This window comes from Sorex fumeus, unplaced genomic scaffold (genome assembly GCF_029834395.1).
Source record: "Sorex fumeus unplaced genomic scaffold, SorFum_2.1 ptg000037l, whole genome shotgun sequence".
Lineage (NCBI taxonomy): Eukaryota > Metazoa > Chordata > Mammalia > Eulipotyphla > Soricidae > Sorex > Sorex fumeus.
Window position 1 is genome coordinate 13,853,956 of NW_026606094.1, and position 72,089 is coordinate 13,926,044.

The 72,089-nt window shown below is 37.3% G+C and overlaps 2 protein-coding genes and 1 non-coding gene across 3 annotated transcripts; all 3 read right to left on the reverse strand.

Moving 5' to 3' along the window:
* Positions 1–18,113: 18,113 nt before the first annotated feature.
* ANKRD7 (ankyrin repeat domain 7) lies at positions 18,114–32,389 on the reverse strand. The gene is given in 7 exon segments (XM_056118498.1): positions 18,114–18,222; positions 22,344–22,393; positions 22,395–22,485; positions 23,006–23,112; positions 25,310–25,483; positions 25,641–25,755; positions 32,199–32,389. Coding segments are annotated over 7 exon segments (837 nt in total).
* An 11,076-nt stretch (positions 32,390–43,465) lies between these two features.
* LSM8 (LSM8 homolog, U6 small nuclear RNA associated) lies at positions 43,466–50,031 on the reverse strand. Its single transcript, XM_056118540.1, has 4 exons — positions 49,923–50,031; positions 48,968–49,008; positions 46,982–47,109; positions 43,466–44,274 (listed from the first exon to the last, which is right to left on the reverse strand). The coding sequence occupies exons 1-4, from the start codon at positions 49,951–49,953 to the stop codon at positions 44,184–44,186; spliced, it is 291 nt and encodes a 96-aa protein (XP_055974515.1). The 5' UTR covers positions 49,954–50,031; the 3' UTR covers positions 43,466–44,183.
* LOC130027880 (small nucleolar RNA SNORA5) lies at positions 45,383–45,517 on the reverse strand. The gene has a single exon (XR_008793094.1). It is a non-coding gene; the product is annotated as a small nucleolar RNA SNORA5 (small nucleolar RNA).
* Positions 50,032–72,089: the final 22,058 nt, after the last annotated feature.

Below are 72,089 nucleotides of genomic sequence, written 5' to 3' on the forward strand. Positions count from 1 at the left end.
TATTCAACTAACTGGAGACATGCACAAAGTAGAGGCTCAATGAGAATAAAGTTGCTGTATTATCCAATGCCTATTTCTTCTGTGTTTCTGGCAGTATTTTTATACTGCTACTACCTCAGTTCTTGGCTGTGGAATCCAGCTCTATGACATTTCTATATTTGTAATCTCTAGATTTCTTAATTTATTATTGGTTTCCTTAATCCTGCCACAATGCCCTAAATTCTATATTCATCACTGTCTCTTATGTAATCTGCAATTTATTTTCTTTCAGGGGCATAACTGTCAAAATGCTTATTCTACACATTACACAGGAGTGTTTTAAATCCTTCCACTCATACTATAATTTAGTCTTCTTAAGCTATGATAATAGGTGAAATTGTCCTTAAATAGTACTGATCAAGAGGACTAATCTTGGCTGTAATTCTCTGCCACTCACCATGAAAAACAATGCTTATATTATCTTCCATATTAATAAGATTAATAGGCAATGTGAATATAAGGACTTTCTTAAGATCGCCTACAATGTAGAAGGTTCACTGATGTCAATAAAATGTAAATAATCTTAGCTCTAGATCATTTTGAAGAATAGTCATTCCCACTGATGATTTGTCTGTCATTTCACTATGTTATTTTCAATATATAATAGGGCTAAAGATTTATTAGACAGTTTACAGCACCAACAGATTAAGCTGAGCTCAGCAGTGTTGTCAAGTAAAAAGAAATATTATGTGAGGACAGCATTTTCTCTATAAAGAACATCTTAGCATATTTTCCCTTTATTTAAACTTGCTCATGGAAACTATTTGACACAGCAAAGTGATGAGTAAATACCTTTGCAATGTGCTACTGCATTCCTACCCCAAAGCAGACAAGATGGGAACCATGTTTTCATAAATAAAAGCAACAGACCATGTCACAGCCCTTTTCTTAATTCCTCTCTCCATGAAAGCATGTGGGGGTGAATGAAGCTACTGCTCTTCCCTGTGCAGGGGAAATGGATATTGAAAGGATTTTCTGACAGTTTGCAGATTAATACTTTCAGCACAGAACACAAAGGTCATGTTCACTGAATTCACAAGATTTAATCTGACTTTACTATTTAATTATAAATATAGTGCTCATAAAAGCAAATCAACAGAAAAGAAGAATCACACACAAGGAATTCATATACTATTTAATTTTCAACTCCTTTCAGAATTTGTTATAGTCTTAGTATATCATGACAATTAAATAACCTCTTTGGTATGAAATACAATATCAAAATAACATAACTTTTCTTTAAATCTAGATTTATTATTGAATCATTTTTGTAAATGTCTTTATAAATTAATATAGTTTATGAATAAAAGGAGAAAAATTGCTCAAATGATTCCTGTCACTGTCACTGTCACTGTCCTCCCATTGTTCATCGATTTGCTCGAGCAGGCCCAGTAACGTCTCCATTGGAGACTTTGTTGTTACTGTGTTTGGCATATTGAATACATCACGGGTAGCTTGCCAAGCTCTGCCGTGCAGGCGAGATATTCTCGGTAGCTTGCCAGGCTCTCCGAGAGGGGCAGAGGAATCGAACTCGGGTTGGCCATGTTGACTGTGTGCAAGGCAAACGCTCTACCGCTGTGCTATCGCTCCAGCCAATGATTCCTGTGACACCTAAAAATGTATCCTATGTATTCTGCAAGTCGAATTCATAGTAAAATGATACTATTCAAATAAATGTTTTTATCTACAGTTTTTTTTTTTTTTTTGCTTTTTGGGTCACACCTGGCGATGCTCAGGGGTTACTCCTGGCTTTGCACTCGAATTACTCCTGGCGGTGCTCAGGGGACCATATGGGATGCTGGGAATCAAACCTGAGTAGGCCACGTGCAAGGCAAATGCCTTACCCACTATGCTATCACTCCAGCCCCTCCACTGTTCTTAATGCCTCCATTGCTATAAAGATTTTTTTCACTTATATTCAAATAATATACAGCATCTCGAGCAAAATATTTCGTGTTTTAAATTAAAAAATTCTACAAAAAAAGTTTTATTTATTTTATTTTTGGCATTGGGGGCCACACCCAGAGTGTTGTAAGTTAATTTTTACTCTGTGCTCAGGAGTGACCCCCTAGCAGTGCTCAGAAGACCATAGCATAAGGAATTTGAACCAAAATTTGTTGTGTTCAAGGCAAGCAATTTAAACCCCTAATTCTCTCTCCAGTTTATGCAAATATATCTTAAAGACACTGAATAACTTAATACCTAAATAGAAAACATAGGTAGGGACATTAGTAGTCTTCAATTACTATATATTGAATATATAGAAAATAAATAATTCTTGGGCTGGAGCGATAGCACAGCGGGTGGGGTGTTTGCCTTACAAGCGGCCAACATGGCCGACCCGAGTTCGATTCCTCCGCCCCTCTCGGAGAGCCCGGCAAGCTACTGAGAGTATTCGATATGCCAGACACAGTAATAACAAAGTCTCCAATGGAGACGTTACTGGGCCCGCTCGAGCAAATCGACAATCAACGGGAGGGCCTTTACCTTTTACCTTTAAATAATTCTTAATTAAAGGGAATTAACAGTAAATCTTTGAAGAACATGAAAACAAAAAAAAGTATAACAAGAGTTTAAAACATTCTGTAATCTAGATACATAATTTAATAATTATTTTTATAGAAAACAGGCTAGTTGTTTATTTATTATTATATTATGATGTTATATAATTTTATGCTAAGCCTCCACGGAAACACAAAATTTTAAAGAATCAACACCCAAAAATCTTTTAGCTAGACATACTCCCACAAATTATTAATTATCTGCAAACAGATGATGGTGATACATTGTAATATTTTTATGAGAGAATGTCTTACTTTAGGTTTTAAACCAAGTATTAAAATTTTGGATTGATTCTTAACAAACTTCTCCAAATGCCAAAGCTCTTCCAGCTCTGCTCATCTATCCTTTTATCCTGACTCTCTCCAATAAAACTAAGTCCAATTCATGACAACATTTGCTTTTTCAAAGACCCAGCTTAAAGATTTATAGCAATATTTCCATCTTTATGGCAATAGAGAACATTCCTATCTTAAGTACTAAGTTTCAAAGGGGAAAATGAAATGTCTTTTCTTCTCCTGTGTTTTGTTCCTTTTTCTTTTCTTTTCTGTTTTTGGTTTCTGTTTTTTTGATTTTAGTTTTCCTTTTGCCAGCAACTACTGGCTCTCTAACAACTGCTTGAATTTATAAACTGAATTCTTTTAAAAATTCTTACTCCTTAATTAATAAGAAGTAAATAAGGTACCCAATATAGAATACTTTATACATCCATATGGGCTGGAGCAGTAGGGCAGTAGGGCACAGCAGTAGGGCATTTGTCTTACGCGTAGCCAGCCCGGCGGAGCTGGGTTCGATTCCTCTGCCCATCTCGAAGAGCCCGGCAAGCTACCAAGAATATCTCCCACGCAGGGCAAAGCCTGGCAAGCTACCCATGATGTATTCAATATGCCAAACATAGTAACAACAAGTGTCACAATGGAGACATTACTGGGCCCGCTCAAGCAAATTGATGAACAACGGGAGGACCGTGACTGGACCTCCCGTTGTTGGACGTGGACCGTGATACATCCATATAAGTATGTATTATTTAAAATTATTATCACAGCACACTTCTCTGTAGACAACACTGAATCTCAATTAGGTTTGAAGCTTTACATGTTTCCAGATATCAAAAGTCACAGGATAAAGATTTATATGCAGTCTCTCAGTGGAAAACCTAGAGTTCTTTCAACCATTCATATAATCAGTGTTGAGAGCTTTTATCTTATTAGGTTTGGATGAGAGGCTGAAGGCCAGAACCTGGACCATTACAGAAAGTTAGAAATTGGCTTCCATTATGGTGGTTCTTACGTGCTTGGCAATCACCATTAAGGAATGGCAATATAAAATATAGATATATTCAGAAAAATATAACTTAGTAGATCTTAGGAAAAGGTAAAGTCAATAGTTCTGAAAATATTAGTCCAAAACTAGAAAAATAACACAGAAGGTGTTGAGTTTTACAAATCTTAATATTTGTAAATATTAATATTAATATAGGAGTATTGTGTGATGGGGGTGGGGGATCATGGGGGTAGGATAGCTGTTGTCTATAAAGACTTATGCTGAAAGCAATTAACTAGCTTCACCCAAGGTAGTTCCATAGTTAAGTTTCAGATCCTCTGGGATTAGGTGGTTTAAATATAAAAGAGAGATCAAAGTACATTGAATTCAAAGGCTAGTAACTGTAAATGATGCAAATTGTACTATAAAATACAATTTATATCTTGAAATGTTATATTACTTTTCTGGCGATAGCACAGCGGTAGGGTGTTTGCCTTGCACGCAGCCAACATGGCCGACACAAGTTCGATTCCTCCGCCCCTCTCGGAGAGCCCGGCAAGCTACTGAGAGTATCTCGCCCGCACGGCAGAGCCTGGCAAGCTCCCCATGATGTATTCGATATGCCAGACACAGTAACAACAAAGTCTCCAATGGAGACGTTACTGGGCCCGCTCGAGCAAATCGATGATCAACAGGAGGGCCTTTACTTTACTTTACTTATATTACTTTTCTACATATCTAAATAAAGTTAGAAAAGTTATTTATATGTATTAGAACTAAGATATTAAAGCTTGCATATTTGATAGAAAAAATCATACATGCAAATTACATATTATAAGGAACACAAAATCTTATCATAAAACATTTGTTATTTCTATATTTATTCCAAAAAGTAGAAAAAATTCCCATGTTAAGATTAGGAAAAGTGTATTTAATTAATTAATTTTTTATATTCTAAACTGTGATGTGTACCATGGAATTTAAATTTTTTATAATTAAACATCCTGCAATAAAAACATATTTCTTGATGCAAATAAATGAATCACCAGTTTTATTTGTGAAACTCAGATGCCACCTATTGTTTAGAAAAATAAATACATCATCAATTTTAGAATTCTATATATTTACTAACAATCTGCATGTCTTTGGAAAAATATAAATATGTTACACATAGATAGGGAGTCTAGTATCCCAAAAGTGTTTAGAATAGAGATCTAAAGAACATAAAAACATAAAGCTAAGTTCTCTAAAGTTTATATCAAGTTAAAAACAAACTATCCTTATCTAGCATACCTTCAGAGTGCATTTCGCTCAACAATTTTTATATACATAACTAAAATATTAATTTTTAAATTGTCACTTTATATGCAACTATATGAATTAAGAAATCTCATTTATCATTTACTCTGATTTTAGCCCCACATGACATATATTCAACATTGTGTTCCTTATCATATATCACAGGGTTAAAACAGAAATATTTTCATCATATCAAAGACATTTTCAATGGCCCTTTCATAGACATCCAGTTCCTTTTCACCTACTACCATCTCCTTAGCTCCTTGAAAACTCTAATCACTTCTTCATTTCAATAATTTTGTTTTAAAATATGAATGGGAAAAAATACAATGGAACCACACAGTATGTAAACTTTGACGACTATCTCAACAATTCTCTGGAAATTCACCTAAGTTTTAGTGTCAATAATATAAAATTATGCAGATTTTCTGGTATTTGTCCACAGTATGGATATAACAGTTTCTTTAATCACTTACCCCTTGAAGGTCATCGAGGTTGTTTTCAGTTGGCATATATCTAAAGCTGCTATGTATTTGTGTACATTGACTTTTTCATGAGCCTAAGTTTTTATTTTTCTGGGATAAATGCCAGGAGAGTGCTGGTTTGTATGGTATTTCTATGTTTAGTATCTTAAAAAACAGTAAATAATTCCCTCCTACAATGACTAGATCCTTTTTCATCCTCATCTGCAATGCATGAGTAATCCAATTTCTCTGCATCCTAACCAGCATCTGACATTGATTCTGCTTTTTATTTTAGCCATTCTGATAGGTTTGTAGTGTTATCTCATTGTAGTTTTAATTTGCATTTCCCTAATGATGTTGAATTCCTTTTCATCTGTCTATTTACCATCTGTGTAACCTCTTTGGTAAATTGTCTTCTCACATATTTTGTCATTTTTCTAACCAAAGTGCTTTTTATTTCACTCTTGACTTTTGAACATTATTATACATTTTAAGATACATTTTAAGATGTCAGAGACATAATTCGAAAATATTCAACAATATATCCTTTTTTTATACACAAGATTAAAAAAGGATCTTCCTGAGAGTAAAAGTTTCACATTTTTATGAAGTTGAATTTATCTCTTTTTCTTTTTTTTCTACAAAAGACCATAATTTTACTGTTACACCTAAAACTTCACCTAACATCAGGAACTTAAGATATTATCCTGTGTATTTTATAAATTTTATAGTTTTACAATTTATATAAGTCCAAGATCTACTAGGTTTATTTCCACTTTCAGTAAAATATGGCCATGGTGTTTTTGTTTCCTAATTATATCTAATTAATCCAGTGCCATCATTTGTAAAGAAAAACTTTCCCCATTGAATTGTTTTAATTTTTTATTGAATTATTTTTACATCTTTATCAAAATTCATACAAATTAGGGTGTGTCTATTTTTGTGTTCTCTTACCTATTCCATAGAACTTAAGTCTATCCTTCCACAGTCTTTCTTATTGTCACCATAAAATAAGTCTTTAAATACCATATAATAATTCTTTAAATCAAGTATGATTGATTCTGTGTTACATTTTTTTCAAAAATTACTTTAGCTGAATTGTCGCCATGCTCCCGGCTGGACTTCACTGCTTGGACGAACCTCTTTCAGAAATTAGTCTGTTGAAAACTCAGGTATGTGGGTTTTGTGACGGAAATATCCAGGCTTTCAAGGAGTCAGGATGGGCTACCTTCCTCCATCTCCCTGTACTTCTGGAAGCCTAGGCGGTCATACCCATAATCCGCCCCACCCCCACCCCCCACACCAAGTAAGCTCATTCACTGGCAATGATCCAGAGACTCATAAATAAATTTTGAAAGAGATCAAAAAGTAAACTCATTCACTGGCACATCAGATTGGATGGAATATAATGTAGAAGGCAAGCAATCTCAATTAACAAAATATAAACACACAAGGTTTAACCCCTAGCAAATCTTAGTAATATCTTATACAAGGGTTTAATTGTTTCCATGCTTACATACAATAATCTTCACTAACTTTTTTCTATGGAAACATTTTTTATCATCCTTCTTTTAGCAAACTATTTATAACAACTAATATAACATACATTATTTAGGCCTGCTATAGGACAGGTTTCAGGAGTGGTTAGGGAAAATGGAAACAATGGTGGCGAGAAGATGCAGTGGTGGTGGGATTGGTCTTGGGATATTGAATGTCTGTAACTAAACTGATGACATAATATAAAATCAAAAATATTTAACTATGTCAATACCTTTGCCTTAACAAATAAAATTTAAAATTGTGTATATATCTAGAAAACTTACATGGAAATACTGAAATTCTATTAAACCTGCATTCACTTCAGGAGAATCATCTTTAATATACTGTTTTCTCATCTGCAAACACATTATATCTTTCCTCTTATTGATGTTTTCTTTGATTTCTCTCAGCATTTTGTAGTCCAGTTTACAAATTTGTACATGCTTTCTTAATCAAATCTTTTTTTAAAATTTTGACATCTGTATTTTGTCATATAGTGAAGGTTGGCTGCTGAGGCTGGGTCCCCCTCTCTGGGTACCTCGAGTGAAAATAGCCTGGCGCAGAGTCCGGTGGCATGGTTACGGGGACCTCATTTTATGCTCCCTTTCAGGAGAAGCAGCCGTGAACCCAGGTAATGCGGAACTCTGTGACCTTAGACTTGGGCTCAACAGGACCTGGGAACAGAGATCCTCTGCCTGCTTCCCCCAGTCTCCAGCGACCCATAAAAACCACCTCCTGCTGGTACCAGAAAATCTTCTCATCGGCCACCCTCCAGTACTCATGGCTGCTTCTACCATGAGAGCCCTCCTCATCCCAAGGTACCCAGCCCCAGGAGCCAACCTCCACTACCTAACCGCTGCCATGCTCCACGCCTCTTTCCACATGCTTGGGCCAAGCCTCACATATGAGTGAACATATTCCTGGACATATCATAAGACACTCCCTACCCATTTACCCATTTTCCATAATTACCACGCCATATTTGATGGGGTTCAGACAGTAAGCAACAAATCATAGAGGGAAATATATATACATATATATATTTTCCTCTAGAAATATATATATATTTCCCTCTATGATATATTGATATATAAATATATATGATATACATATAAATATATATATATTTCGGAGAGCCTGGAAAGCTACCAAGAGTATCCTGCCCGCACAGCAGAGCCTGGCAAGCTACCCATGGTGTATTCGATATGCAAAAAAAACAGTAACAATAACGGACCTGATTCCCCTGACCCTGAAAGAGCCTCCAATATGGCAGTGTTGGGAAAGACGAGTAAGGAGAGGCTGCTAAAATCTCAGGTCTGGGATGAATGGAGATGTTCTGCCACCCACCCGAGTAAACTGATGAACAACAGATGACAGTGGTACAGTGATACAGTGATATGAATCCCATTAATTCAGTATTAGTTACAACTTCATCATTAAAGTTAGCCAAAATAATGTATTAGATACATTAATAATTATGAATAAACACTTTAGTTTCAGAGATGGGATAAATGCAATAAGGAATCCCCAAACTAGTAGTTTTGATCTATTTAAATTTTCAATCAAGGTGTTATACTTGTCTATTGCTACTGTAACAAATTTTCACAAACTGTGACTGAAAGCAATAACTCTCAGTTAACTCATAGCTCTGTAAGTAAGAAGTCCAGGAACAAGATGCCTAATGCTACTCAGGTCTAAAATAAACATATCAAAAACTGGCATTCTAGTCTGGTGCTCATTATTCTCTTCCAAGTTTACAGTTATTGGAAGAATTTGGTGACTTTGTCTGCCAAGACTTTTCTTACAATCTATTGACAAGGGAATGCTCTCAACCTTCAGAGGCTATTCTCATCTTCTTGCCACATGACTTCGCCCTTCTATCGCCAAAGGCAAAGATGAATTTCTTTCTCTTTAAATTTTTCTTGTACCCTGTATATCTGACTGCTGTGTCTAACCTCTAGACCTAGATTTAAATGTCAGGCCCGAACAAGATAATCTCTCTTCTGTCACTTAAAGTAACATAATTAAAAGAATATATTCATAAGCACCACCATGCACAAACATTGAACCGCTGCCTTATTTTATATATATTTTTTTCTGACACACGAAGCATGGAGACAAATATATTAAAAATTAATTTCTTTAAAATAAATAATTTCTTAAGGAAGGAAAGACATTTTCAATCTATAGCCTCTTCAATTAGCCAAAAAAATATTACTAGATAACTTTTCATCTTAGATTGTCATGGTTAGTATGTGCCTGATATATAATGATACCTCAGTCATTAAGCATTTATTGAAAAGTACACTTCACTCTTCTTTGTGAATAGCAGACTTCTAAAGCTTAACACCATGATTAACCTCATTCTCTAGCACATTCAACCTAGCTTTCATTGCTCAGGGCAATTAGTTGCCCTAGTTTCCACTTGAGGCCCCTCATTACTTGAATATTCCATTAAATCCCAAGATAAATAATATTCACTAATAAAATAAAAATAGGTCCATTCACTGTTTCCATATATAATGCTTAAAGAACACAAAATAAGCAAATAAGTCAATGAACATGCATGTCTGGTAGTCTCATTTATAAGCTGGCATTAGTAACCAGGCAGTAGGTTTATAAAGCACTTGCTTGAAGTCTTGCAGATTAAAATCAAACAAGGTGATGCATCTAGATAGCTAATACACAGTGCAAAGTAAAGCAATAGTTTGATTGCTTCTGAATTGATTTTTCACTCCTATCTTTCCATTTGAACACATTTTCAATGTGCCATGCTGCTTTAAGTTTCGTCTGCTTGTCTATTTGTCCCAGTTTTATCTTTATTCTATTTTTTACTATTTCTCCTTCACTGTGCAGGTATTCCCTTATCTATGAATTTCCATTCATCACTCTCTCTCCTCCTCCCTCCCTCGCTCTCTGTCATATATATGTATACATATGCATATATATGTATATGTAATCTCCCTGTTCCTCCCTCCCTCTGACATAGATATGTGTGTGTGAGTGGGTGACTCTGTGTGTGTGTGTGTGTGTGTGTGTGTATCTTCCCATCTCCCATTCTCTCACCTATCCCATTAGACCCCTTATTCTCATTTCTTCCCAAGTTCCTAACATATCTTCTCTCCCCAACTAGTTCTAGGTCTTTTAAACAACCATTACATATTTTATATTAATTGATTTTGTCCTTTGTTACTTCTGGATACTGGCTATAAAAAGAACATTAAGTTTAAAACATAAAGATGCATATTTCTATAACAGTCAAAAAGTAAAACAGAAGCAACATTGCTTTTTTATCTCCACTCATTCAGAAGTGGTGCTGCAACTAAAGGAAAATATTTATTACCAAAAAATACCTGATCAGCTTCAATATCTAACTATACATATTCTTCTGCAATAACACTACTGTTCAAAGCAATACTTCAATTTTACACTAGATGGCAAACAATCACAAGAGAATGACAAAATTTTTATAGAATTATTGATTGTGTTATAAAGAGAATGCATATTTTTTAAAATAATTGAGGCAAGCACCAAATAAAATATCCTAAAGCAACATACATCTTAAACTGGAAAAATTGTTCAATGCCAAGAGATCATGCTTTGCATTCAGAAGGCTCAGGTTTAATTGTGGTACCACTTGGTCTGTGAATTATCAGAAGTAACCACTGGGCACTAATCTGAACATTTTTTCTAAAATTAATTTGTAGCTCTATAAGGGGGGGAAATCATTCAAAATCCTATGACTTATTAATTATTTATAAATCAAAAGCAAAACTTAATATTCAAAATAGAAAAATTATGTAGAAGAAATAATTCTTAGTTACAGGGAATAAAAAAAATATTTGGAGTATTTTTGATCACATAGAAATAAACTAATTCAAAATGTACTATAGTCAACCCTGTGAGTCTAGATTAATAAACAGTTTAACCACTTATATGTAATAACTATACCTTGAGGGGCATATGATTGTTGGAAGAGGATATATTCAAATAATCACTGTCACTGTCCACCCGTTGTTCATCGATTTGCTCAAGCGGGCCCAGTAACGTCTCCATTGGAGACTTTGTTGTTACTGTGTTTGGCATATCAAATACGTCATGGGTAGCTTGCCAGGCTCTGCCGTGCGGGCGAGATACTCTCAGTAGCTTGCCGGGCTCTCCGAGAGGGACGGAAGAATCGAACTCGGGTTGGCCATGTTGGCTGTGTGTAAGGCAAACGCCCTACCGCTGTGCTATCGCTCCAGCTCATTCAAATAATAAAATAGTAAAAAGGAAGATAATTATATTATTGGGGGAATCGTTAACCATTATAAGGAATAAGCAATTTAAATCTATTGAACTAAATTCAAATCACCTCCAAATACTCTTTAATAGAAAAAAATTAAAACTAATAATTGATAGCTCAAGTATTCATGCAAATCAATAAACAAGAATGCTACAGCAAATTAAAAAAATCTGCACAACAAAAGAAGCAATCACTAAACAATTTTTAAAAAAATAGAAAATATATTTGTAAAGTATCTATCTGAAAATGAGTCAATATCCAAAAACTTATGGAACCCATTCACAATAGGGGAAAAAGCTAACAATATGATTAATACCATGCACAGAGGAAATGAGAATCTAGTCATAGAAATGGCCTTCAGATACACAAAAAGCTACTTGGAATCACTAAACAATATGTAAAACCAAATCAAAATGACAAAGCAATATATTCATACCTTTTAGAATTTTAACACCTGGCCATCGGTTTAAAAAAAAAAAGATACCTTTCCACAAGATAAATACTACAAAAGGGAAAATTATATGGAAAGATAGTACAGTGGGAAAGATGATTTCCTTGCATGCAGCCAACCTGAGTTTAACCGTGGGCACCTCAGAGGGTCCTTGAGAAGAGCCAGAAACAAGCCCTGAGTACAACCCAGTATAGCCCCACATCCCCCAAAAAAGATGTAGGAAAGGGAGACAGGAGATTCAGAGAAGAGTCAGAGAGAAAGATAAATGAAGAGAGAAGTCAGAAGAATTCTTTCTCAGTAGGAAGTTTGCCACTGAGCTAGGTGTGGGAGGTGAGGTGGGTGGTGATAGCTAGACAAAGGACAACTGGGGAGGCAAAAAGTGCCTGCCACAGAACAGAGGCAAGGGGGGGGAGGGGGGATGGGGATATTGGTGCAGGGTGATGAACACTGGTGAAGGGATAGGTGTTAGAACAATGCATGCTGAAACTTAATCATAAATATCTTTGTAACTTTGTAATTCATGGTGATTCAGTTTATAAAATAAGAAAGTCGCCAAGGAATGTAAGCAATATTTAAAAGCAAGAGAAAAGCCAGGAAGCATTCTTTCCTAAAACTTGCAGAAACGAATGCTGACATTTGATTTTATCCCAGTGGAACCCATTTTGGGTTTCTGACCTCCAAAACCTTGAGGTAATAATTTTTTTGTTGATTTCAGTCACTGTATTTGTGGCTTTTGCTAATGACTTAAATCACTACATTGTGCCAACAGTAGGAAATAGTATGAACGAGTAGGAGACTTTTTAGGTAAAGAATATCAGGTACTCCTTTTAAAGCACAGAAATAACTACCTAAAACTGAGTAAGATTCACTTATATCCCGAAGAAAAAATTGCCAGCTGAAAGTTTGCAATGTAAAATCGATGGAAAATTTTTCTCTTTTGCAACTGGTGAAATGATTATTTGTAGAGAAAGAACTGATTTTGTTTTTTAAGAATATAGTTGGTAAACACATTACAAGTGATGCTTTAATTACAACTCTGTAAACCAGACATGTCTTTTCAGTTTTCATGGGTAAACAAAAAAGAGAGACCTATGAGGGGCTGGAGCAATAGCACAGCAGGTAGGGCCAAGTCATGTTCTATTCCCAGTATCCCTTATGGTCCCTACTGTACATACTGGGACCTGTGTATCTGAAATGTCCAGAATTCCACGCTATGACCCTCTCCCTCTGAGCCCTCTATGTTAGCTTTGCCCCCTCACCCCCACACCGGAACAATAAAAAAATCATAAACTCTCAGTGGCCTAAACAATGGATGATTATTTTTAACTCATGAGTATTGGTTATGGCTCTTCTAGATTCCAGATATCATACAGGCTTGATCTTACATATGCTCTGTGTGTTACTTATGCTGGAACTGAGCTAAAGAAGTTGTATTATCAAACATGGTGTTCTGAGAAATAATGACAAAAGTGCAAGAGGGAGATGGGCACCTGCTAGAAAAAAAGCAACCTGTCACTTCCATCCATACAAGTCCTTTTAGCAGGAATGGAAAACAACGGTCAGGGAGAAGAGAATGAATATTGCTGTAAAATACCAACCAACTATAATCCCATGATGTTTTAACAAAATTTGGAAAACAATGCCACATGCAAAACTTGGCAAGAGTCAAAGTGTATCATGGGTTTTGCTTTAAGGTCTGCACAAAAATAAAACAGTGATGTCCAAATAAATAAGGAAATAAATAAGCAATAAAAGATGAACTTCAGTCGTATTTCTTCAGCCCAAAGTAGAGATAAAAGAATCACATCTATGTGAGGTTCTTTGTGCTGACTGGTTTTATTATCACTTACTTTTGCACAAGTTTTTTAGAGGGGGAAACAAGTAAGAAAAGCTGAACATTCTTGCCCATGTTCCTATAGCTCTCCAAGTTTCATAGCGGCAATTCAGGAATGTAGCATTACAAAATGTTGAAGAATTCTAAGTAGAGGAAACCTGAAAAGAAAAAAGTGGACACATAAGTCACTCTTTAACAAGAAAAGACTAGAAAATACAAGAGAGAGATCACCTTCAAAATTGGGAAGTAATTGTTTTTACAAAGAAATAAGGGAAAAACAAGCTAAATCAATAGTCCAGGGAAAATGAAGGCTCAAGGGTTGAAGATGCAGCACCAATATGCAGAATGCTTCCTGGTGCCAGCAGAGACTGCAGTTTCAGAGATATATAACCAAAGGAAGAACACAATCTAATGACAGAGCTGAGGCAGAACCACCAATACTCTAAAAATGGGGGGTTGGAAATTAGGAAAATGTGTTCTTCCATTCCTTTGGCACAGAACTATGAAGGGCATATGGTTCAACCAGTCCCACTGGTTCTTCTAAGATCTTGGCTGACCTTATGTTATAGGTTTATTGTGGGCAGGATAAGGACAATGAAATTTGAGGAAGTTTATAAATAAGAATACTTCTCTGGTGCACCTTAATGAAAAATGTAAGCTACATACATGGTTGCTTAGAGGGTGTTTAAATATTCATCTAAAGTTAGATACATTCTAATTAGTTGTTCTCTCTGAGAAACTTCTTAAAGGAAGAGTAAGTGTGATCCACTTTAGATATCACTAGGCACATGAAAAACGAATTCATAATTTAGCAGTATTCTAAGATTTTAATTACTTTGGAGAACTCAAAAAATAAACTGGCAATTAAACACAAGTCAAATATTAATGCACTATACCTGCATTACAACATACTGTTTTAGAATATAAATTTTCCCAAACGTTAATAATCAACATAAAATTAAGCATAAAATATTGAAGTTATTTCTCTATCTAACCTACTTTCTTATTAGATATTGGATGCCAAAAATCTACCCAGGATTCAGAACCTGATTCCAATCTGTTCTTCTCTTGAAGGTTAGTTAACCTTAGTCAAGTTTCTGGCAAATAAGGCCTATCCAAAGAGAAAGCTAAGACTTTCAGATGGTAGCCTTAAAGTCAGAGCACACTTCCGATACTTATGTCACATCAAGGAGACAGTAAAAATTGTGTACTATATTAAACTTTTTCAAAAAGAAAAATGAAAAATTATAAAATCTTTGGAGCGATAGCACAGCGGGTAGGGCGTTCGCCTTACACTCGGCCGACCCGAGTTCGATTCCTCCGCCCCTCTCAGAGAGCCCGGCAAGCTACTGAGAGTATTCGATATGCCAGACACAGTAACAACAAAGTCTCCAATGGAGACGTTACTGGGCCTGCTCGAGCAATCATAAAATCTTTGATAAAAAAATATAAAACCTGCCTAAAATGAAACCAATATTCTGTTCAGGTAAATGAACCTTTTAATATATTTTAATCTTTTTATTTCATTATTTTCAAATTTATATATATATACTGCTGTCATATTTATAAAATATAAAAAAGTGATAGTTTATATACTTGCATAAAAGTTTTAATACATACAGTACCATCTATAACATAAATTTCTTCTATTTTACAGCTACAGAGTTAAGACCTTAAATTTATTTAATTACACTATGCCTGCACTACAGCATACTGTTTTAGAATATCTATGCATGCCTAGCACACTGTTTCAAAATTCATTGATATTAATATCGCTCTTAATGTTGCAACCAAAACATTTTTAGTGTTTTTTTTATTTTATAAGGTAGTTCACAATATTTGATTACATTTAATATTCAAACACCAATCCCACCACCATTATGCCTTTCCACCACCAAATTTGGGATGCTTCCATCCCAAGCTCCAATCCCTGTCCCAAAGCACAACCAAAATAACCAATATTTTGTATTGTCTGTTACGGAAAACGGCTGAAAATGCTACAAAAAAAGTATCCATAGAGGAGACAGTGTGAAGATTGTTCTATTTGGGCAGGGGCCATTAAGACATTCTTTAGAATATCACTAACATGTCGTTAAAGGTTGAGTGATGCTGTGTATGTATATATATGTATATATATAAATACATATATATAGTTTCATATATGTGAAACTACGTATATATGCATGTATATATATTTCCCTCTATGATTTGTGGTGGGGTACTTATGAAGAATGGGTAGGGAGTGTCTTATGATGTGTTGCACCGCCGCAAATGCAGCCCCGAGGTCCAGGAATATGTTTACTCATTCGTGAGACTCCGCCTGGGTGTGTGGGGAGCAGCCTTGAGTGTGGCGGCAGTTGGATTCTGGACGTTTTTGGCTGCCAGGGCTGAGTCCCTTGGAGCGGCGAGGGCTCTCACCCACCCGTTCTGGGGCGTCCTGAGTGAAACAGTCTGGCACAGAGTCCGGTGGCATGGCTATGGCAGGCGTCATATTGCTCTATTCCAGGAGAAAAAGCCGTGTGATCTGGATGGTGGCCAATGAGGAGATTATCTGGTGCAGGCAGGAAGTGGCTTATGTGCTTGACCCCTAGGTCACCAGAGACTGGGGGAAACAGGCAGAAGACCTCTGCTTCCAGTCCCATCCACCAAAACCTTTTTATTTGACTATATGCTAAACATGTTTATCAAGTCAACCGATGGTTATGATATAGATATTTGTCATTTGAACTTTCTTCATATCTTCTAAGATGAAAATTGTTCTCTATTTAACGAACTTTCTTCAAATAGTGAAAATGCTGTGATAATTCCTCTACAGCTCTTTCAATACAGACTTTTCAAATTCGACTTAGCAGAGAATAGGATTGTAGAAGTGAGATTATACATCTAGGAAGTATGATATCTATGTCTCCATTTACATTAAAATATTTTCACTCCAAAAATATTTTTCTAAAATTCTATTTCTCTAATAAGCTATAACTTATCATGCTGAATTTTATAGTTTTAAAAATAAATATTGGCCTTTAAATCTGACAGAAACACAGCTTTTTATACTTAATATTTTTCAGTATCCTTCCACAGTTTTCTTAAAATAATGTTTATATTATTCCTTGAAACACAGAGTTAATATTCCTCTAAAAAGTTGAAGCATGGATTATCAGACCAAAAAAAAATAAAAAGATAGGTATGGTATTAATTGCTTATACTTGAGACATACTCAAAATGTAGAAGTGGTGTTTTTGTGTATTGCTTTATTTCCCAAAAGAAATTAAAGGAATCACAGAAATTCTTTCCTTCTTATGGTTTGATGGAAACTTAAAAAGGAAAAGGAGAAGGGGATGAGAAAAAAATGGGGAGAAATGTGTAAAGAGAGATGGGGGGAAGGAGAGGGAAGAGAGGGCATCTGGGAATGGGGAGGAAAGTGGAAAAGGCGAGAGGAGTGGAAGTGGAAAAGTGGAGAGGCAAGGAGGGAGAGACATTGTAAAAGAGGAAGTTATAAGAATTTATATCAAGAGTGAAAAAAGAATCAAAATTTCTTGGACCAGAGAGGTAGTACAAGAGATAAGACACTTAGCTTACATGTAGCTAACCAAGGTTCAAACCTCCACACTGTATATGATGGTGCCATGAGCACAGAACTAAGTGATCCCTGAACACCTTTTTCTGGGGGGGGGGGGGGGGTGAGAGGAATGACCCAAATTTTTTTTATTAAGTGCAGGAGATGAAATTAAAGAAATGACACTGACAGAAATTATTAAACTTATTCATTTTGAATCATTAAGTCAAGCACTATTCTAAAATATCGAGAGTGTAAAGAGCATTTAAATAGCTGTGACATTTATATAGAGAAAATTTCTTATAAAAATTTTAAGAGTTCCATCAGCTTCCTTCTGTCCTATTTTCTTTTACTAATATAGGTGAAGAGTAGGAGAAGAATATGATTGCTAGTGAATGTAGACAATAATTGTCTTCACCACTGAGGTTGAAAAGTTAAAATACTAGTGATTAAAAATATCTTAACCATCAGCCTATTTTTTTATCATTTCAGTCACCACAATACCAGAATATTTTAATCTCAAATAGTCTCTCCCTTGTGGGGGAAAGTCCTGATCACCCAGAGGTTATCCTGTCTCTGCACTAGGAAATCATTCCTGGCAAGTCTATGAGGACCATATGTGATGCTGATCAGCTGCATGCAAGGCAAGTATCTGTACTATCTCTCTAGCCCCATCTTAATTATTCTTAAGAATAGTTCTCTAAAATATTTGGAATTTTAAATTAGGATAAAACATCCCAATTTCAACATTATTTGAGACACTGTTCATAAAAAAATAGATAATAACAAACAATAAGCAAAATTACTTATTCATTTTGTATCTTACTTTAATCCAGTTCTTCTGCAGCAAGTCCATTGTGAAAAGTTGTATTTTTAGACTTAGATATCTTCTCGGCATTCTTCTTCTTTGCATAATTAGAAATTAATTGATGATATCTATTCATAAAGAGAAAAATATATTTTGCATTCTAGCATTTATTAATTCAATTCATAATACAATTATCAAATCAAAACCTTAGGTACGAACTATAGTTTTCCTCAAGCATCTTTTTAAGCCAACTCTATCAACTTCACTTTTATTTTACCTCCTCCCATTATCTGGCACTTATTTTTCCTCTGCTATCACAAATAAGCCACCATTAAAGTTGAAAAGTGGCTTCAGGCTATATGTGGTATATTAGTTTGCTAGGTCAGGCTGTTTTAACAAAAGAAAACTTGGTAACTTAAACTATAAGGACTTATTGTATTATAGTTCTGAATACTAGATGACTACAATCGAGATGGCAGCAGACTTGGTTTCCTCTGAGAGACATAAAGGGACAATCTGCTCTATGCTACTTTCCTTGGCGACCAAATGACTATCCTCTTGCTCTCTCATCACATAAATCATCCCACACTGTACAGACACTCCTGGTGTCTCTCTGACTCTCCTCTGATAAGGAAACAATTATTGAATGAGGCCAAACACTAAAGCATAGCCATTTTATTGTAACACCTGTCTCCAAATGGAACCATCCTAACACTGAGGTAGCACAGGTGAAGGCAAATTTGGAGGGAGTATAACTCAGTTCCTAACAAGTAGTTTTATCCATAAACGGAACAAATTGAAGACAATAAATTCATTCCCGAGACTGGAGCAAATTCATAGAGTAAACCTTTTCTTCAGATCTTATCTCTGCCATCTCGGCAGGCCCACATTCACATTCCAGACCCTCTGCTTGCTCATTCAGCCTTCCTACCAGGCAAACATCCACACCTGATACTCATAATGTCACTCGTCATTGCTTATATCTTATATGCAACTGCATAGACTCCACTCGCCACACCTCACAATGAAGACGCAGAGAAGATAAAGATTCACCCTCATCAAACCAGGAACACAGCAAACACAATAGATACATTACTACAGTGATCTGTATCTCCTACTTTCATATATCCCATCTTTATTACTGATGAGAGAAACTCCATATTTAAAAATAAAATCTATGAACCTTTTTCAAGTAATGAATTATTTTATAAGGTAGATTAGTATTGTGCAGTGTATTATTTTATACTATGGTGTAGTATGGGCTGGAGCAATAGCACAGTGGGTAGGGCATTTGCCTTGCACATGGCTGACATGGCCAAACTGATTTCGATTCCTCCGTCCCTCTTGGAGAGCATGGAAAGCTACCAAGAGTATCCCGCCCGCACGGGAAAGCCTGACAAGCTATATGTGACGTGTTCAATATGCCAAACACAGTAACAACTCATCTCACAATGTTAGTGGGCCCTCTCAAGCAAATCAATAAACCATGGGAGGACAGTGACAGTGACAGTGATGGTATAGTATAGTATATTATAGTATCGTTATTTATCCTTTTATTTTATTTAAATTTTATACATATGCTTTGTTTAAACCAATGTAAAATAAGGTATATATGCCCATTATTGTGAAGAAATAATGCATTAAAAATATGGTCCATATTTTAATAATTATAAATTCCTTGCTTTCTGAAACTCAATTAACCCAAAAAAATAAATGTCTTATGTATATATGAATATTATTTCTCCCTTTCCTTCATTCTTCCTGTTCCTACACCTCTATTTTCTTTTTCTTTTTTCTGCTCTTTTTTTCTCTATCCTCTCTCCCTACATTGTGATTTTCATACATAATTAATGATTAAAGCATGTCACTATAACTTGAGAAAGCAGATGGAGGAAAATGTTTAAAAACTAGAGAAAACTCTATGTAACTTTAAATGTCTTTAAAATAACATTATAAAGAAAACATTCTGTATGGTGTTTATTAGCTATAAAGTAAATATAGGTCCATTTTATCTTATTTTCTTATTGACTTATGAAACAAAAATGCAAGTTTATAAATAAATTTTTGTCTTTTGGGTATAATAAGTATTTACATAAAAACTCTTAAAACATAAAACTAAATATGAATAATCTGTCACTGTCACTGTCCTCCCGTTGTTCATCGATTTTTGCTCGAGCGGGCCCAGTAACGTCTCCATTTTGAGACTTCTTGTTACTGTGTTTGGCATAGAGAATACATAATGGTAGCTTGCCAGGCTTTGCCGTGCAGGAGAGATACTCTCGATAGCTTGCCGGGCTCTCTGAGAGGAGCAGAGCAATCAAACCCAGCTCAGCCAGGCTGGTTGCGCACAAGGCAAATGCCCTACCACTGTGCTATTGCTCCAGCCCATGAATATGAATAATCAACAATAATATTCAATACAAGAGTAAAATGTACTTTTAAATATATATATGTGTGTATATATATATATATATATATTGCTTTTTGGATCACACCTGGAGATGCTCAGGGGTTACTCCTGGCTCATGCACTCAGGAATTACTCCTGACAGTGCTTGGAGGACCATATGGGATGCTGGGAATAGAACCTGGGTCAGCCATGTTGGCTGTATGCAAGGCAAACGCCCTATCCGCTGTGCTATCGCTCCAACCCCTTAAATATATTTTAAAATATATTTTAATATATTTTAAAAATTAAAGAGAATGGATGGCTGGAGCGATAGCACAGAGGTAGGGCATTTGCCTTGCACGCAGTCAACATGGCCAACCGGAGTTCGATTCCTCCGCCCCTCACGGAGAGCCCGGCAAGCTGCCGAGAGTATCTCGCCCGCACGGCAGAGCCTGGCAAGCTCCCTGTGACGTATTCGATATGCCAAACACAGTACCAACAAAGTCTCCAATGGAGACGTTACTGGGCCTGCTCGAGCAAATCGATGATCAACAGGAGGGCCTTTACTTACTTACTTACTTACTTACTTACTTACTTAAAGAGAATGGTGTGGAATAATCACGTTTGCCCAACAGTATGCCCATGCCTTTTTTTAATATATATTTCATTTTCATAAAAGCAGTTCACAATTGTTCATCACAGATAATATTCAAACACCAATCCCACCACCAAGTACCTTCCCACCACAATAAAAGGGAAGTGTGTGAAGCCATTCATTCTGGAGCCATTTAAGCCCATAAATAAGAGAATGCAAGTAAGAATGTTAAAACTAAACAAATGTGTGCTACTTTTGATAAGTGAGATAGAGTGTAAGAGGTTGCTTGGCCTCTGGATGGGTGGGGGGGAGGGGGGCATGTGCTCCAGGAAATTCTGCCTTGTTCTCTTCTAGGAGCTTTAGTTTATAGTCTCTGGGTCTTGCCGTTGATGAGATTACATGGTGCCGGGGGCAGTTTGTGGGTGTTACTGCCTAGCTGCTGGAAAACTGGGGAGCTGGGGGGAGGAGGCCCAGTCCGAAACCAAGCAGGCTTGGAGAACTTAGTCACAGGTTCCAGCATACCTGGGTTTTTCTGCTGGTCCCCTCTCGAGTGAGGCTCGTCCCCTCTTGGGTGAGGCTCGTGGGAGTGTGTGGATAGTGGCCTTGAGTATGGCGGCGGTTGGGGTCTGGAGGTTTTCAGATGCCAGGGTTTTGCTTGGGGTGGAGAGGGAAACTCAACCTGCCTCCCTCCAAGGTGCCCGAGCCTGATGCAGGGTCAGGACATTCTGCCGCCGCCATGTCTTTTTAAAGACTATCTGTCACTGTCACTGTCCTACCGTTGTTCATCGATTTGCTCGAGCAGGCCCAGTAAAGTCTTCATCATGAGACTTCATGTTACTGTGTTTGGCATATCAAATACGTCAGGGGTAGCTTGCCAGGCTCTGCCGTGCGGGCGAGATATTCTCGGTAGCTTGCCGTGCTCTCCTAGAGGGGCGGAGGAATCGAACTCGGGTCGGCCATGTTGGCTGCGAGCAAGGCAAACACCCTACTGCTGTGCTATCACTCCAGCCCAAGTCAACATTAATTGCAAGAATACATACTTGGTCATAATTCAACTTTCATTACCACTTAAAGTCAATTTGTAAATTCTGGCTACCTATATTTATTCTGTATTGGCCAGACCCTACAAAGAGATGAAATCAAGGCTTCTAAAATATTGGGAACCTTTCTATTGCAGAGTGTATTCCAGCTTTGTGGTTTGGGCCTCATGTTCCTTTCCTTATAATTAAATTCCACCTAACTGTTAAAAGAGATGCAGTAAAACACTTACATACTAAAACCATTAAAAGTAGCATATTCTTCAGCCGTGAAACCAAAAATATCTTGACAAGACAGGTCTACATTCTGCGTCAGAAGAAGACTCACTAAAGCTTCTGGTTCATAAATTAGTGCAATCATGAGAGCAGTTCTAGAACAAGAGAAAAATAAATATCTGTAGATCTCAAATATGGTTTATACATTTTGAAATCAATTTATAATGAATAAATTTTTATACAGAATTTTTTAAATATAGAATGTTTAGCAGAAAATATATCAAGCCAAGAATGTAAAAAAGAGGGTAGAACAATTCAAAAATTGATGCCAATCATGTGTCATACCATGGACTCTAAAGACAGAGTTCCTGGAAAATCAGGGAGTGCCCTAGATTCTCAGGTTTTCTGGATTTTTAGTTTTCATCAGGAGATGTCTCAAAACTCTAGGCAGGAGCATTTAGGTCTCTGAAACACCTATTCTCATTTAACTATGGCATCTGAGATGTAGAGATAAAGTTTCTATAAAGGTTCTAAATAACAACTGAATTCAACTGTCTAATTTTACAAACTGAGAAACTCTGAAAATCTAATTTTCTCAAATCATGTGATATATACATACATACATAGAATCTCATTAGGTATAGTTATATATATTTTATTTAGCAGTAATTATACCTTTGGTTCTTATCTGAAGCATTTACATTTGCCCCTCTTTTCAGCAGAAACTCTACCATCTTTACATTATTTTCAGTAATGGCAAGTAAAAGTGGAGTATAACCATCCTGAAAAAAGTATTTCAAAATTATTATTCAAAGTATTATACCAGCATTATATTCATTTTAGAATTAAGTCAAATTTAAAAGTATGCATATGAGAAACTTCTGAAAATGATTTAAAAATTAGTATGTTTCTGAAAATAAGATTTAGGCCTGTTAAAAAATTAAAAGATGACATACCTATCTGGGGAATAGTCATGTTGAACAAGAACCGAGTGTTAAAAGTAGGTAAAGGGATATTCTTGATAGCCTTTCAGTATTAATATTGCAAATGACAATGTCCAGAAGGAGAAAGAAAAAGAGAGAGAGAGAGAGAGAGAGAGAGAGAGAGAAGAAAAGTGCCTGCCATAGAGGCAGGCTGGTGGAGGGTGAGAAGGGTGGGGGACAAGGGGTGTGACAGAAGGGATACAGGGAATATTGGTGCTTGGAAATGTACACTGGTGGAGGGATGACTGTTGGAACATTGTATGACTGAAACCTGATGATGAAAACTTTGTAACTGTATCTCATAGTTATTTATTTAAATAAATAAATTTTTAAAAAGTAAGCCTTGAGCAACACCAGGTGTGGCCCCCAAGCCAAAATTTAATTAATTGAAATATAGAAAAAATAAAATTTTAATTATGTAAATTTAAAGAAAAATTTAGGCTTAGTTCAAATTAAGCAAAAGCAGCCTTGGCTATTTAATTGATAAGAGAGAAACCAGCATTTAAGTATTTCAAGAGCCATCAATATAACTTAAATTATGGGAGGAGGGGTATATTGGGGTTCTTGGTGGTGAAAAATAAGTACTGGTGAAGGGAGATGTGTTTGATCATTGCATGACCGAGACTTAAACCTGAAAGCTTTGTAACTTTTCCCACAGTGATTTAATAAATAAATATTAAAATAAATAAATACAAATATATATAAATTAAATAACCAAGCACATGCCCAGCATGTGCCAGGCCCTTAGTTCAATCCCTGGTACTGTTTCTGCACACTGTCACTGTCACTGTCACTGTTATCCTGTTGTTCATCAATTTGCTTGAGCTGGCACCAGTTACGTCTCCATTGTGAGACTGGTTGTTACTGTGTTTGGCATATCGAATACATCACAGTAGTTTGCCAGGCTTTGTCGTAAGGGCGAGATACTCTCAGTAGCTTGCCGGGCTCTCTGAGCGGGGCAGAGGAATTGAATCCAGGCTGGTCGGGTCGGGTGCGGCAAGGTTAATGCCCTACCGCTGTGCTATCACTCCAACCTACATCAATTAAAAAAATGTGCATCGCCGGGTGTGACCCAAAAAGCCAAAAAAAAAAAAAAAATGTTCAGGAGCTCAAAGCTTCCACACTGTACTCTCTATTGGTCCCATGTTGGTCCTACAAAGAATGTCCTAAAAACACCAGAAAAAGACAGAGAAGAGAACGAGAGTGGAGAAAGGCTGGAGAGGATGGAGGGAATGAGAGGAAGACAGAGGGTGACAGAGACAGGCAATATAAAGAGTTTGACCTTATTCTGGAAAATATGATTTAATCTCCACCTTCTCAGCCAAATTAGTTAGGCTGGGCTGGGCTACAATCTCGCATTCCCCATAGTATCTCTATAACAAACTTTTCCATGAAGAAAGGTCGTGGGCTGTTACATTGGCTACTGGAAATGGAGGCCCGAGAGAGTCTGAGTGAGGACCACCCACCCCTTTGTCACTTGCCTGCATTGAATCAGAATCAAAAAGCCCTCTAGACAATCAGACTGGATATGGCCTATTGGTCCCCAAGTACTTCCAGAAGAAATGCTGCTTTATATACACATACTCAGTATTTTTTTTAAAAAAAATCTGCTCAAAAAAAAAATAAGTGTTGTAAATCATCAACTCGCCTTTTATAGCTTGTTATAACAGGATTTTGATAGAACATCATTTAAATTTACATCACTATTTATTTTCAGTTTTCATTCTGGATAGCTCAAGAGATACTCTTAGTATAATATGATATTTAACTTGATCCAGTTTATATACTCATTTTAAATATATGTATAACAAAAATTCAGGTTTTATAATATTTCATCAATGTTTATAGGAAAATGAAAAATTTCTCATTTGACTAAAGTACTGTCGGTATTTTAACAGCTCTTTTTTTTTTTCACTGTAAAATATAATGCTGCTTTGCAGGTCTAAGTGAAATAGAAAACAAGAGAGAGAAAAAAATCTTAAATAGAAAAAGGTACCTTATTTTGAACTTCAAGATTTGCTTTATACTCTAGCAATTTTTCAACTAATGAGATCTTTTCACCACATACAGCATAGTGAAGAGCAGTATTGCCATTTGAATCCATCAGATTTGGGTCAGCACCATAGTGCAAAAGAATAGTAGCACAAATCTCCTTTTTACACTGTATTGTCTGTCAATACAAGAATATAGAAGCAAGCAATTTAAGAATGGATTATCAATATCATACCCTACATATGTTTAATACATTTTAAAATATTAAGCTGAACTAATGTAGATTAGAACACGAAATAAAAATACTTCAATTGAAAATTTAGAAAATAACATACCTCAGTGAATGGACATATTTTTTCACGTTCCCAGGCATTCTTTTTGCATTTTTTGTCAATTAACTGTGATACAACACTTGAACGTCCATTAGCACAGGCCAGGTGCAAAGGTGTTCTACAGTAATATAACGAAAATATCTTTGAGGCACATCTTAGTTTGAGAAGTTACATTCTATTCCCAAGAACATGCCAGATCATATATATTTTTTAATTTTTTTATTTTATTGATTCACTGTGAGATAGGTCATTACAAATCTGTTCATGATTGGGTTTCAGTCACGGAGTGCTCCGACACCCATTCCTCCACCAGTATAATTTCCCAGCACCAGTGTCCAGTTTCCCTCCCACCCCTCCAAATCATCCCCACCCTGTCTGCCTCAATGGGTGGGAACTCACTTTGTGAACTTATTTACATGAACTGAAATCTATAGCTGCACTTAACAAATTTTTTAAATGGTGAAAATAACTTGGAGATATAATTAAAATTAATTTTCATTTTAAGGGGAAAATGACTTAAATAAAAAGTATGAAAATTGTTTTAAATACCAGTTAGTCTTGGGGCAAATGTTGAAATTACACCTCCAATAAAGTTTAGAAAGTATTTGAGAATTTATGTCACAGTTAACAGAAGGAAAATACAGTGTCTTTGCTTGGTAACTCCTTTTCATGGCATGCCCCCCCGCCAAAGTTGTGTGATTTTCCTTTTCCCAGTAATAAAGTTAGCATTTGTCAATTTACACAAAGGTGAAAATTTAAAGACTTTCTCTTTAAATTACAAATCTCAACATAATTTTAAATTAAACTAATTATTTCCACTTCTCAAAAACATAGCCTTCCATTACTAAGTATACATTCATTAAATATGATAGCTATTAATCAGCTCTATTTAAACACTGTACTTCATGGGCCTGATTGGCTCAAAAAAGCATGCTTATTTATTTAAGTAATGTCACTATATCCTTGTTATTACAAAATTTTATAACACTGATTCTCTAGACAGTCAGAGCTCCTAAAAGAGGCTTTAGTTTCCATTTCCCTACTTAATATTTAAATACTCAGAAATACTTTAAGAGTACAAAAAATATTCCTATTATTAGAGTCACAAGAAAAGGTAGTGTGTAAGATGTTAAAAATAAAGTAACTTTCAAAGGGCTAGATTAGGGGCTGGAGCGATAGCACAGCAGGTAGGTTGTTTACCTTGCGTGTGACCAACCAAAGTTCGATTCCCAGCATCCCATGTGGTTCCCTGAGCACTGCCAGGAATAATTCCTGAGTGCAGAGCCGGGAGTAACTCCTGAGCATCGCCGGGTGTGACCCAAAAAGCAAAAAAAAGGGGGGGGTAGATTAACAACATCCCTACACAATGATACAACTTGCATTTATGCTGTAGCACTGTAGCACAGTAGCAATGCCCTCCCGTTGTTCATTAACTTGCTCGAGCAGGCCCAGTAATGTCTCCATTGTGAGACCTGTTACTGTATTTGGCATATCGAATACCTCAGGGGGAGCTTGTCAGGCTTTTCCATGCGGGTGAAATACTCTCCGGTACCTTACCGGGCTCTCTGAGAGGGGTAGAGGAATCGAACTCAGGTTGGCTGCATGCAAGGCAAATGTCCTACCTGCTGTGCTATTGCTCCAGCCCTCCATTTATGTTGTAACTCAAATCGATGAACAACGAGAGGATAGTTACAGTGACAGTGATATCGCTATGATCTGAAAATATCACAAATTTAATCCGGTTTGCCTGCACGTAATCTCTTGAAGAAAGCACAAATAAAATGTCTACAAGTTGGAGATCAGCAGCAAGCAGCAAAGCTGGCAGACGAACAGCAGCTCTCAATTTCTGCATGAGTGAATGTGGGTGCCCTTCAATTCTGTCTCAGGGAAAGCATCATTAGAAAAAACTGATTGATCGCCCACCGAGGAGCGCGCACTCAGAGTGGGACTTTTGAGGATGGTCGCAGAGTAGCTGCTAGTGGGCAGAGTTACTGCAGTTCTTGGCGCTCTGGGCAGTGGCAGAGTTCTAACATGTCAGAATAGGGCCCTTTGGATCCAGCCAAACACCACCTGGAGCACGGGTCCTAGAATTAAGGGGGTACCCTGGGTAGCCACTATGGGGCCCCAGAAAGTCACTGCCATTGGGGTGGCCCCCGCCGCCCGCAGCATTATATGAAGGATAACCTCCCTGCGCACCAACTATCTGGAGACCCAGGATGGGGGCATGTGCCCCCTAGTCAGGCTCTGCTGAACTGGTGGCTGCAGCCCGCCCAGAATGCCCAGGCCGTGAGCAGTAGCAGCCATGGCTCTGATTCTGGTCCCTGCCAGGGCCACTGCTGCCACTGACACTGGAACCCAGGCAGCATGGCACTACCAGCAGGTCAATCTGGAAGACTGCATCAGCAGCCTGATGATGCCTTCAGGCTTCCTGATACCTCAACATCGTCACTGTACCTCTGGCCAGACTCCAAGAACTTTGGACCAAGTTTCCCAAGAAACTTACCGCCAAAAGTTAGGAATGTGGGAGCCACACCCACAAACCACTTGTGGCTCAGCCATATAGCTCATTTATCAGCCTTGTTTCAAAGATTCATAAATAAATCTTGAAAGAGATCAAAGAGGCAGTTCATTTCAGACATGGACCCACACAAGGCTGAACAAACGTGAGTAGATGGAGGGACGGGAGGGGGAGGGAGCGGTCACATCCACACCCCAAAGCTGCCAACTTGTGGAAAAAAGTCTACCCCAGCTGTATCTTTTCAATAAAAATACTGAATGCCCAGAACAAAGACAATGACCTCTAATTATCTGTATTGCAACCCGTAATGCACAAAAGGAAAAGGAGAGAGAGAGAGAGAGAGCAAGAAGGAAAGTGCTTTCCATAGAGGCAGTTGAGGGTGGTGAGGGGGGTGGTTGGGGGCAGTGGTAGTGGGATTGTGGGAGGGAAACTGGGGACATTGGTGGTGGAAAACTCACACTAGTGAAGGAATGGGTGTTGGAATGCTGTGTAACTGAAACTCAATCTTGAATGCCTTTGTGATGGTCTATATCATTGTGATTTTTCTTAAATAGTTTTTTAAAAAATGTCTGCAACTCAAATTTCCACAACACAAAAAGGAAAAGCCTAAACAAATGTTATTCTCTATAATGAAAGAAATAAAGACTATAATCAGAAAGAGAATGTTAGCTTGGATAGCACAACATTATCCACAAGATATTATCAATCCATAATTTTTAATCCATGATTAATACCATGTATAGAAAAGAGAATCTGAATTTAAGGAACCCATACTTCCCAATCTCAGAGGGAATTCTTTGTTGTGTAAGAAAAAATTACTCATCAGATATCAGGATCTAGATAAAAATTATCTATAAAATTATTTTCAATACTTTGTTGTGATTCCTTCCTAACTAAAAAAGCTTCTAATGTATTTTCTTTCTCAGGAATCATGTTACAATGATAATTACTGATAGACTTATCATTATCCATAATTTGACTCAAATATAAGTACTTTATGTAATAGGAAGTTTTTCCAGTCCTCAAAACAAGCACACACAGTTAGATATTGTTTTTATCCACCTAAGAAAAACTCTTTGCAGTAGTACATAAAATCTTTACAAATATTTTGATGTCTAGTTGATCCACATAATCTCGAGAATTTAGTCCTAAGGAACTGAGATAGCTTTTAAATTTTGAATTCATCTCTTTCCAGTTCTTTTTCCATTGGCTAAAAATAAAAGAAAAAATTCTGAGAGAACATAAATGATATTTGGATAATTCCCAACCAATCTGCACAAACATGTTGGATAATTTCAGTCTTCCAATCGAAGTCTAAACTCTACTATAATAACTAAAAGGTAAAGGTAAAAGGCCCTCCCGTTGATCGTCGATTTGCTTGAGCGGGCCCAGTAACATCTCCATTGGAGACTTTGTTGTTACTGTGTTTGGCATATCGAATACTCTCGGTAGCTTGCCGGGCTCTCCGAGAGGGGCGGAGGAATCGAACTCGGGTCGGCCATGTTGGCCGCTTGTAAGGCGAACGCCCTACCCGCTGTGCTATCGCTCCAGAAATATATACATATGAATATATATAATACACACACACAAATCAGGACCCAAGGAAATATTTTAGCAACACCAACCGAGTGTCTTTGAAAACAAAATTTGAAAACAAGATTAAATTATTTTGAATGGGCATAAAACCTTACAAAGTCTGGCTGGAAAGAGAACTCAAAAGGCTAGAAACTCCAGTTCAATCCCCAGCATCATATAGTCCCCTATTCCTGATGTAACCACAGTGGTCCATAGCAGTCCCTAAATGCATTATCAGCCCTGAGTATTGAACTCTCTAACCCACATAGGCCAATTTAAGCTTCACTGAGAGTTGCTCCTGGACACCCCACACTCCAGCACTGCTTGAAAAATCCCAATGACCCCATTATAAAGCTGACAAAGTACTTAAATTTATATACCTAATATATATGGTAAGATACCCATGGCATATTTGAATTGGCAAAAACTGTAACAACATATCTCACAATGGAGACATTACTGGTGCCCACTTGAGCAAATCGATGAACAACGGGATGATAGTGCTACAGTGCAGTGCTACATAATATAAAATATACTATGTACAACATAATCCACTATATATGGATTGTACATGTTTAAAAACAGGTTTTGCATATTTAAAAATTTTAGTCTTAAAAAACAAATTTCACATTTACTTTCATTTAATTGAATTGTTCTTAAATGCATTAGTCATAATTGGATGTAGCAAATAAGTTTCCTTTTTATGACCATTTATCATATGTTAAACATATAATGTAAATGTTTTGAGGCCAATATAAGAACTTTTTCCTAATATAAAAAAAACTATCTTTTGAGTTTAAAACAAAGTATACATTTACAAACTCTCATGTAATGAAAGAATTATCAGCCTAAATTGTGGACAGTGACAAACTCAGATTTCAGGAGTTGTTAATTGAACTTTAAAAAAAGGTGCAATTCAGATAGATATCAAGTCTATCAGTATTATGCCTGCTGAAATAAAAGGGTGCAGGAATACAAGATACATGCAGTTTTCAATAAGGTCTCATCAAGAGAATATCTTGTTTATTAACTGGCTTTGTTGGCTATTGATAACTCACAATATAGGGTGAGTGAAGTAGTAACATTGTACTTTAATGATTTTCAGTTGACATTCAACATTAGTTTCAGGCAACAATACAATTCAATATTTGTGCACATTGTGAAAGTGTTATGCTAAGTTCAGGTGCTGTTTTAGCAACTTTCAAATCTGCAATCTTTCAAAACTTCAGTTAGGGTCCCCTACTATACATATCCTTGTATTATTTATTTTATACTAAACGTTTGTAGATTGTTTTATGCATCACTTTTAGTTATTTTACCTACCCTGGCAAATCTCCTTTCCCAAGAACCATCAATCATTTTTCTGCCTCTATGATATCTTAATTTTTTTTATTTTTATTTTTCACATGAAAGTGAATTAGATACTTGCCTCTCCATATCCAACTTACTTCACTCAACATAACCCTCAGGATGCATCTATGTTATCCCAGATTTGTCTATATATATATATATATGAATATGTATATTGAATATATAAATGTATATATAAATGTATATCCATTCATATATATATTTATTTATATACATATTCATTCTTTTTCATGGCTAATCGAGTAGTATTCCGTTAAGTATCTTTTTCATTCTCTTCATCAATGAACATTTGGGTTGTTTCTGTATCTTGAATACTTCTGCAAAAATCATCCAATGAATATGACATGCATTTGTTTCTTCAAATTAGCACTTTCATTTTCCTCAATAAATATCCAGAAATTCTATATCTAGAGCTACTTTTGTGAGGAATATCCATACTCTAGGATATCTCTTGGGATAGCTGCACCAGTTTACATTCTCAGCTACAACTGCAGAAGGGATCCTTTTTCTCTACCAGTACTTGTTTTCTTATGTTTAGTTTATTTTTATGAAAATAATAAAGTGGCGATCTTACTGTGCTTTTTGATCTGCATTTCCCTGATTTGTGATGTTGGGCCTCTTTTATAGCTCTGTTCACAAGGGATGAAAGCTTTCAGAAGCAATTGCCTTGAAAAGCTGCTAGTTGTCTCTCAGTGTTTGAACAGATTGGATAACCACTATCTAGGTGGACATCTCTACTTTTTTCCTATCAGCTACATGGTGGATCTTGGTTGTGAGGTTATCGACAGTAACCAAAGTGAAAAGAGCAACAAGAACCAAATGGAGATTGGGTTGAATGGGATGAAGATGAAGATGAATGGGAAGTCGGTGAGGAAATCAGGAAAGGCAGAAATGTTGTCAAACAGGCCAGGAAAGTAGCTGAAAAATAATTTGGAAGTACCAAGTGTGGGCTTTTATCAATGGTTCCCAGAACTCCTCATTCTGGGATTCTGGGAATGATAACCAGGGTCCTCCCTTGGATTAGGCAACCAAGGTCCCTCCAGTGGACCCCCACTCGGTCTCTCCTCCCCACCCTGGACTTCTCCCCCTCTGCTCACCTGAATTCTCTGTCCTGCATATTCACATCATACTTCCTAAAACTGACATACTCCTTCACCTTCTCCAAATCGCCCACTGAGATAGCTTTGCTGAGTTTCTTGAAACTCCTGCTGGGGCGCGGTCCTAGCCGGAGCGCTTGTGAAGCGACTCTGTCACCCCTGCTTCTCCAGCAGGTGAAAAATCTCTTCATGACTGTGCAGCTGCTCACTACTGTCAGGCCTCCATGGGCCCAACAGCTCCAGGTCTTAGAACGCTCACCCTGGCCCCTCCTGAGACCGGAAGCAGAGCGTTAAACCCGGAAACAGCTGGAGTCGTGCCCTTGGGGCGACTGACCATCCCCCCAGGAGCTGCAGATGCTGGTGGGCAGCTCCAATCTCCTGCAAACCTGCACTGGATCCACCCTGGGTGGTGTCCAGATGACCCTCTGTGAAACTCTGCTCGAGTCTTCCTATTGATCAGCTCTCAATAGAAGTTTTCTTACAGTTTTCTTACAAATAACCCCTTTCCTTCAAAGAGAGATGCAATGACATGAATTTTGGCAAACTGAGATGAACTTTCCTCTGATCTTGTGTATCTTTGTATACTGTAATGTCTCTTCGTACACTTGATTATTCCTCATTATGCCTTAGTTTAAGCTTATACTTAATTCCTTTTCCCTCATTTCTTGCTTCCGAAGCGCTTATTTCGATAGTAGCACTATGATAGGCCTTGGTGGTCCTCCGTCTCCCTCTATTAGCACTCTATTTTATTTCGAGCGACAGTGTCACTTCTTATTTCACCAGAATCCTTTGCAGTTACCAACAACGATGACAAAGTTTTGGCAATGACATTCCAGCAGGTGTTAGCTGACGTGACTTGGGAAACCATTCTCCGTATGATAATCTCATTTACCTATTGCCTCATTTTTTTCCCTTTATTTTATTTTATTTTATTTTTTTACAGTTGTAGATTTACAATTTTTTGTGCTTTGGTTTCAATTATACAATGATCAGATACCCATCCCTCCACCAGTGCCCATTTTCCACCACCATGGATAATATCCCTCCCACCCCCATCCCCCCATCCCCCCTGTCTCTGTGGCAGGGCAATCCCCTGTGTTCTCTCTCTCCTTTTGGGTGTTGTGGTCTGCAAAAGAGGCATTGAGTGGCAAACATGTTCAGTCCATAGTCTACTTTCGACATGCATCTCCCCTCCTGGGAGGATCCTCCAAACATCCTTTATTTGGTGCTCCCTTCTCTATCTAAACTGCCCTTTCCTCTAGGATACCCGGCTGGCCTCTAAGTTATGGAGTAATCCTCCTGGTCTATTGCCTCATTATTTTTTCTTTCATTTTAGAAAATAAATCAGAGATATAGGATGCCACTGACTAATTTATGAGAACAAAAGAATGACAATGCAAAGAAATAGAGCACTTACTAACTGAATAACTCATTGTGAACTTGCCCTAGGCCTAACTGGCCTTCCTCAGAACTTTTTGTCTTTTGCTCCTAATATTAATGAACTCCTACCTGTATAAATGAAAACCAAGGTTTTCAGGGCTTGTAGTCAAATGCATTTCTAACAGAGACACTTAACTAGAGATATTCGTAACTTCCTTCTATGTTACACTTTGTGGTTTTGAAATACTTTCCATGTATTGTTTAATCTAGTTTTCCCGACAACCCAGTTAGAAATCTGAGTATTTGAGAAACTCTAACCTTGGGGAGGCCTGGCTATTTTTTTCACTTACACTTAAGTGGTACAAGCCAAGATTAAAATTCAGTCTCCTGTTTGAGGATACAAACAACCCTTCACTGCTTGATTCTGCTTTCCTGAATCAGCATTATCCAGGAAGATTCTATCCAGATGATTGCTAGCAGTTCCATCTTTCTAATTTTAAGTGCTCTCTCCTTGTTTACCATAAAGGGTATTCATCAAGAGGAGGATCTTTACCTTCTTTCAAATCAAACTTCCATGATGTTTAAACTAACTCAAAATAATTGCCAACATTTTACAGGGTATTTTTTCCTGATATAATACCGACAATTATTACTTGCAATTGAATGTTACACTTTAAAAATTCCTTTAGGCTAATTCTTATAACATAAACTTACTCTCAACATTTTAAAACATTTTTCTTTGAATATTACAGAGCCAAAATGAACTGATCCCAAGTTACTGAGATTTTCTTGTTACTTAGATATTTATAGTAGTTGGAAAAGACATGTTTGCAGAAAACATTTACAGGAAATTGAATTCATTGTCAATCAAGAATAACAGTTCGAAATCCTTTTTTGGGGGTTCAGTGGGAGGCCTTCTGACTGGTAATCAGAGGCCCAAGAGCCACTCTGGGAATTCTTGCCCAACCTATTTGAGTCAGTGCTGCTCAGGCTCTGTGGTGCCAGGCGCCATTACGGGAACTGCAGTGGCATTAGAGTGCCTCCAGGGTTATACTCTGGGGCCATGTGCTGCCAGGGATTGTGCATGGGCCTGCTAACCCCTCTATTATCTATCTGCCTAATCTTGGAAACTTTCTGTTTTCTAAGAAAAATGGAAGAGTGTACATAAAAGATAGCAGATCTTAGTCTATTCAATTAAAATGCTAGTTTCCTTGGCATAGATTCTGTTATAAGAGCTGAAAAACACATTGTGCTTTGCCAATTAATTCCATTTCTAAAGAATAATAAAATCCAAGTTAATGCAACATAGTTTATCTTTAATTATTTGGAAATTCAGTGCTTTGTCACATAGATATGCAGCTTCCATATAGCTGACCTTGACTATGCCCCACAAAGGAAACTAAAACAAGCATATCCCAGGATAGTAAGATACAGAAGCACTTTTACCAGGTGGGATATTCCAGTGGTTTAGAGGTTGTTTTCCAGGAGCTGGTTGAAAACCTGTCCTTTCTCTGGAGTGTGAAGGATTTGAGGAATTATTGTCCAGATAGAACGTTCAACAATTTATTGCTTAAAGAATTTATTACATATCTTGCTTATTCCCACCTTTGAGTATATACCAAATTGAATAGGTTTCTAAACTGTATATGCAAATAGTTACTATCCTTAAAGGTCCAGTTCAAGTGTGTCTAGTTCCATGATGCTGTTTGTACACATGAAGAACACTTGCAGTCTCTGCCATACATTGAGTATATTTATACATTTCCTTCAAATACCACTTTACTGAGCACATCATCTTTCATTAAGGTCAACATACAGCAGATATGCAGGAATAGAGTGATTTCCCAATATATCACTTAAGTTCAATTATTCCTATTTTTGTTTTGTTTGAGGGTCACATTCTCAGTGTTTAGAATTTACTTCTGGCAGTACATGGTGTGTCTGGGATCAAACTGGGTAGGCCATGTACAAGGAAAATTTCTAGTATACCCACTGTGCTATCACCTATTTTGTTTTTTTATGTAGAATTTCATTTAAACTAAAGTACAATACTTCAATGTACAAAATCGAGTGATAGCACAACTGGTAGGGCGTTCGCCTTACAAGCGGCCAACATGGCCGACCCGAGTTCGATTCCTCCGCCCCTCTCGGAGAGCCCGGCAAGCTACCGAGAGTATTCGATATGCCAGACACAGTAACAACAAAGTCTCCATTGGAGACGTTACTGGGCCTGCTCGAGCAAATCGACGATCAACGGGAGGGCCTTTACCTTTATATTATATATTCATTCTTCGTGTCAGACTTCTAGTAGTTATTTTACTTTATTTTTTCCCACACTGAGAATCTAATCCTTTCATGACTTCTAATCATTTTAATTTTAATTACTTTTGCCCCTAATTTCACATGGACACTTTTTAAAATGTGGTGATCAAAACTTAACAGAACTTTTTTTGCACAGGGAAAAGAAACTTTAATCCCCCCCCCCCCCCCCCCGTAAACATAGAAGTCATTTCAGAACTTTACTAGTTTTTTTCCCCCATCAAAGAATGTAATTAGGGAATATTTTAATTATTTCTAAAGAATTTCCTGAGTCACAATAGGTAATATTGAGTACGTGTTATGGGAAGTATTTAATGTGCTGGAGCGATAACAAGGTGGGTAGGGCATTTGCCTTGCATGCGGCCGACTCGGTTCGATTCTTCTGCCCCTCTCAGAGAGCCTGCAAGCTACCGAGAGTATCTTGCCCACACAGCAAAGCTGGCAAGCTCCCCGTGACGTATTCGATATGCCAAAAACAGTAACGATAAGTTTCACAATTTCTTGTGAGACGTTACTGGTGCCCGCTCGAGCAAATTGATGAACAACAAGAGGACGGTGCTACAGTGCAGTGCTACTAGTCTTCACAAGAAACCAAGGATATTTGTCCCATTTTTATGAAGAAATTAACACCTGGAACATACAAGCTAAAATCTACAAGCTAAAACCTGACTCCTCACATCACAGCCCTAGTTTTTAAAAGTTTTGAAATTAAAAACACCCCTCTCAACCTCATCTCCTTTTCTGGATTATTCTTTTCTTTTACTGTATTTCAAGAGCAATAACATTTTGATATTTGGGGATTTGGGAGTAGTGAAGCTCTGAAATGGTGTTCAGAAGGCCCTCGGGTCCTTCCCCACAATTGTTAGCTCAGAACTGGCCCAGTTGTTCAATGCAGTGCTCAAGGGCCTCCAATGTGACTGGGCTCTGGGCACTGTGTGTTTCCAGGGGTATGCAAGGCAAACACTTAAACGAACCCCTGTGTTATATCTCCAGTCCCACAGGATGTGGTTTTGATCCTAGTTTTTAGCACAAGTAGCATTTGTGCCACTTCTGGCAAGTTAATTGCAAAGCAAATTATTTTAAAATGGAACATGTACAAAATGATAGCATTAATAAGGTATTAACAAAAATACCCCCTAAGGCTTTTGATGATTTATGTGATACTAAGGAGATATTGGAAACCTTTCTGAAAGAATGGCTTTTGGCAATTGCTTCAGCATTGACCACATGATGACCATAGGCAGCAGATGATACGCTTTAAACTAACGATAGAAAACTGTTGGTGAAATCCTAGTTTGCCTTATCATTTGAGTCATAAAACCTAGAGTCTGTTCAATATTAAAACAGGGAAAAACATTGGGGAAATGTTCTTATAAATCATACTTATTGTAAAAGATAGTTTCCACTTGCTTTATATCCTGAAGTATTGAAATAATTTGATGAATTAACACCTGACGTAGGTCTATAAATCTCTGAAGATCATTTGGCTAAGGCATGATTGATAGACATTATAGACATACTTTATAGTGTCAAAAATTTCTATTATTCTCTGTTAGGTTCAAAACTTCTATCACAGTGCCTGGTATACCTTAATGGCATAACCAAAATCCCTAACAAAATTAGAAAATAGACAGATAGGATAGGATGCAGTGACCAAGAGGAGGCAGTGTGAATTTATGAAGTCCAACTTAGCACTTGTCACAGTGTTGTTCCCTGTTATAGACAAGGAATGGATATTATATCAAGCATTTGACCAAATTTCACATGAATAATCCCTGTAAACAAGACTAAGAAAGAGAATTAAGAATCTTGTGATTAAAAAAAAATCTGTAGCTGGGGCTATAGAGGTCTCTTAACAAGCTAGTGTGCAGTGCATGTCTCGCATATGGGAAGCAAGATTCAATTCCTGACACTAATTATTTGGAGTGATAGCCCGGCAAGCTACCAAGAGTATCTCGCCCGCATGGCAAAGCCTGGCAAGCTACCGTGATGTATTCGATATGCCAAACACAGTAACAAGTCTCACAATGTTAACTGGTCCCGCTCGAGCAAATTAATGAAGAACAGGAGGACAGTGACAGTGACAAGAGGAGCAGATATCCACCCTGCCCTCTCCAGGCAGAGTAGTCTCTGAAGACATCCAATTGTATCTTCTCCTTCCCATGTACACCTTGACCACATCCAGAAAAGGAAAAATTGTAGCTGGTTGAAGGATAGGACAATACTTTTTAAATGGATCTAGTTTTAGGTGAAGATATTTTTTTGCTGTTGTTCTGGCATATAACAACAAAGTAACGTTTAATCCATTTTTTCCATGATTTAAAAACTGTGAGCAACCCAAGTTAACATAAGATACTTAAATTAGCAAAATAGTATTTTAAATGAGTAAATCTGTAAAATGTAGCATGTATAAACTATGCAAGTTCAGAATACAGAAGTCCCAGTTTGTGACTTTTTTGTTTTCAAATATCATCAATTTAGATCCAACAAATTGACCATTCCTATATATTTTCTCAAACAATGCAAATTTACTTCTACATAAGCTGAATTTCTCATATTTTATACATGGCACCCTCTTGTGGAGATATGGTAGACTGTGAAACTGAAAACCCAAGGTCATAGGAGCTATATTTATAATTTTTTTCACTGGCCTTTGAATAATAACTACTTAGTACTGTAACATACTAGGTTTTTAAAATAGTCTAATTTCATTGTCACAATCCTGGAAGACAGCGATTATTGCTATTATTGTCTTAAATATAAGAATGATAACATCTACATTTTAGACATCCTGAAAATTCCTGTACTTTCTTCTGGAGGCTGGGTAGCTTAATTTCACAAGACCAAAAATTCTGACCCAACTCTTGAGCTCACAGGAAACCAAGAGTTAATGGACACTCCCTGAGGGGTAGAAGGTCAAATAAATACCTAAAAGAGCCTGAGTATAAACAGGAAATTAGTCATAACAACACAGATGGAACCTACATTAGCAAGACATCTCTGGGAAGCAAATGGGAATCCTTTTCATTCTTTATTTGATAAATAATATAAAGACCCAGTTTTCCTATAAGAACCTTACAAAATGAGTCATACTTTATACTAAGTTCTCTCTGCTAGGGAGTTTCTTTCTCTTGTTTTCCCATAAACTTTTGTGAGTCTGAGTATCTTTATTACTTAATATTTTGAAAATAGTGAGGAACCTGGGAACTGTGGACTAACACAGACCCACCGTCAGTGCTCCTGCATCATGATTCCTGCAGGATGAAGTATTCTCCACTTGCTTTCCCAAAGCTCATTATATAGGTAAGTTGCAGGATTTCAGATTTGTTAAAAGAAAGGTTTCAAACTTTGGGTTGTCTTTTATGCCCTATCAGAATGCATGGTTCTGGTTCATGTAACTTCTCTCCTAAGGGGTCTAGCCTTTGTGTTCCTTGAACCATGACAAAGTAAGTGCTTTTCAGATGTATCTTGGTTCTATTACTTCTCAAAACTCATTGCCAAGGGGGTATCCCACTACCCTCATAATTTTGCAAGAATCACTTTGCACCATTTGGGTTTCCTAAATACCAGAGAGTAGCAACTATAGCACTGTCCTCCTTCTGTTCATCGAATTGCTCAAGCAGGCACCAGTTAACAGCTACATTGTGAGACTTCACGGGGAGCTTGCCAGGCTTCGCCGTGCGGGTGGGATATACTCGGTAGCTTGCCAGGCTCTCTGAGAGGGAGAGAGGAATTGAACCCGGGTCAGCCGCGTGCAAGGCAAACGCCCTACCCACTGCGCTATTGGTAAGGCTCTCAATATTTAAAACACCCCAAGATGGCTGGTCCTCCAATAATGTTTTGTTTGGTCATTTCATTATATGTTGATGAGAAAACAATACTGGTCAAGTCTAAACAAAATGTCATTATTAGACCTACTTTCATTATAGGCCTATTATTTTAAAGTCATGGTTGGTTTCTAAGAACTTACCTAGGATCATAAGTGATGACTTTCTCAAATTACAATGAAAATGGCCAATACCAGTTTCCTTATAAAGTCTAATTCTTTCAGTTGGAATTCTGACAAATGCTAGTTTCTTTTCAATTAAAAAGAAAACAATTAAGTTCCTTTTGCAGTTAATTGCCCTTAAAAAAATGGTGAAAATCCTCTCAAGAAATACGTCGATTAGATTATTAAGCAGCACTTAGCGTCTGACTCACAAAGCACAGAGGTAATTACAGGTTAAAATTGAGTTGGGCCTCTTTTTAAATAAGAAACTGATTACAAAATCATAGTTTCATTAAAGAACATAAAAAATTTGATGGTGAATATCAATCATGTTACCACTCGTGGAGGTAACAGTGCTAATGCAAAAAGAAATTCAATTTGAATTAATTAGCATTAAAAATCTACCTATGCCACCCATGATTAAAGAACAGTGGTGCACATGCCTGGGTTTAAAACCCAAGCACAAAAATTTGTAAGTCTACAACTGTACCTCATGGTGTTTCACTAATAAAAATTTTTTTAAAAAGAGTGACCTAAAGTAAAAAAAAAAAAAAAAAAACTAACTTATTGTGAATTATTATATTTAAAGCAAAATACTTGTTGTTACTTCCATTGTTACATCACCTAAACTAGAGCATATACCATATGGTTAATTATTTTTATTCACTTCTCCTACAAACCTCTCATGTTGTTTTTCTGATAACAGGAGTTATCTGTGTAAGGTATAAAATTTGGAATATTTAGACATTGTTAGAAACTGTTTGGGGAAGATGGTGCACATGCCTGGCTTTAAAATTTCTTCTACTTGAGATCCCTTTTCACTGCAGAATTTTATTACCTAAGCTGTCACTGTCCTCCCGTTCATCGATTTCTCGAGCGGGCCCGGTAACATTGTGAGACTCGTTACTGTGTTCGGCATATCGAATACATCACAGTAGCTTGCCAGGCTTTGCCTTGAGGGCGAGATACTCTTGGTAGCTTGCCGGAGTCTCCAAGAGGGGCGGAGGAATCAAACTCAGGTCGGCTGTGTCAGCTGCGTGCAAGGCAAACACCCTACCCTTTGTGCTATCATTCCAGCCCACCATAAAGTATAAAAAGACTAATTTCACTTGTTTGTTCATTGCAGCACTCTTTACAGAATGTGGAAAAAACCTGAGTTCCCGAGAACAGATGACTGGTTAAAGAAACTTTGGTACATCTACACAATGGAGTACTATGTAGCTGTTAGAAAAGATGAAGTCATGAAATTTACATACAAGTGGTACTACATGGAAAGTATCATGCTAAGCGAAAGAAGTCAGAAAGAGAGGGATAGATATAGAAAGACTGCATTCATCTGGGGAACATAAAGTAACAAAATAGGAGACTAACACCCAAGAATAGCCGAGATTAGTACCAGGAGGTTTACTCCATGGCTTGGAGGACAGCCACACATGTTAGTAGAAAAAGCAGCACAGATAGAGAAGGGAGCACCAAATAAAGGGTGTTGGAAGGATCCTCCCAGGATGGGAGAAGCATGCTGAAAGTAGACTATAGACTGAACATGATTGCCACTCAATGCCTCTTTTGCAAACCACAACACCCAAAAGGAGAGAAAGGACAAAAGGGAATGCCCTACCACTGACGCAGGGTGAGATGTGGGGAATGGGGGACGGGAGGGATACTGGGATCCGTGGTGGTGGAAAATGGGCACTGGTAGAAGGAAGGGTATCTGATCATTGCATAATTAAAACCCAAGCACAAAAATTTATAAGTCTACAACTGTACCTCATGGTGTTTCACTAATAAAATTTTTTTTAAAAAGAGTGACCTAAAGTAAAAAAAAAAAACCTAACTTATTGTGAATTATTATATTTAAAGCAAAATACTTGTTACATTGTTACATCACCTAAACTAGAGCATATACCATATGGTTAATTATTTTTAATCACTTCCCCTACAAACCTCTCATGTTGTTTTTCTGATAACAGGAGTTATCTGTGTAAGGTATAAACTTTGGAATATTTAGACATTGTTAGAAACTGTTTGGGGAAGATGACTTTACTGGTTTATAATGCAATATATTGTCAGGTATGCTAGGAAAATATCTAATTGCCCACTTCACCTACTGGCTATCATTCTTGACAAAACTGGTATATGTTTAGATTTTTTGGCTTTTGGCTATATCCAGCCTTAGTTCTGGCTCTGCACTCAGAGATCACCCATTGAGGCTCAGAGGACCAGCGGGGATGCCAAGTTTTAACCTGTCTTACTCTCTAGCCCTCTTTCTGCATTTTTGGAACATTTGCCAACATAAAACTCTATTGTTTAATGACATTTGATAATTTTTTTTTGCTTTTTGGGTCACACCCAGGCGATGCTCAAGGATTACTCCTGGCCATGCTCGGGGACAATATGGGATGCTTGGTATCTAACCCAGCTCGGCTGCACAAGGCCCTAACTGCTGTACTATCGCTCCAGCCCCATTTCTAACTAAAATCATCCACCTGCTATATCCATTTTCATTTTGGTACTAAATTGATAAAATTTTATACCATGAAAAGTATTTAAGGAGTTAATACTAACTTTTCCTAAGCTTTTCACGAATCAAATGTATTAACCAAGTTGATCTAAATATCAATCAACAACTAGGTTGAACTAAGTATCAATCAAGTTGATCTGGGTAATGTAGCCTAACTCAAAGGAAAATTCAAGTCTTCTCCAATTCTTGTTTTTCTTCATAAATATGTATGTGAACCAAACTACCATGTCTACTGTCATTTATTGCTACTACATGAGATGACTCGATGTGAGACCACATGGCCTCAAGGTTTGAAATATTTAGTATTCCTTAGCTTACAAAAAAGCTTTTCCAATCCCTTGACCCTTTCATCAAAAGCTAGGAAAGTGTAAGCATTACAGTACATGCTTTTAACTTATGCCCTACAACTCATAAAAGTACATACGTTTTAGATATGTAGATATTTTTCTATTTTGTTTTTGGGCCACACCTGGTTGTGCTGAGCGTGGCCAGGACCATATGCAGAGTCCAGGGCTAAACTGACTCCTCATCAAACACTGACCCCTGTACCCATCTTCTCTGGCCCCATCTTTATAATTTATCACAAAAATACACTTGGGCTGCCATTGGAGTGGCATAATCTGTATCATATATAAACACCATTTGAAACTTCACCGTCACTGTCCTCCCTTTGTTTATCGATTTCCTTGAGCAGGCCTAGTAATGTCTCCATTGTGATACTTGTTAGTTTGGCATATCAAATACGTCACGGGTAGCTTGCCAGGCTTTGCTGTGCGGGCAAGATATTCAGTAGCTTGCTGGGTTCTCAGAGAGGGGCAGAAGAATCGAACCTGGGCTGGCTGGGTTGGCCCCGAGCAAGGCAAACGCCCTACCACTGTGCTATTGCTCCAGCCCCATGTAAGCTGTATACAAATCTTAGAAAGCCTGTATGAAAGCATGAAATATTATCTACTTAAATAATTCAAATAATAAACCAATGAAGAAACCATGTTTACTTCCTTTGCAATGAGGTTTATGGAAACTTTGAGATGTGGATGTTGGTAGTAACAGCAAGCACACTCAATATATAAACAGGTTTATTTATTCAATATAAATAACAACTAGCATTTCTAGTAAATCCTGCAATTTCAAAAATTAAAGTCAAAATAGAATTTTAAGATTATATACTCAATTCTTTTAGATGAATAGCTTCATTAGAATTTTTTCCATTGCCCAGATACTTTCTTACCCATTTCAAAACTGGTAAGTAGCCCTAGGGCAGTGTACTAAGTGGGAATGTTTTAGATAATTATTTCTGAACTTTCCCAGTTTTGAACCCCTTCTGACCTAATTTCCTATCCAGGGCCCCCAATTACATGATTTTCACCTATGGCCTTATTGGAATATCCTGGGGATCAGTTTAAAAATGCAGGTTTCTGTAACTGCAGAAGATAGACTTACCTTCTGGTGAATGTACTATAAGGGAAAGATATGTATACATATCTTGCACTACTCCGGTATTTGTATGCTTGATCTAACAGGCTAGTTTACAACTAGATTTTCATAAATATTAAAATGAGATATTTTCCCTGACCCTTTCCAAAATATTCTTCACACTATTTAATATAAAAATAAAACCAACCTACCAAACCTATGACTAGGCAAAAATGCTCCTCTCAAAACATAGAAATATTTTAATTTACATAGCATATTACAATGACACAAAAGTCTGCACATCATTCCTAGAATAATCAGTTTCTGTACAAAAATTTACAGATGTCCCATGTGTGATTTTCCCTCAGTGTGCTACAGAGTTCAGAGGTTCTGCTCGGATATTCCCCAAATCAAGGGCAGAATCTGTTTCTTCATCAATTTCTCCAATCACGGCACTGTAATATGAGAAAATAAAGTTAAAACAACATTAATCCTGAATAAAACTGAAAGAACACAGTAAAGAATAATTAAAGTGAAAACTAAACATCTTCATGATAGTGAAGGGCACTTAACTGATAAAAATATTCATAAAATAAAGTGAAGATGTGGCCAGAGACAGTGTAGTGAGTAAGGTATGTGCTAACCTGAGTTCAATCCCTGGCACCCCACAATGTCCCCCAAACCCTGCCAGGAGTCCCTGAACAATAAAGCAGAGTAAGCTCTGATCATAGCCAGGTGTGGCTCCCAAACCAAGAGTGGTAACAATATTTGAGGATGAAGTTATTTGACAACATTCGAAAACATCATTACACAACAGACTATGGTGATTGGATAAGGTTAAAGGAGACTCCAAACCTACAATTTCAACTCAGTCCAGAGTCTAAGAGGTGTTGGGGGGGGTGCGCAAAAGCACCACCAATTCACTACTAAATATGCAAATTATTTGAGAAACACCAACAAATGAAACCCAGCAATAGTATTTAGTATCAAAGTTTCCTTTCCATGATTTCTGTTTATCCAATTTAAATACAAGATAATCGAGTACATTCTACACACACACCAGTAGAACAGAGCTACCCAGAAAGTACTATTTCATGAGACTGACCAAGTTTTTCAATTTTATTAAGTTTTTCAATTCAACATTCATAGTTTTTAATTAATTTTACTAGTACCATGTAAGCTACCCATGGCATATCTGATATGCCAAATACAGTAACAATAACGGGCCTCATTCCCCTGACTCTGAAAGAGCCTCCAATTCGGCAGCGTTGGGAAAGACGAGTAAGGAGAGGCTGCTAAAATCTCAGGGCTGGGACGAATGGAGACGTTACTGGCACCCACTCGAGCAAATCGATGAACAATGAGACAAACAACAGGATGACAGTGCTGCAGTGCAGTACCATGATAATCAAGGGGCCCAATCTCCAGCTATAGGAACTATTACAACCAAATGAAAATACATAAAACATTACTTAAGAAATTGGCTAGCTACTGGGCTCAAATTAGTGTTTAATGAAAGCACATGCTACAAATACTTAAATACAGAAATCTGCCTGATTTTATTAGTGTCTGTAACCAAATTTATCCCTGAGGCCCAAGGTAAGGGGATCAGGGCCCATGAGTCACATGTTGCTGTGGCAGCCTTTTGGGCCAGTGCCTGCCATGGGTCGGGCAGGCACTGAATTTGACACAGCTGCAGCAAACTTTGCCTGCCATAAGCTACATAAGAGCCTCTAGGTCTCTAATAAAAGCAAAGGAACCAACTAGCAGTAAGTACTGTTTTCTAAACATAAAACCAAGATCCCATGTCAACCTTAAAATTCAGTCATTTAAAATCCTCACAGTAGGTAAGATTTAAAAATTGATTCTGTTGAGAAAAGACCAAATTTGCAATGTTTAATGATCTCAATGGAGTATAAGTACAAAATTCACCTTCAAGTCTATCAGTTATGCTTAGTGTGTCTCATGCAACTTTTAATTGTTTTAAAGCTTTAAGTTAGAGAGAAGCACAGGAAAGCATTTTAAAATCAGTTTTTACAAAACCCAAACATGAAGTGCTTTAATTAGATTCCTGGGCTACATCTATTGAGCTTCGTTTTTAACTATCACCTATAACTTCACGTACAATTTATCTCTAATACTTATCAGTATAAATTTGATAAAAAGTCAAATACTTTGGACACATAAAGGTGATAAGGTCACTGTCAGTCACTGTCCTTCCGTTGTTCATCAATTTGCTCAAGCGGGCCCAGTAACATTGTGAGACTTGTTACTGTATTTGGCAAAGTACACTTCTTAAAGCACTTGCTTTGTTTTCTATACCCTGCCCACCACAAAGAACATTTTATTGCTAATTTGTTTTTTGCTACCTTACCATCCATTTTCTAGTTAGTATACACCAGAAAAACGATTCAACAATCTCTGGCTTCTATGGCTGGACTGTAATACAGCAGCTATTCACTGTATGTGACTATTAAAATTACAAATGCATTAACAAAACTTATCAGTCACTTTTCAAGTACACAACATTTACACTGCTCGTTAACTACTACCATGCAGATATATAATGCAGAAATAAATTTTATACATATTGAATATCTTAAATATAGTTATACTATCTGTAGGCTTTTAATTTGCTACTAAAATCTCAAGTTGCTATACCTCTATGTCTCAATCGATCTAAAGTATAACCAGGAACAGCTTATGTATGACAATTATACTAGCCCTATTTCTTTCTTTTGCAAAAGAAAAACAATAGATTAGTACTTCCTTATAAATTCTGCTATGAGTTATTTGGAACTGCTCATACGAGATTTCAAACTGAGTGCTGTACCGCAGTTATTTTTGTTTCTCTAAAATTAGTGGGCTTTTAGAAGAACATTTAAAGAAAGCTCTAAAATGAAGTTTAAACCTGTTTTTAGAACCTATCAGACCACTTAAATATTAGAAATATGGTTAAGTATCAGCAAAGACACACGCATAAAAGAATCCATTGCTATTTTAAATAGATTTAGAAAAATATTTTTATTGAACAAATGAACACATGAATTCTTATATAACTACACATAGAGGACATTGAAATATTTTCAGGAAAACCTTTCCAAATAGCAGGGCAGCAGCACATGGTGCATATTTAACTTGCCTTAGTAAGATATTACTTACACATTGTCACCTCTTACGATGTACAACCCTAGTACCACTTGTTCCACTCCTTGTGAAGAGCTGAACACTCGTTCATGACTTTCATCCAAAATTAAATTAATGGTCTGGTCAAAACCTTTCAATGTTCCCTGGAAAGAAAAATTAAGAGAAAAAGATTATTTTAACATACTTCAGCGTGTAAATTCAGCCACACCATGTTACTTGCTGGGATACTCTGAGAACTACTTACTTGAATATGATAGGATAATATGAAATGCAATACTTGCTGCTCACATGCAAAGGACATATTCCAACCCTTTGAATTATCTTATTGGCCCAAAATATCTAAAGTATTCGAGACAAAACTTACCTGTTGTTTTTGAGGCAGTAAAAAAAAAAATCTCCAACACATATTTAATGAGTGTACAGTGTTGAGTTACAAGAGCACTTAAAGCAGAGGAACTTATTTCTGAGGAAATAATATAAAACTCTATACATGTAGTTCTGACAAGGATATCTAAGGATACAAACTAAACCAAACTGTAGGGGAAATAGATATGTTACGTGTAGCAATGTATCTATCACTGCATGCTATTTCAGCACTTGGTTTTATGCTAAGCATAGTACAATTAGCGCCTATCATTTGAGATATATTTACTCCTACTTTAAGACTAGCTCTGTAGTACCAAGCGATCCTACAGCGGTAGGGCGACTGCCTTGAACGTGCCGCACCCAGTTTGATCCACAGTGCACCATCAGGAGTAATTCTTAAATACAGTGCCAGGAGTAACCCCTGACCATTGCTGGGTGTGCAATCCCTCTTCCCTCACCTCCAAAAAAAGATTAGTTTCAGACTCAGGACAATAAACTACTTTGCCATTCTATGAAGAAGCAAATACAATTACCATTTCTCAGATATTCAAAGTCCCCACAAATATATACAAACACAAATATTAAGCCAACGTTTAAATGAGCATTTATTATTTGCCAGTGTTGTATGTCACGTGTATTCACTTAATCATCCCAATAACCCAGTAAAGCAGAACTCTAATCATCAGAAATAGAATTTGTTGTGACGGTTGTTTCTACAGAGCCAAATCCATGGCCTCACACACACAAGTGCTCCCTCACTCAGTTTAACTTCCTTTCACCCAACCCTATTCAGAACTTGAAGGAAATTATCATAGAAAGTTTTTATGACTCCTGTTTCAAATAAACTGGTCTACTACAACCTCGGATACCATCCAGGTTTCTGAAGAAACATCACTTTGTATTAGCTTTAACTCACTAAAATCTCTAAGTCCTGAAAATCAAAATATATAAAATCAGAAGTAATGTCCATAAGTAAAATTAAAAATAAATTTAGGTTTTGACAAAATAACTATCTCTAAATATTTGTTGTTTATAAAAGTCTTCTTGAAGAATTAAGATACTAAAGTATTTCCAAATGTCTGTATTTGACAACGTGCATAAGTTTCTAAGAAGCAAAAACAAAATTTAAAATGTTTGATGTCATGAGTGTCTGAACACGGAAATGAGGAAGAAATTTTAAAATGGGGCAAGGGGCAGATAGTATAGCTAGTTGGGACACTTTCTTGCATGCCAGCCAACCCTTGTTCAATCCCTGGCGTTATGTCCTGCCATATGGTCCTTTGAATACCTCTTGAGAGTAGAGACAGGAGTAAACCCTGCACACTGTTCCATGTAGCCCCAAAAAATCAAAATTAAAAATGAAAGAAATTTAAAACACAAACATCTGCATTTTTTTGTGGATAGGAACTCCTTCAAGTTAGACCCTACTAGCCTAGATGCCTTGCACGTCAATTACTCCCTGTTTACTAATGCAGAACATATGTATTGACAACAGCTTAACAAAGAGATCAAGAACGGAGTTATAGGAAAACTGCAAGAACAGGTTTTGCTGTGGTGCCCAAGCACAGGAATTCACAGGCTTTAGGCAAAATTTTTCGAACAGGCGCGTATCTGTAAACAGTGCCAAGCACTTACCACAATCATTCTCCCGTCAGACGTGATCACGGCAACCGTTCCTGTTTAGCAAGTCAAGGAAAGCAGTTCTTAGGAGCTGGACTCTCAAAACTTACCCACATCTGGGAGGGAAATGGTCTGAACAACTAGAAAAAGGTGGCAGAACTAAGGAAAAGCTTTTCGTTAGTCGCGACATGCACATATAAACATTTTAAATAGGTAATTCTTTGCGGTAATTACATTGTTTTAAGAGAAAGCAACCCTAAAAAAATAAAAAAAGAGGGGGGAAAAAAAGACTGACTTTGAACGACATATTGCTCCCTTTCTTCATCTGAAATTAGAATCTTAAGACTTTTACTGCAGGCACCCTTGCTGTGCTCCAGAGAGAGCTACACCAAGAAGAGTGCACTGCCGGGTGTGGCCCAAAACCTTTAAAATTAAAAAATAATAATAATAAAATTTAAACACTAACATTTGCACGGGCTACTTCGAACTTCCCTGGACCTCCCAATCTTGTTTGCCCTAACAAAAAAAAAAAAAAAAAAAGGAATGCGATTTCACGAAGTCAACGGTGGACCATCTAGTTAGGCAGTTCCTGCTCTCCTGAACCAAAAAGCAAAAGCCCATGGGACAGGACAAGCACGTGGTTTCACAAACCTGATCCTCTTGTTCTCAAACTTGGAGCTTCCACGGCCTAGGGCACTGGAAACGTCTCATCAAGAGCTCATCTCTAGTGGCACAGGAAAACTAGGCTAACTGCAAGACTGCGGGAGGGGGTAGACGGGGGGAGTGGGGGATGCAGAGATCGCCAGGACCAGGCCCCGGACGCTCCCCATCAGCCCAGCGCGCGCAGCCCGCGTCCCGCAGCGGCCGTGCGCCCCGAGCCGCCTCCGATCTCAACCCCTCGGGCTCTAGGCCACTGAGCGCAGAGGCCGCCTCGATGCCTACGAAAGCCCAGGGGACAACCAGAGGATACGGTTGATGTAGTTCTCCAGGGCAGAAGTCATAATTCGCGGACCGCCAGTCCCGGGACACGCAGCAACAACCGCAGAAGGAGCAGCAGCAGCGACACGAGAAGCTGAAAAGGCCCGCCAGCCCTCGTCAGCGGCTTCCGGCCGGCGGCAACTCTCGCGAGAGTCATCACGGCGCTAGGAAAAGGAAGCGGCCTGCCTTACCCGAGAGGCAAAGCGGTGGCGCGGGAGTGCACATGCGTAGTGTGTTCTGTATGTCGTAGCTCCTCCCCCTTCTCCTCTCTCCTCCTTCCCCCCCCTCCCCGCCCCCCCCGCCCCCCCGCCGGGCTGGGTTACAGTCTCGGAACCCGTGAAAGACGAAAGCAAGCGGGGTACGGGAAAAAGATGAAGTTCCCCGACAGTGGTGTGTGTTGCGGTGGAGGTGGGCAGGAAAGAGCCGAATCCACTAGGGGCAGTATGCTCAGAAAAATCAGGGAAGGAGAGGAAAGTTAAAAATAAAAAGTGTTGGGGGCCGGAGCAATAGTACAGCAGGTAGTGTTTGTCATGCACGTGGCTTACCCGGGTTCGATCCCCGGCACCCCCTCGGGTCCCCCAAGTGCTGCCAGGACCAATTCCTGAATGCAGAGCCAAGAGGTACCCCTAAGCATCGACGGGTGTGACCCCAAAATTAATTAATTTTAAAAAAAGTGTTTCCTTTGCAGGTGAAGCTGGACGACAAGTAGAGCTCACCTGCGAATGCATTGTAGGTGCGGGGAAGTGGGATTCTTTGTTTTCCCGCCACGTGGGCCCCAAATTAAACCAAAAGACGAACTAATTCGAGACAGTTTTGCTCACCCTATGTGGAAAATGCAAGGAGGAAAATGCAAATGGGCTTATTCTGCATTTCCTTAGGTGCCCTATTAATCATTTCCTTAAGAATCCAGACCTGGAGAAGTGAGTGTCTTAAGAGCAGAGAAACAATAATCTTATCTCCATAAGATCTCCCAAGTTAAAATATAAAAAAATTAAAAAACGGGCTCTTACATTGACCGTGATTGCAGATCCCAGATTGTATTCTAGTCCTGGCCCTACTAAGGAATCTTAAGGGGGGGTTGGTTTTCTAAGAGGATTTCATTGACTTTTGGGGTATTTTGAAATGTTACCGTGAAAAGTCACTCTTAATACACAGTGCCCCCCCCTAACTTCAAAGAACTCGAAGTCAGAAAAGGATCCATATACAAAATAGCGAAAGCTAGTCCTCCTCTTTACAGAATAGCCTCATGATTTGAGTTAGGTTTGTGACTTCCTGGCTGCTGAATTGTGGGTTTTAAATACCTTGAAAATTCAGGAGTTTTCTTTTAAGATTGAAGCATCTGTTTCCAGTAGTTTATTCACAAGATTACCTGTAGTTTATTTCCAAGTGGTTACAGTTCACTGAAATTTAGTCTGATCGGTTAGAAAATACACATACTCAGAAATTAGTGAGTGTTTTCTGGGGGAAGAAAAGTATGTTTCATAAGCAAAAAATTAAGTATGCCATGTGATTTACAAATGCTAGGCATTGAAGTAAAAGGAAACCAGAGTAGTGTCACTAGTCAGTATTAAAAAAAAAGTGTCACCTTTATCAAGTGTTAAAGAATGCAGTAACATTTTCAGAATTTTACTATTAAGTTAAGGTACTATATTTATCATGAGTACATTACATTCTAAACCTAATTATGTGTGTAATTGGCAGATAAATAATGGTTATATATGTATCTTCATATAATATCAAAAAGTCTCTTTGGTTTGAAATATTTTTATACACAATTTAAAGCTTCTGTATTTTGTATAGCCCCTAAGAATTGTAATGTGGTAAAAAAAAATGCAATCTTTACCATTTGGATATGAAAGTGTTAAAAAAAAAAGCATTTGTTAAGACAATGAGTTATATCTGGATGTGAATGTTAATATTTTTTATTTATTTAGATTCAGTTAGCCTGGTGATCTTGGGAGTGCATGGATGGAGAAAGTTAAGCATCTCAAAAAGGAAAATTCAATCTACAGCTGAGAAAAACAATATGTATAAACACCTGACAACTGAAACAAACATTAAGGAGTGAGATCTTAAGCTACATCAAAATCTCTAGAAATGGTTCTCATTCAATTATTTTATTTGGGGTGGGAGAGGTACATTGGGCAAAAATGACATTTAAATAATGTTCTTTCATTGTTAGAATTAAACCAAGATACACTTTGAGTATACATTTTATTATAATAGTTTTATGCCTAATTTGTGTATGTATTTGGTCCATTTCAGACTATTATGAGATCTTATTATCTCATTCCTACTTTGGACAAACTGGCAGGCTACCGAATGTAGCCTTCCCACACGGCAGAGTCTGGCAAACTCCCCGTGGCATACCCAATATGCCAAATACCAGTAACAATGATGGGGCTCATTCTCCTAAAGAGCCTTGAATATAATCTCAGGCTAGGATGAAGGAGACGTTACTGGGGCCTGCTCGAGGCAATCGACGATTAACAGGATGATTTGTGATTTGTGAAGACTAGCCTGGTAATTTCTGTATCTCCCAGTCACCTAAAGAATGCCTCTCTATCCGTAGCAATCCCTTTGCAGGTATCAAGAATAATAGTCAAGATTTATCAAATAATATAAGAGAAAGAAAGGGTCTTTCAAGGGCCAGAGAGGTAGTATGGGCTAAGGCAGTTGCCTTGCACACAGCTCACCTGAGTTTAATCCCTGGTACCTCAAATGGTCCTACAAACTTCCCTAGGAGTGACCATAACCTCAGAACTAAGGAGTGAGCCCTGAGCACAGCCAGGTGTGGTCCCTAAACCATTAAATAAATCAATAAAGGTTTGGTGAACTTGTTTCTCATATGAGGCCCACTGTCTTACTTTGTAAAGGCTAATGCAAGTTAATAAAATACACACTTTGAGGCTGGAGTGATAGCTCAATGGGCTAAGTATATGGTTACATTCCAAAGGCTTGATCTCCAAGCACTACTGGGAATGACTCCTGAGCACTGAACTTGGAGTAACCCTTATGTACTTCCAGATGTGACCCCCAAACCAAAGAAAAGTTAAACAAAACAAACAAAAGTAAATTATAATTGTATGTATTCTTGACATTTTTATTTTGAAAATAGCAATTGGTAATAAAGGTTTTTGGTTGTAATGTGGTATTAAAAATATTCACAAGTGAGAAAAATAGGTCTGTGTTGGAAACATAAGTTCTAGACAAAAGAGCAAAGGAACATCATCAGGATTTACAGATTGAGAAGTAGTTTTATACTTTGCACAAAATGTAGAGGTGCTGATATGGGAGGCTCTGACTCATTGTTTCATTTGCTTTTGTATCAAGATATAATGGAATTGCAAAATATACACTATCAAAATGGGACACATGGCAGACCTACCCCCCCCCCGCAAAAAAAAAAAAAAAGAGTAGGTGTCACACAATGAAAGATTATCATTTGAGAGCTGCATTCCTCCAGGTCTGAAATGATAGTGCAGTCAACCATGTTATTTGTATATTTTATAGCGAGATTATTTCTTGGTAGCAAAGGGCAATCCAGTGCTAGGAAAAATTAAGTTATATTCCAAACATTCTAAAATTTTTTCACCTATTGAAATCACATGGGAGATGACAAATAACTATACAAAAGTTCTCTAGTACAACAGATTGTTAATCTGGACTTTAAATAGAATTAACTTGTTCCTAATTTACTTATTTCCTCTTGTGATTTTATATTCACTTTAGCAGCAGGTAATTTTTGAGATAGGAAGGTCTTAGACCTCTGGTTTGCCTTAAGTGGTTCCTTGAATTCATAAGACTTGTGTCACAAGATTGTGGTCATCTAAATGTCTTGCTAGATCTTACACTTGCAGTGTGTTTTTTAAAAAATTAATTACAAAATAGGTTTTATCACTTGCACAAGCAGATTAAGAACATTATTTTAAACTTCTATACTTGCTGACTTTTTGTGTTTTGCCTACCAGGAAAGAGGAAAGACTAGTTTCTTTATGTGCTTGGATGGCAGTACTGGTAAAATTATTATAATTTTATTGTGATTTTGGGATGCCAAAATTGAAAATTAATATTTTGGCTTTCTTTGGGGGTGGGGTGGCTACACCTAGATGTGCTCAGAGCTTCATCATAGCTCTTTGCTCGGATATCATTCCCGGCAGTGGCCTGGCACCTTATGTGGTGCCAGGGATCAAATGAATCAGCTGCATGCAAGCCAATCTGTATACTATCTCTCTGGCTCTTGAAGTGGTATTGATGTCAAAAATTCACTTAGGTGTTTGGGATCTTCAACTTGAACTCATCGCTGAGTAGTATTATGTACTAGAAAAATAGGTTAATTTAGATTTGCAAGAGATACTATATTGCAATAAAGATCAAAGTTAGTTTATTGACATGCTTGGAGAAAAATACTAAGGTTAAACTCTGAGAGATTAAGCCTCTCGTGAATAATATGAGAAGGCATGGAAAGACTAATGGTATGGTGAGAGGGAAGTATAAAAATGAAATTGATAAAGACCACAAGAAAAATCATTAATGGAAAGCAAATATCTGAAATAATTAAAATACATATGTAATGGTTAAAAAAATAGTGTATGTGGGGAGAACATCAAAGATAGCCTTTACTTTTCCTGAGTTTTCCTTATGTAAGTCTTGTTATTGTTTTATGCCTAAAATATATTCTCCCTTATCATCAGATAGCCTTTACTGCTCCTAAGAGGTTTTTATTATGTAACCTTTTCTGATTTTTTTGGGGGGGGGGGGTTGTTGCGGTTTTTTTTTGTGTGCCTAAACTATAACTATTTTCCCTTCCCTGATTTTCAGACCATAAATGTATTTAACTTATGGGAAATCTAAAAATTTCCAAGTCCACATTTCTCATCTTTTATATAAGGAAACTGAATACCAAAGCTGAGTGATTTTCTGAAGGTCACTCATATGAGACAGAATCTATAAGGAAAACATCTCAGATTCTAGTTGAGTGCTTCTAACAATAATAATAAAGCAACTGCTTTAATCATAAGACAGATTTTGAGTCAATATCTATAGTCAATACATATCCATGAGTATGTTAATGTCTGCCTTTGTAGGTAGACCATGTATTCAAAGATATTTTTCAAATATCCATGTAAATAGAACAGGGGGGGGGAAAAGATATCATAGCAGGTAGAATAATGTCCTTACAAGAATATTCACATTTTAGTTTACAGAACTTTTTCAGATATGGTTAAGGCTAAGAACTTTGAGATGTGGAGAATGTCATTCATCAACTGAATAGGCCCCCTCTAATCACTTGGGTCCTTAGAATGTGGAAAAGTGGGGCAGGATAGTGGGTTTGACAGATGTAGTGAGAGAGATACCAGTTCAATTGCTAAGGACTTTGAGGTTGGAGCAAGGAGTCATGAGTTAAGGACTATGGAAATCTTCAGCTGAGTTCTTAAAACAGAGTCTCATTTACTTCTGAAGTCATTAGTTTACAGCTTATGGCGATAGAAAAAAACAGGAACACTTTTTCCGTTTTCTCACAATAGTCAAGAACTTAATTTTGCCAGTTGGTAAAGTAATTAGTAAAATTTTCCTTTCAACTTCCAAAAAGGGACACATTCTACTCTTAAGTTTTAGTCCAGTCGATTCAGGTTAAATATCTGACCTGTAGAACTATACAAAAATGTTTTTGTTTTATTTACTAGGGTCATAGAAAAATTTTGGAGATATGCAACTACCCAGTTTTTGTATTCATGGAATTTGACTAAAGAAACTCACTGAAGAAAGTGATTATAAAGGAGATTTTCTCCATGTTTGACTATATTGCCTACAACCTTTCTGGTGGCACAAATTTCTTTCAACTTTTAAACTTCTCAGAATTTCCTATAAGGTGAAATTAAGTTAAACATGGGCTTCTTCAATTCAAATTACTACTTACTTTGTGTGTGTGTGTGTGTATGTGTGGTGTGTGTGTCTTTATACTGCCATTATCATAGGTGGAGGCTCTACTGCCAGGGCAAGGAGGAATGGTACAGGTTCAACCTTTACCAAAGTTTTATCTAATTGACTATAGTATCAACGTTTCTGTCTCCTGTGAACAAGGCCAATGGAGGAATCATATCTCAAAATTCATCAAAAGGTCATTATGGTAATATCTGCAGCTAAACAGTGTGCTAAATCCCTGCCCTGAATTTCTATTTCTATTTCTTTTTTTTTTAATAGTTAAGGCAAGCATTTATTTATTTATTTATTATTTTTTTATTCACTCACTGTGAGATAGACCCTTACAAAGCTGTTCATGATTAGATTTCAGTCACACAATATTCCAGCACCCATCCCTCCACCAGTGTTCATCTCCCAGCGGCAGAGTCCCCAACTTTCCTTCCATCACCCCGCATCCCTCTGTAGCAGGGCCTTTTCTTTTGTCTCTGTCTTTGCCTCTGTGGTTTTCTACTTCTACCACACTATCTCTCCTTTCAGTTTTGTCTTACAATCAGTTTTTTGTAAATAAAGAACAAGTCTTTGAGCCTAGAAAGTCAAGGTGCATTCTACTGCAATTTAACAGGTTTTTTTTTTCCTGTGCCAGTGATTGAACCCAGTATCTCATGTCTTTACTACTAAGCCCCTTCACTGCAATTTCAACATTGTTGTCCTTGGGAATGCCCAATAGAGTGAAGAAATAAAAATATCTGTGGTAAACACAGGTTATTTAAGGTTGATGACTCAGATACTCCTCTTCAGTGTCCTATTGAGGATTATTATGAAAAGGCAGAGATGCAACACTTTTCATCTTTCTGATCTTATTTCTGATCTGCTTTCTGCTACTTATCCCCTCTCCTACAGTATTAGGTACATGTGTTGATAATATTAAACTTTTAAAACATGAATATTCAAACTAAATAGCCTATGGACCATATTTTTAAAAATAGTTTTGTTGTGATGCAGCCATACCTATTCATTTCCACATTGCCTAACTGCTATTGGCAGGATGTGTTAGAGTTGAGTAACTATGAAAGATACCATATGGTCCAGAAAGGCTTAAAATACTTACTATTTGAGTCATTAGAGAAAGTTTGACGACCTATGTTCTCTAATATTAACAAATAAAACTTTTAAAACTTTTATATCCATATTTGCTAAATGTCCTCTGCAAAATTTATGCAACTTTCTTTCCCAGGAAATTCAACATAATGTATCATGCTGTTTGCTCGAGCGGGCCCAGTAACGTCTCCATTGGAGACTTTGTTGTTACTGTGTTTGGCATATCAAATGCTCTCGGTAGCTTGCCGGGCTCTCCAAGAGGGGCGGTTTAGCAGCAGGTATTACCATAATGCCCTTTTGATCAGTTTTGAGATATGGTTCCTCCATTTCTATGGAGGAACATTTCTGCCATATATAACAAAAAATGAAATTATGCTATTTAGACTTTAGAAGAACATGTTTTTCCTTTCTCTTCCTTTCTTCCGATTGTTGGAATTTCAGTGAAGGATATTTTCCAAGTTTTCACCTATATAACTCATGCAATAGGATTTTTCAAGTATAAAAGTAAATAATAATAATAGAAAATAATTATTTACATTCTAGCATATGGATCAGAAATTTAAAACTAAAGACCAGTCATAATAGTGCTCACATTAAAATAAATTATCAGCAGTATTTAAAACTAAAATGTGGTTATTCAAATAAAAAACAATTATTAGGGTATTAATTATATTTTGGCTGTTCAATATCAGAGCTATTTTTAAAAAAAATTTATAATTCCTTACTTTGAATTTTAATAATATAGAGAGAGTTTTATATATTGAGTTACCCCTGATCTCTCTTGCAGCTTAGGTTCTGCTTATGACTACCTCAGACTTTGGATTGGGAGCTGTTTAAGATGCAATATTGTGGTCATACTAGTTATAGCAGAAACAAGTTCATAAAGGACCAGGCCACTAAAGTTACAAGAGACATCCATGGTAAGTGTGAGTGCCAACCATATTGAGGCATGCAAGCTTCAGTCTGTATTGTTTGATAAGTGGTCACCACAGTGTGCGTTGTTTGATAAATGGTGTCCACAGAATCCTGGCTAGCCCATTCTTTCTGTGTATTAGGAATGGATGACAAGGCTATCTAACTTCTCTATCTTTTTCTCCAGCTGTCTCTCAGTTATGCAAGCTATTGAATATCCTTTAATAACTTCCATTCCTGCTTAAATCAGCTTAAGTTAGTTTCTGGTTTTAAGCTGGCAACTTAAGAATTCTGACTGTAGAATTGTTCTGAAAGTGGTACTAGCACTTATCTGCAAACGCTTATCATTTAACATCTGATTCATGTAAAGTAAGACTTTTTTAACTAAAATGTTTTTACATAAACTTACTTTAACATTGTAAAACTCTGTAGCATGTTTATTACAGTGAGTATAATTTTTGTCACACAATATTTAATGTATTTTAAATATATTTTAATGAAAATCTTGAAGGTATAGGTTTAATTTATGTTTATGACTACAAATTTATTTTATTATCATTATATTTTTGCTTTTTTTGGGTCACATCCAGCGATGCACAGGGGTCTCTCCTGGCTCTGCACTCAGGAATTACTCCTGGCATTACTTGGGGGACCATACAGCATGTTGGGAATTGAACAGGGGTTGGCCGAGTGCAAGGCAAATACCCTGTCTACTGTACTATCCCTCCGGCCCGGCAACACATTTATTATGAAAATAATGAACTGACTTTATTTTTATTTTTATCTTCATTTTTTGTGCTTTTTGGGTCACATCTGGCAATGCAGAGGGGTTACTCCTGACTCTGTGCTCAAGGGACCATATGGAATGCTGGGAATCGAACCTGGGTTGGCTGCGTGCAAGGCAGATGCCCTACACGCTGTGCTATTGCTCCAGCCCCTGACTTTATTTTAAAATATGAAATATGTTAGCATGCATTCTGTAAGAAATAATTCATCCTTTATTAATGCCTAATAGGACTCATACTTATACCCTACACTCAAAATCTTACTTCCTTTATAGATTCTGGGCATCTCCCTGGGATGTCTCACAATAACTTACCAGGAATTATTTCACTTCTTTTTCAAGTTTTGTTATTGATCATGGAGGCTTACGATTTCATGGTAAAACTCTCTACGAGTGACCACTTCGCCAAAATGATGATTTATTCTCAAGATCTTTCCCAAGCTAAAGTCAAAGCTCACTCAGATCTTGAGTAAGGAGGATGCCCTTCTCTTTGTCTCTATCATAGGTTCTGAAGAGCTCATGGCATCCCTGAGTCTCAAAGAATCTTTGTCAGTATACAATTTCCTTGATTTTATATTTTGTCCCAGCCCTGGATAGCAGTGGTTAGGGCGTTTGTCTCTCTGAGAGCCCGGCAAGCTACTGAGAGTATCCCTCCCGCATGGTAGAGCCTGGCAAGTTGCCCGTGGCTTATTCGATGTACCAAAAACAGTAACAACAAGTCTCACAATGGAGACATTACTGGTGACCACTCCAGCAAATTGGTGAACAGAGGAAGGACAGTGGACAGGACAGTGCTTTGTATATTGTTGCCCCTTGTTCGCAGAATTTAGAAATACAGTATTTCAGGGAATGAAGAAAAATATCCTCTTTTTAGTTTATCCCACTTCACATGATAAAATAATCCAAATATAGGCATTATTTTAGACAAACACATCAGAAATTCTCAATCTGATTAAAATTCAAACAGCTAACCCAATTTTAATCTCAATTTTTTTTCTTAAATACTTCTCCAAAGAAAACCTACCACAAATTACATGTGCTTACATTAGAAGAAATTCTTCCTATAAATATAAAAGTTGTAGTTGGGTTTAATTTGTTCTATTCTATTTCAGAAATTTTTGTTTCAAGTTTCACCTGGCATAAATAGAAGTTTTTGATACAAAATAAAAATGAAGAAGACATTCATATGATACTTTAAAATGTTACACAATTAAGATATAAAATAAAGGTTTTGTTTTCCTGAGGGAATCCTGATTCATAAGAGTGTATCTGTTTTAGAAGAAGTATATGTTTTTAAAGTTTTATTCCTCTTTTAAATGTATGTTATGACACCACACCTGCCACCAAAATACCAGTATCTTCTACCACATCCATTGGATCACCTCCACAGTTTCAAAACCCTCCCCTCTCTCACAATGGTAACTAAACTCAGGGGCTATTTTTGTTTGGGTATGTCTGTTCCCATGCTTTGATTCTTTACATGAGTGAGATAATCTGATACATGTTTTTCTCTTTCTGATTTATCTTAGCCTCACCACATTTGACATTTAAATTATTTTTCTTTTTTAGTGAGGAGTCCTAAATATCTTGTAGTCCAGAATACAAATACATATATAGACACATATATAGTTTCTAGAGATTTATGTTCACAGACTTTATGAACAAAAATATTAATCAGAAACACAGCTAACTTAAATTACAGACACTTTTCTGAGGCTTTACATCTTCTTGTCTGTGCCTAATCAACTTATCTATGTGTTTAAAAATAGCTTCTTGGGCTGGAATGATAATAGTAGGAAGGGCATTTACCTTGCATTCAACCGACCTGGGTTCGATCTCCATCATCCCATAAGGTACTCTGAGAACCACCAGGAATAATTTCTGCGTGCAGAGCTAGGAGTGACCCCTGAGCTTGCTGGGTCTGACCCAAAAAGCAAAAAAAAAAAAAAAAAAGCCTCTGTAATACATATCTTACTCAACACACCCAATAATTATATATTATTCTTTTCTTGATAATTATCTTCAAATACTTACAATTTCTTAGGTATGGTGCTCTACACATTGAAAATAATTTACTGTGAAAAATAAATATGTTTTATGTTCAAGATAACTGTTCCTTTTTATGTCTTAAAAAATGTTTTGGAACTCACTACCTACACAGCAGTAATTAGGTTAGCGATAGCACTTTAAGTGCACCATCAAAACTCTTGTATAGAATTTCCTGAAAGAAGAATGTTAGGGGAAAAAAAAGAAGAAAAGAAAGAAAGAAAAAGAATACTTTCCTGAAAGACTGAAGGACTATGTCCATGGAGAATTAACTTGATTTAAAAAAAAAAGGTATCCTTAAAGACCAATCCATAAAAACAACTCATATTTTCCACAGTTTTTTTTGTTCCTTTTAAAGCTTAAACTAGCATATACCTAAGGGATGGGTGAATCAGAGATGTACTGATGATCTAACAAGGTAAATGCTTTTTGCAGTCTTCAGTAATAAGTCATTATTAAGTGGACTACATTAGATCTTACATAAGACACAAGGCAATATGTTAGATTTTTGCAACTGTAATCTGTAATAATAAATAGGGCACACACATACAGGTTAAAATAGATAAAAACTATTATTTGCTTCAATTTAATTAATAACAAATATTAAATTTAATATATTTTGATTAATATTAGTTATTCTTATGTTAAGTATAGGCTGGGATACATAATGTAGTAGCATACTAGCACTGTCCTCCCGTTGTTCATCGATTTGCTCGAGCAGATTCATTGTGAGACTTGTTACTGTGTTTGGCATATCGAATATATCACAGGTAGCTTGCCAGGCTTTGCCATGTGAGCAGGATACTCTCGGTAGCTTGGCAGGCTCTCTGAGAGGGATGGAAGAATTGAACCCAGATAGGCTGCATGTAAGGCAAACGGCTGTGCTATTGCTCCAGCCGAGATATATATATATATATAATATATATATATATATAGAGAGAGAGAGAGAGAGAGAGAGAGCACAAGACTCAACCTGAACCAATCAAGATTCATGCTCAGAACCACTATGCCCAAAAGGGGGGAAGGGAGGGAGGGAGGGAGGGAGAGAGAGAGAGAGAGAGAGAGAGAGAGAGAGAGAGAGAGAGAGAGAGAAAGAGAGAGAGCGTTATAGAGGCAGCTGGGGGGGTGATGGGAGGGAACCTGGGGACACTGGTGCTGGGAAATGTTCACTGGTGGAGGGATGGGTGTTGGAATACCGTAAGACTGAATTCCAGTCATGAACAGCTTTTTGTTAGGGTCTATCTCACAGTGATTCAATAAAAATGTTGAAAAAAAAAGATTCCTGCTCACTTGGAAAATCCCTTCTCTAGGTCTCCCCAACTTACTCAACTATACTTTTCATGTTATATGTGATTTCATGTATTTGCTCTTAATGTTATTTTTATACCATGGTAACATATGAGATAGTTTTTAGATATTCTCTTATGAAAAATATATTTATATTTGGTAATATAAAGTCTCAATGTTCTGCAAGAAATGTTGAGTACCCACCTGACCTGAAACTGAAGCATCAGATTGAATGCTTCTCATTCAAACTATTGTATATGTTTCCCTTTTCTTTTCTACTTCATTGCCAACTCTTTTTGAATGAGCCATTTGCTTTCGCTGCCTCCACTTCACCAGTGCCAAGCCTCTCCTCTCCACCCCCCACCATCTGGCTGCCACCCCCATTGTTCTGCTGAAATTTTCCCTAAGGTTTCAGAGTGATAATAGACACATTTATTTTGCTTCACTAGTTTGCAAAGTTGGATGGCATGCTTTAGGTTGTTCTCTGGAAAACATACCTTCCTTTTCTGATAACTAGAAACCACTGCTTTCCTTTTCCTCTTGACAAATTACAGCCTTCCCCACTTTCTGGTATCTTTTACTAGAAGTTTTTTCTCTTTTTAAAAAAAAAAATTAGTAGTTCTGAGGGCTAGAGAAACAGTATAAAGGGTAATATGAATTCAATCCCCAGTACTAAATGTGGTCCCCCAACCACTTCCAGGAGTGATCCCTGAGTACAGAGCTCAGGAGTAAATTCTGAGCACCATCAGCCCAAATAAAAAGAAACAAAAATAAAATTTCATTTTTTCTCTTTTTCCTATTTAATTTCTGCTCTGAAGTTGCATTCTCAGTAATATACTTTTCTCTACCTTAGTGTATCCTCAAAAAAAAATGTATACTGTGTTTTAAAATTTCACAAATACAGTATAATGCAGCATCAAATGTAGTTTGTTTTTACAAATTAAACAGGCATTTGAGATTTATGTATTTGGTATATATGTTGTTGATTTCATTTAACTTCTCTATACTGTTGTATGACTTAATGATAGTTGGGGCCATGTTTCAAATAATCTAAATATTTTGGGGCTGGAGAGATAGCACCGTGGGTAGGGCGCTTGCCTTGTACGCAGCTGACCTAAGTTCGATTCCCAGCATCCCATATGGTCCCCCGAGCACCGCCAGGAGTAATTCCTGAGTGCATGAACCAAGAGTAACTCCTACGCATCGCTGGGTGTGACCCAAAAACCAAAAATAATAATAAAAATAATCATCATCATCATCATCTAAATATTTGGTACATAGTAAATATACAAAGTAAATACTATGTTCTCTATGGAACATAGTATTTACCAGCTTTGCAAAACTAGGACCTTATCATATTTACTATGTTAATTCAATTACTTCTAACTTTAACATTTTCATGTATATTCTGCAATGTCCTGCTATTGCCTGATTTAATAGAAGTAATAAGGTGGTTCTGTGGCACATGGATTTGGAGATTTTTCTTTTAGGATCATTTAGAACAGATCCGTTTACCTAGATAAAGCACCATCTCTCTTAAAACCTTATTTTTGTCTATCTATGCAAGAGTTGATTTAAACAGGGGCTGGAGAGATAGCACGGCGGCCGACCCAGGTTCGATTTCCAGCATCCCATATGGTCCCCGAGCACCGCCAGGAGTAACTCCTGAGTGCAGAGCCAGGAGTAAGCCCTGTGCATCGTCGGGTGTAATCCAAAAAGCAAAAAAAAAAAAAAAAAAAAAAAAAAAAAAGAGTTGATTTAAACATTAATCTTTTGAACTTCAGGCATTTCAAGTATCTAAAAATGAAGACATGAAGTTCTGCTGCCATTAAGTCTTCAGTTCCAGAAATAAATATTCATCTTTCAAATCCACAGAGTATCAGGAGCTAATATTAGGAAGGATGAGAAATATCTGAGAGTTTATACATCTGCTGCATTTGGCATCAAAACATGTTAATGGTCTCAACAAAAGAGATAAGTGACAGAACAATTCAGCATATTTTAGAGACATTTGGTTATGCCTTCCTGCTAAAGCAAATGTACTTTGTAAATCATAAATGTGAATTAGTCGTAGATTAATGATATCTCACATGCTAAATAATAATCAAAATTAAAAATGAATGGTCAGCCTTTATCTCTCACCTTCATTCCTTTCTTTTGTCACCCCATATCCTTTGTGTGTTATTAACCATATTTTGGTTAGTAAAATAGTTAAATAATGCCTTAATGAAACAACTGAAAATGTACAATCATAGTTGGTACAAATGATCAGTTAATAAGGTTTATACAGTAATTAAAATACTTCTTCATATTAGAAATATATACCAATTTAGACTTGTTTCCTAAGCCTTCTTAGGTTAAATGATGGGTCAATTCAGCCAATCCTGTACAGTACTAATAAACCTGCAAGATATCAATGGCTTATTTTAACCCAAACTGTAAATTCAGTCAGACAGCAGTTCATAGAGCTGGGAGCTTGTTCAAACTCTTCCTACTGAGTTGAGTTTGGTGACATGGCGGGTGGTTTATTGAATAGCTTCACTTCTCAGGTAAACAGGTTGCTAAAGGGGAAAGCAGCAAAGCATAAATTGGTCTGGGAAAGACTGCAAAGTCAAAGCATGGGTAGTGGGCACAGCATATATTCATTATCTCAAATTAAAATGTCCTGATTGCAGCTAAAAGATATATATGTGTGAATTAATTTCACTGGGGCAAAAGTTAAAAATTGAAATAGTTCAGTAGTTGTAGACAGTGTCTACATATATACAAAAGTGGTTTATGAGTTTATATTTTAACACTGAATGCAGTTAAACCTTTTTTGTATTTGAGAAATGTGACATATTTGCTTATTTCATCAAATACATAGCACAGCGGGTAGGGCGTTTGCCTTGCACGTGGCTGACCCGGTTTCAATTCCTCCGTTCCTCTCGGAGAGCCCGGTAAGCTACTGAGAGTATCCTTCCCTCAGGACAGAGCCTAGCAAGCTACTCTTGACGGATTCGATGTGCCAAAAACAGTAACAACAAGTCTCACAATTGAGACATTACTGGTGCCTGCTCCAGCAAATCAATGAACAACAGGACAGTGCTACATGCAGTTTGGGTAATTGGTCACTAGATGGCAGGACTATTATTTGATTCAAGTTCACAGTGCACAACAGCCATTATTGAAGACAATTCAAGGAGCTGAAGATAAGAATGTTTTCCAATGTATTTTAAAAGCACAAATCAAGCACATATTTATGTATTTAGATTTTTGTTAATGGCAGAGATGCAAAAGTAAATAATCATGATCTCTCTCAGGTGATGGTATCGTAGCTGAAAATATGTAGAGGTCTTTTTTTTTTAAGCACTGTAGCAGATGTGATAAATTCTATTTAAGGTGTGTGTGTTTGACATGTGCTTAACAATATTCAGAAGCTTGGGGGCCACTGAAGTCACACCCAGTAGTACTTGGAGGGCCATGTGATATTGGGGATCAAACTTGGGCCTTACACATGCACAGTATGCATTCTACCCTTTTGAGTGATCTCTCCAGCCCTATAATAGATCTTTTTTTTTTTTAAAAAAAAAAAGGCATAATGGCACTTTGAAGGGATTATTACATAGGGGCTATTATAGTTAATTCAGTTGTAATGACAATACTGAGGCAGTAAATTTGTAGAAAATCAAAAGGAAGGAAAGGTGTAGAGATGATAAACAAACCTAAAAACTAATGAGTATAAAGATAACTTACTTTGTTACCAACAAACTAGATGAATTTAAAATATGACTTTTTAAAATAATTGAATTCATTCCTTCCTAGACTTACTTCAATTAATGGTTCTCAACAAAGGTTGATTTTTGCCTCCCACGGGACATTTGGCAATTAGAGAGAGCGCTACTGGATCAAGTGGGTAGAGGTAAGAGATGCATAACAGAAAATGACCTGTCCTCAGATATCAACAATTCCAAGGAAAATTTTGCACAGTGGTTTAAAATTGGACAGGGGAATATTAATAAAAGTTCGACCTTTAGGAACATGTTACGCTTATTCATAGATTTTTTTTTTTGTCTAATATTAGGAGCAGATGAGAGCTGGTTTTTGGAAAGAGAAGCTAAAATAGCACTTTGGATTCAGAATATTTGGGCAAGCTCATTCAGAAGCATTTGAATATGTCCAATTGGAGCGAGGACAATCTAGGCTTGAATTTGGGAAATAAGGGCTACAGGGTGTGCTGAAATGGCCAGAATTAGCACTGCGGAACATGCAGATCAGGATTTGGATCACAGCTTTGACATTTACTAGCTGGGTGATTCATTTTACTTTCTATGTTTCCATTCCTTTAAACCTTGTTAAAAGGATTCTAAATGTATGTTAAACTCGTAGGACATAAAAGATGCTTCAAAAGCCATAGTTAATATTATAGGGGTATTTTGTTTTTGTTATGATTGTCTTTCTTCTTACACAATGGTCTTCACCCCTCCACCCCCTTGGAAATTGGTTAGTCAGGATCCAATGCTATTGGATAAAAACATATAAAGTATGGGGTGGGAAGAAAAATGAATAACAACAACAAAACTTTTGCAAGACATGATTGGGAGAAGTATTGCTAGTGAGTCAGAAGCAGCAAAATCTCTGAACAATATCCCTATGTATTAGGGAGGAGATAGTTGATATTTCCATGAGGAAAGGAGGGTGTGTGTGAGAGAGAGATGGGAGGTGCTGCCTGATTAAATCCAATTCATTATTGCTCTTGCACCCACACTGAAGAATGGAACATATTTCTGCTACTGCTCTCACCTGCACTGAGAGCCTCTGTTCTTAAGTAGGTGACAGTGATCAAAAAAGATATTGTATGTCCCTAGTCCATACTTCTCAGTTATTTCATACTTTTGAACCTCTCCTCAAACCTTTAATGAATCCTCCACTGTAATAACTCTTAATTGATGACCAAATTCCTATTATACTGGCAAAATAAAAGTCTTGGGAGAAGATGCTGGAAAACTCCTACCTCATTGACTTTGTTCTGTACCTCCATTCATTCAATATTATTTCTTGTTTCTAAGAATGAACTTGAACTGTCTGTACCCTTAGCTAAGGAAAGGTCCTCACTAATTCACTGTCTTCCATTCCCTTTTCACCATCTAAAGCCGTAATTCTGGTCATTCTTGTATATTTCCTTGGGTCACAATTGTTCACTCTAATTTGGTTTTTTGAATGTGGGCCAGTCTCTGTGGTGTGAGATGATATCTCCTTGTTGTTTTGATCTGTATCTCCCTGATGATTAATGATGTAGAGCATTTTCTCATGTGCCTTTTTGCCATTTGTATTTCTCCTTTAAGAAAGTTTCTGTTCATTTCATTGCATCGTTTTTTGCCATTCGTATTTCTTCTTTGAGAAACTTTCTGTTCATTTCATTGCCCCATTTTTTGATGGTGTTGGATGTTTTCTTCTTGTGGAGTTCAACCAGTCTTTTGTATATCCTTGATATCAACCCCTTGTTGGATGTGTATTTGGCGAATATCCTTTCCCATTCTATAGACTGTCTTTGTATTTTGGTCACTGTTTCTTTGGAGGTGCAGAAGCTTCTTAGTTTAAGATAGTCCCATTTATCTATCTCTGTTTTCACTTGCTTGGCCAGTGGTGTGGCATCTTTGAAAATATCATTAGCTTCAATGTCATGGAGGGTTTTGCCAACTTTGTCTTCAATGTACCTTATGGTTTCTGGTCTGATGTTGAGGTCTTTAATCCATTTTGATCTTACTTTTGTACATGGGGTTAGGCAGAGTTCTGAGCGCATTTTTGCATGTAGCCATCCAGTGATGCCAGCACAGTTTGTTAAAGAGGCTTTCCTTACTCCACTTTACATTTCTTGCACCTTTATCAAAGATTAGATGATCATATGATTGAGGGGAGATGTCAGTGTATTCAACCCTGTTCCATTGGTCTGCAGTTCTGCCTTTGTTCCAGTACCATGCTGTTTTAATTATTACTGCTTTGTAGTAGAGTTTGAATTTAGGGAGGTTGATTCCTCCCATTTTCTTTTCCCCAAGAATTGCTTTAGCTATTCGTGGGGGCTTATTGTTCCATATGAATTTCAGGAGTGTTTGCTCCATTTCTTTGAAGAATGTCATGGGTATCCTTATAGGGATTGCATTGAATTTATACAATGCTTTCGGTAGTATTGCCATTTTGACAATGTTAAGTCTCCCGACCATGATCAGGGGATATCTTTCCATTTCCTCATGTCCTCTTTTATTTCCTGAAGTAGCGTTTTGTAGTTTTCTTTGTACAGGTCCTTTACTTCTTTACTTAAGCTGATTCCTAGGTACTTGATTTTCTGGGGCACAATTGTGAACAGGATTTTTTTTATGTCACTTTCTTCTCTCTCACTGTTTGCATATAGGAAAGCCATAGACTTTTGGGTATTGATTTTATAGCCTGCAACTTTACAAGTCTATTGTTTCTAAGAGTTTTTTGGTGGAGGTTATTGGGTTCTCTAAGTATAGTATCATATCATCTGCTAATAGTGAGAGCTTGATTTCTTCCTTTCCTACCTGAATGCCCTTAATATCTTTTTCTTGCCTAATCACTATTGCAAGTACTTCCAGTACTGTATTGAACAGCAGTGGAGAGAGTGGGCATCCTTGTCTGGTCCCTGATCTTAGAGGGAAGGCGCTCAGTTTTTCCCCATTGAGGATGATACTTGCTGTAGGCTTGTGATAGATGGCTTTTGCTATGTTGAGGAAAGTCCCCTCTATACCCATTTTGGCTAGGATTTTCATCATAAAGGGGTGCTGGATCATGTCAAATGCTTTCTCTGCATCTATTGATATGATCACATGCTTTTTATCTTTTCTTTTGTTGATATGATGGATTATGTTGATTGATTTCCGAACGTTAAACCATCCTTGCATCCCTGGGATGAATCCTACTTGGTCATGGTGTATGATCTTTTTAATGAGTAGTTGGATTCTATTTGCTAGTAGTTTGTTGAGGATCTTTGCATCTGTGTTCATTAGGGATATCGGCCTGTAATTCTCTTTCTTTGTGGTATCTCTGTCTGCTTTTGGTATCAGTGTGATATTTGCTTCGTAGAAACTGTTTGGAAGTGTTTTTGATATTTCAATTTCGTGGAAGAGCTTAAAGAGGATTGGGAGTAAGTCCTCTTTAACAGGGCAAAGAGGAGAAATGCACTTTGGGTTGCTCAACCCATAGTAATCAGGGTGGCAGAGAACAATGACTGACACCAATAGAATGTTTAAATAACTTATTAAAGCCACAATGATAAACATGAACCAAAAAAAAAAAAGATTTGGAAGAATTCACTAGTGAATCCATCTGGGCCAGGACTTTTGTGCTTGGGGAGACTTTTTATTACCATTTCAATTTCCTTGGTGGTGATAGGTCTGTTCAGGTATTCTAGGTCTTCTTGGTTCAGCCTTGGGAGTCTGTAGAAGTCTAGGAATTTATCCATTTCCTCGAGGTTTTGATGTTCTGTGGCATAAAGCTTCTCAAGTACTCCCTGAGGATCCTTTGAATTTCTGTAGTTTCTGTTGTAATGACCTCCTTTTCATTTCTGATTCGGTTTATTAGGGTTTTCTCTCTCCCTTTCTTTGTGATGACATGAAGAAATGAATAGATATCCCCTACTCATGGGTCGGGAGACTTAACATTGTCAAAATGGCAATACTTCCCAAAGCATTGTACAAATTCAATACAATCCATATAAGGATACCCATGACATTCTTCAAAGAAATGGAGCAAACACTCCTGAAATTCATATGGAACAATAAGCCCCCACGAATAGCTAAAGCAATTCTTGGGAAAAAGAAAATGGGTGGAATCAACCTCCCTAACTTCAAACTCTACTACAAAGCAGTAATAATTAAAACAGCATGGTACTGGAACAAAGGCAGAACTGCAGACCAATGGAACAGGGTTGAATACACTGACATCTCCCCTCAATCACATGATCATCTAATCTTTGATAAAAGTGCAAGAAATGTGAAGTGGAGTAAGGAAAGCCTCTTTAGCAAATGGTGCTGGCAAAACTGGACGGCTACTTGCAAAAAAAAATGGACTCAGAACTCTGCCTAACCCCATGTACAAAAGTAAGATCAAAATGGATTAAAGACCTCAACATCAGACCGGAAACCATAAAGTACATTGGAGACAAAGTTGGCATAACCCTTCATGATGTTGAAGCGAATGGTATCTTCAAAGATGTCATGCCACTGGCTGAGCAAGTGAAAACAGAGATAGATAAATGGGACTATCTTAAACTAAGAAGCTTCTGCACCTCCAAAGAAACAGTGACCAAAATACAAAGACAGTCTACAGAATGGGAAAGGATATTCGCTGAATACACATCTGACAAGGGGTTGATATCAAGGTTATATAAAGTACTGGTTGAACTCCACAAGAAGAAAACATCCAACCCCATCAAAAAATGGGGCAATGAAATGAACAGAAAGTTTCTCAAGGGAGAAATCCGAATGGCAAAAAAGCACATGAGAAAATGCTCTACATCATTAATCATCAGGGAGATGCAGATCAAAACCAAAATGAGAAACCATCTCACACCTCAGAGACTGGCCCACATCCAAAAGAACAAAAGCAACCGATGCTGGCACAGATGTGGCGAGAAAGGGACACTCCTTCACTGTTGGTGGGAATGCCGACTGGTTCAGCCCTTTTGGAAAACAGTATGGACGATTCTCAAAAAATTAGAAACTGAGCTCCCATTTGACCCAACAATACCACTCCTGGGAATATATCCCAGAGAGGCAAAAATGTATAGTCGAAGTGACATCTGCACTTGTTTGTTCATTGCAGCACTCTTTACAATAGCCAGAAACTGGAAGAAACCTGAGTGCCCAAGAACAGATGACTGGTTAAAGAAACTTTGGTACATCTACACAATGGAGTACTATGTAGCTCTTAGAAAAGATGAAGTCATGAAATTTACATATACGTGGTACTACATGGAAAGTATCATGCTAAGTGAAATGTGTCAGAAAGAGAGGGGTAGACATAAAAAGATTGCATTTATCTGTGGGACGTAAAGTAACAAAATAGGAGATTGATACCCAAGAATAGCTGAGATCCGTACCAGGAGGATTACTCCATGGCTTAGAGGCCAGCTGGGCATTCTAGGGGAAAGGGCAGCTCAGATTGAGAAGGGAGTACCAAATAAAGGTTGTTTGGAGGATCCTCCCAGGAGGGGAGATGCATGTTGAAAGTAGACTATGAACTGAACATGATTGCCATTCAATGTCTGTTTTGCAGACCACAACACCCAAAAGGAGATAGAGAACAAAGGGAATGCCCTGCCACAGAGGCATGGTGGGATGGGGGATGGGGGTGGGAGAGATACTGGGATCCATGGTGGTGGAAAATGGGCACTGGTGGAGGGATGGATATTTAATCATTGTATAATTGAAACCCAAGCACAAAAATTTGTGCATCTACAACTGTACCTCATGGTGTTTCACTAATAAAAATTTTTAAAAAAAGAATAACCAAGCTTGGGAGAGAAAAAAAAGAATTCTGGCACAGCGTTGGGGATGAACAGGAAGAGGTTCAGGGATGCTGGGCATCCCGGGGACCTAGAGGAAGCCTTGGGTGCGTGCGAGGAGAAAGCCACGTCCCAGGTTCAAATACTGATGGGTTAACTGACCTGGGAGGGGAAGCTGTTCACTCTAATTTGGGTCACTTTCTTTAGCATACCAACTCTTGTTTCATTTCTTCCATAAAAAAAAAAAGAAGGAACCATGTGTACGCTTCATTTTGATTATGCTCTTTGGAACAAAGACTTTTGCTTTCTTTTTTTGGTCACACCTGGAGATGCACAGGTGTTACTCCTGGCTCTGCACTCAGGACTTACTCCTGGAGGTGCTCAGGGGACTGTATGGGATGCTGGGAATTGAACCTCAGTAAGCCGCATGCAATACAATCGCCTGACTCACTGTACTATCGCTCCTGTCCCTAGAACAAATACTCTTTTTTTTTTTTAATTTTTTTTCCCTTTATTTTATTTTATTTTTTTTTACAGTTGTAGATTTACAATTTTTTGTGCTTTGGTTTCAATTATACAATGATCAGATACCCATCCCTCCACCA

What these genes read in the sequence shown, in the direction of transcription:
- LSM8 (XM_056118540.1), bottom strand. Translation starts at nt 49,953, where the DNA reads ATGACTTCTGCCCTGGAGAACTACATCAACC. An exon ending in CTGACGGGAGAATGATTGTG is followed by an intron (nt 47,110 to 48,967) that starts GTAAGTGCTTGG and finishes TTTTCTTTCCAG; the next exon opens with GGAACATTGAAAGGTTTTGA. An exon ending in ATCGTAAGAGGTGACAATGT is followed by an intron (nt 44,275 to 46,981) that starts GTAAGTAATATC and finishes CTCATATTACAG; the next exon opens with TGCCGTGATTGGAGAAATTG.